Source organism: Cannabis sativa, chromosome 2 (assembly GCF_029168945.1).
Source record: "Cannabis sativa cultivar Pink pepper isolate KNU-18-1 chromosome 2, ASM2916894v1, whole genome shotgun sequence".
Lineage (NCBI taxonomy): Eukaryota > Viridiplantae > Streptophyta > Magnoliopsida > Rosales > Cannabaceae > Cannabis > Cannabis sativa.
In genome coordinates this window covers 76,136,992-76,209,080 of record NC_083602.1, presented here as the reverse complement: position 1 = coordinate 76,209,080, position 72,089 = coordinate 76,136,992, and the positions used below count along the sequence as shown (strand labels likewise).

At 37.5% G+C, this 72,089-nt stretch overlaps 3 protein-coding genes across 6 annotated transcripts; 2 read left to right on the top strand and 1 right to left on the bottom strand.

Moving 5' to 3' along the window:
* The first annotated feature begins 44,478 nt into the window (after positions 1 to 44,478).
* LOC115720917 (uncharacterized) lies at positions 44,479 to 46,934 on the top strand. Of its 3 annotated transcripts, none has more exons than XM_030650125.2 (3): positions 44,479 to 44,820; positions 45,362 to 45,475; positions 46,223 to 46,934. In XM_030650125.2, exons 2-3 carry the CDS (start codon positions 45,365 to 45,367, stop codon positions 46,673 to 46,675), a joined length of 564 nt encoding a protein of 187 aa, XP_030505985.1. In that variant the 5' UTR covers positions 44,479 to 44,820; positions 45,362 to 45,364; the 3' UTR covers positions 46,676 to 46,934. The 3 variants fall into 3 exon arrangements, with proteins under 3 accessions (XP_030505985.1, XP_030505984.1, XP_060966888.1); XM_030650124.2 differs by having other exon boundaries at positions 44,505 to 44,820; positions 45,341 to 45,475; XM_061110905.1 differs by having other exon boundaries at positions 44,531 to 44,820; positions 45,289 to 45,475.
* A 46-nt stretch (positions 46,935 to 46,980) lies between these two features.
* On the top strand, positions 46,981 to 52,157 carry LOC133035130 (uncharacterized). The gene is made up of 3 exons (XM_061110906.1): positions 46,981 to 47,107; positions 51,424 to 51,845; positions 51,944 to 52,157. The coding sequence occupies exons 1-3, from the start codon at positions 47,061 to 47,063 to the stop codon at positions 51,949 to 51,951; spliced, it is 477 nt and encodes a 158-aa protein (XP_060966889.1). The 5' UTR covers positions 46,981 to 47,060; the 3' UTR covers positions 51,952 to 52,157.
* Positions 52,158 to 59,322: 7,165 nt separating this feature from the next.
* On the bottom strand, positions 59,323 to 71,482 carry LOC115719037 (protein BONZAI 3). Of its 2 annotated transcripts, none has more exons than XM_030647921.2 (16): positions 70,792 to 71,482; positions 68,951 to 68,998; positions 62,764 to 62,912; positions 62,601 to 62,649; positions 62,092 to 62,148; positions 61,712 to 61,891; positions 61,464 to 61,598; positions 61,271 to 61,332; positions 61,052 to 61,145; positions 60,850 to 60,964; positions 60,615 to 60,691; positions 60,379 to 60,516; positions 60,132 to 60,296; positions 59,944 to 60,057; positions 59,768 to 59,864; positions 59,323 to 59,650 (listed from the first exon to the last, which is right to left on the bottom strand). In XM_030647921.2, the coding sequence occupies exons 1-16, from the start codon at positions 70,957 to 70,959 to the stop codon at positions 59,514 to 59,516; spliced, it is 1,785 nt and encodes a 594-aa protein (XP_030503781.2). In that variant the 5' UTR covers positions 70,960 to 71,482; the 3' UTR covers positions 59,323 to 59,513. The 2 variants fall into 2 exon arrangements, with proteins under 2 accessions (XP_030503781.2, XP_060966887.1); XM_061110904.1 differs by having other exon boundaries at positions 70,829 to 70,965.
* Positions 71,483 to 72,089: the final 607 nt, after the last annotated feature.

The following is a 72,089-nucleotide window of genomic DNA, read 5'->3' as shown; positions in this document are numbered from 1 at the left end:
GCCAACCAAGCCCCAGTGATATGTTCATTATCAAAAACAATCCCACAATCATGAACATTCTCACATGTATTCACCATGAAAGTTGTATTGTCTTTTTTCTAAACCCGAGCATATAAACTCCACTTGCAACCAGGTGCCTTACAAACAGCTTTCACTCTAACTTGATCATTCATTACATATTTGAACTCTTTGTTATTATGTATAAAGTGCTCCACCAATGCTTCTCTTAGCTGTGTCACACATGCAAACTCTAAATAGGGTTCAAACTTAAAGTCTTTCCAATCCACTTTCGGGTAGTACTCCTTTCTTCCCTTCCTTTTCGATCCATCATCATCATTTGTATCACTGTTTAAACTTCTTAAATCATCTTCAGAAACATAAGCACAATCAAATTGTGCCTCATCACCTCTATTGCAAACATTATTCACTGGACCCCACCATTGGCTAGAATTTGTAATGTTTTCATCTTGTTGTCGTAATTCCCCCTCATCTAAAGCATACTCTTCTTCAACAAATTCATCATCATCCTCAAGCTTTGCCTCATCATTGGTTTGAATCAAATCAGTCTCAGCTTGGGCTTCAGGTGCACTAATGCCATAATGTGCTTCACTATAGCTTGAAGTTTGGTCCAAATAATGTTCAAATTGGGCTTCACTATTTTTATGGCTTGAAGTTTGGCCCGAACCAAGCTTAAATTGGGCCTGACTTTGCTTTGTAAGTTGACTGGCAGCTGGTTCCTCTTCGAGTATTTCCTCTAGAGCATCAACAATCTCATTTTCAAATTCATAGATCTTCTCTGGCATAATGAGGTACACATCAACAAACCTGTAATTCCTAATAAGCATATCATGTAACATATCAGCCACATCTTGTTCTGTGAGCAGTCTCTTGCCATGTTTCAATGTCTCTCCTTTCGGTCTCAACCAAAACCCAATGGGAAGCACATATCCAAGCTCACTAACCAATCTTTCCAAGTTAGCCTTGCCAAAGCAATCTAGTTTACAACCATCAAAATGATCTACACATCCTCTTTTCTAATGAATAGCAAAAGTAAATTGAGAAGAATTCAATCCTGACCATTCAAAAAAGTCAAATATTAATATCTATACTTAAATTGAATGTGTCTCATGTGACAACAAAATATAGCCCAAACCCAATGTGGAGATTAAAAAAAAGCGTGTCTTAAAATATTCTTCATTTACATATACAAACAAAACAATCAATATATATGGACATGTATAGATTTATATACATATATAATATCAAGTAAAGTAAATGAAACAATCCCTAAGCAAAATATTAACCTTACTGAAGCACTTTTCAAGTACTACTAAGTATTTACCCAAGCTCCACTAAAAACTTAAATAAATATTATCCCTTTATCCAAAACACACTAAATACTTAAACAAATACTAAGTTTTACCAAAATCCCACCAAACATTTGAACAAATATTTATTCATAAAACCCACTAAAAACTTGAATAAAAATACTCAATATTTACAAGTAAAATAATGCAAAAATACTCATACCGTAAACTGGAGCTGTTGGGTTTTATGCCCTAAATAAAACTCATTTCAATATAATCAGATTTATTTATTAATATAGATCAGAAATAACATTTAATGTTGCATGGTTCACATGATTTATTTCATAATTATATGTACATAATGTATGAATTCATCTGAAACCCTTTTCACATACTTGATCCTGTTTATTGTGCTGTCAACACATTGGAAAGTAAACATGACTATGTGAATAAAGTTTCCTAGATTTATCAGACATAGGGTTTTACTGATATGATAATCTACAACAGAGTTTACTTGCATTTGGAGAAATGCTATGTTCTTTCCAGAGCATTGGTTAAAGTAAAGCTCAGGTTGGATGCATGGAGTATGCATCGGAAGGGACCGATATTGAACTTTGACTTAGATTTATTAAACTTACCGTAATATCTATTCAAGTCAATATCGCCTAGTTGATCCTAGATCAAATGATCTTAATCCTGTTATGATTAGACTCAATCTTGAAAGGCTATACGTGTTCTTTGATTTGTTAGTTAAGCCTACTTTTAGGTCAGGGTGATACGTACATTTTGGGAACACGGTAGTTCAATTGAGTGGGAGCGCTATCATAAACATGAAATCGATAGCTTCTATCTGGCGAATAGTAAGCAAAGGATGATCTCCTTCGAGCTTGACCAAACGAACATAAATGGTGGAGTACTCATTTCACATAAGCTGAAATATCATTTATACGGGGTTAAGTGTTTTAAGGAATAAACATTGTAGGGTGTAACGGTAATCTAATCCCTTTACAGTGTAGATCATTCATATAGAGGATCATTGATCACATTAGGATTATAACAATGGATAACTAATGATGTGTCTATATGGTGGAACATATAGAGCATTCTATGTACTGAGAGTGCAATTCTAAGTTCTATGCGTGGATTCAACGAAGAATTAATAAGTTAGTGAATTTTAGTGCTAAATTCTTGATCTACTTATTGGAAGCTCGGTTATATAGACCCATGGTCCCCGCACTAGTTGAGATAATATTGCTTGTAAGACTCATGTAATTGGTTTTGATTAATCAATTATAATTCTCAAATTAGACTATGTCTATTTGTGAATTTTTCACTAAGTAAGGGCGAAATTGTAAAGAAAGAGTTTTAGGGGCATATTTGTTAATTATGATACTTTGTATGGCTCAATTAATAAATATGATAAATGACAATATTATTTAATGATTATTTATAGTTATTAAATAGTTAGAATTGACATTTAAATGGTTGAATTAGAAAATTGGCGTTTTTGAGAAAATCAGATGCAAAAAAGATAAAACTGCAAAATTGCAAAAAGTGAGGCCCAAATCCACTAAGCAGGGCCGGCCACTTTTGTAGGAAATTTAAACTGATATTTTCATTATTTTAATACCAAATAATTCAAACTTAACCCTAGTGGAATGCTATAAATAGATAGTGAAGGCTTCAGGAAAATTACACTTTTCTTCTGACACTTCTGATTCAGAAAAAAAAAACTGAGCCTCTCTCTCTCCCTATCTTTGGTCGAACCCACTCTCTCTCTTCCTCATTGAGATTTTGAAATTCTTAGTGTAAGATTAGTGCCCACACACAACAAGTGATACCTCAACCATAGTGAGGAAGATCGTGAAGAAAGACTTTCAGCAAGAAGGAGTTTCAGCATCAAAGATTCAGAGAAAGAGATCCAGGTTCAGATATTGATAATGTTCTGCTACAGAAAGGAATCAAGGGCTAGATATCTGAACGGAAGGAGTCATATTATTCCGCTGCAACCAATGTAAGGTTTACTAAACTTTATATGTGTTTATTTCATCGTTTTAGAAAGTTCATATTTAGGGTGTTAATGAACATACTTGTGAGTAGATCTAAGATCCTGGTAAAATAATTTTTAACAACTGGCCTCAGATTCATGGTAATTGATTTACTTGCAAGAAATTTGGACTTTAAAACGATTGTTTGTTTGTTTTTGGATGGTATCATGTTGTATTGAGTGTTATTTGATGATTGATTGATGTTTGTGAATTTTTCGTGAAAAATAATTGCGATTCTGTTTTTGGAATTATTTTTATTGGGTAGTATGGAAAAAATTAAGCAAGTTACTTTTTTACAGAACTCAATTTCAATTTAATTTGAATTAGTTATGATTTTTTGAAGATTCGAAAAAATCGGAGTTGTGCTGAAATTTTCCTGCGATCGCGAAAACTGTCCGTACAGCTCATAATTTTTTGGTTTTTCTTCGATTTTTCATGCTTTTTCATGGAATTAACTTCCGATTTTTTGTGTAGTTCTATATTTATACTATTACTATTCCTAATTCAATTCTAATTATCGTTATGAATTAATTTAATATTTTTTAAATTTAATTCAAGATATTAGTGTAATTTGAATTTAAAAATAAATAGTATCTATCTTATTTGCTTAATAATCTATCTTATTTTTAAATTTGATTATATCTTATCTTATTTTTAAATTTAAGGTCAGATTTTAAATATTTTAAATTTATCTTTTTTTTTTAAATAATTTGACCTTATTTAAATTTAAAATAAGATAACTATAATCATGTAATTTTAAAAATGTGTAAGATATTTTGCTAACTTTTAAATTTTGTTATTTTATTTATTTAAATTACATTTAAAATCTGAAAAAAGATATTCATTTATCTTTTTTAATTTTTTATTTAATTTTTATTTATAAAATAACATTTAATTTTTAAAAGTAGTTAGCAAATTTTGAAATGATATTTAGGTTGGTTGAAACCTAATTTTTCAAAATTGTAGGTTTAATTTTAAATTTAAATTATTTTTAAATTTTCGAATTTTTCAAATATTTTTTTTTAAATTTTCGAAAATTATTTTTTTATTTAATTAAAAATTTCGAAATTATTTATTTATTTAAAATTAAATAAATCCTACATCCAACTATCCAGCTAACCTTGTTGCAGGAGTATGTGTTTTAGCTTGTTTGTAAGTTTTCAAAACCTATTATTACTTGATTGCAAATAGCCATGGTTACTTTTTGCCAGATCTAATGATCTGATGACTCCCTTGGTCAAGTTAATAATTTGTAACAGGTAAATTTACAATCTTCTTTCATCTGTGTATGACCTAGCAACATGATAGGACCCATCCAAAGCGTGCCTGTGTAAGCCTATGTGTTTAATTCAATTATAGATGCATATAGGTTGCTGTTGCTAAATAAAATATCATAGTTCTTGATAGATTTTATTTAGGCCCATTTAGTTTTTTGGGCTTATTCAATTAATAACAGTTGTTCATTTTAAGGTTAAATTCCTCTCTTTTGGGCCTTGTGTGAGAGTTGGGAGCCATAGTAGTGGGTACGACATACTGAACCCAGCACCCCCTCACATGAACCACCCCAATTGTGAAGGCCCATTTGCCTGATTTGAATGACTGTACTAGGTTAATTAAACTAGTTTAACCTAATAAAATTGATTAGCAACATAATTAATTTCATTTATTTTGAAATTAATTTAAGAAAATTATAGTTTAAAGAATTCTTTATTATAAGCTAAACTATATGTATTTTCTTGTATTTAATTAAATATAGAATTATAACCATCTAGATTCTTTCTGAAGCTTAATTTAAATTTTTCATTAAATATTCCTATTTAAGTTGATATTTAGTTATCTACAACTAACCAACTTAAATCTGAATATCTTTTGGATTTAAAATTAAAAAATTAAGTTGAGGAATTTTAGGCATTGGTTATTAAGATTCATTAGATATTTTTTTTAAGTTAATATCTTTTCGAATATTAACTTAACATGGAATATTTACAAATTAAGTGGTTACAACTTAATTTTTGATATTTAATTAAATTTAAATTTGAAAATATTTAAGTTCTAGATTTTTTTTCTAATACAACTTAAATTAGATATTTTTTTCAAATTTTGTGGAAAAGATACTTAGTCAAATAAGATATTTTCTAGATAGTTATTTCTAGACTACTTATTATTTCTAATATTAAATAGGAAAATATTATACATTGTAAAATTAATTATTTAAATAATTAATTTTGGTACAATTTATTTTAAGAATATTTTTCCTAGTATTAAACTAGAGATTAATAATTAAGCCTTCTCTACACTTAATTATTTATTTTTTAAATTTAATACATTTAATTAATTTGAAAATTAAATATCTAAGTTGATTTTCATCATGATACTTAAATATTTCTTTTTTATGACACTTAATTAAATAGAAAATTATTTTTAGTTGAAATTTATTTTTTTCAACTAAATTTAAATAATTTTTAAAATATATTTTTTCTTTATTTTATTAATCAAATTTCGAAATTGTATTTCTTAAATGCTGGAATTTCGAATTTTATTTGAAAAATAGATTAAAGTTGTAAATTATTTATTTTAATTTTGGACCAACTTAAATCAATGATTTTTTCATTTAATGATTAATTAAAATAAATGAAGTAAAATATATTTTTCTTTATTTTATTAATCAATTTTCGAAATTGCATTTCATAATGCAAGATGATTTTGAATTTATCTTGAAAAATAGATTAAGTTGTAAATTAATTATTTATTTTAATTAATTCTTGGATCAACTTAAATCAATGATTTTTTCATTTATTGATTAATTTAAAATAAATTGAATTAAAGTATATTATTAGAAATTGAATGAATTAGTCAAAGGAAAATCTAGATAGATGATATTTTTGCTTGAAGTATTTTTCTAGTGTATTTAATTAAATAGAAAATTAATATTTAAGTTGATTTTCATCATCACACTTAAATATTTGAAATTTTTCTTATATATTTAATTAAATAGGAAAATTATATTTTTTGTTGTAAATTAATTTTGTTAATTAATTTTGGACCAACATTAAATTAGAATAATTTTTCCAGGATTAATTTTTTATTTTAACATGCATTTTCGAAAATTGTGTCCTTGAATACTTTAATTTTTCGAAATGCAATATATATTTATAGAAAATTAAATTTGAGTTGTAAATTAATTTAAATTAATTTTGTAACAACTTAAATTGAATATTTTTCTAAATATTTATTGGAAATTATTACTAAGATGGAAATAATTCATGTTATTTTCATATCCATCTAAGTAAAATTTATAAATATTAAATTAAAATTTATATTTAGAATTTTTCATTCTAAATTGGAAATTTTAATTAAATAAATATATATTTATAAACGAAATTATCCTAATTCCTCTTAGCTTATTCATTTCGAATTAGCTTCAAAACATATCATTGGATGAATGGTCTATTGTTGCCTCTGATTTTGCCCAATGTACGTGGACCAACCAGACAAGGACACGTGGATCAAGCAACTTATAATCCAAAAATATTTGCTAAGTCTTTATGCCGTAAGGCAGCGTCCAGGACATAGCTCCCGGAGAAGGCATATGGAGCCCCATATGCTCCCGGAAGCTCGAGTAACGCTAAGGCATCTCCGCGAGCTGTCAGGTTTCTCCTGAGCAATCGAGTCACATTTAATGCCCCATGGGAGGAAGCGTGTTGGGACTGCTACACGCAATAAAGTCTGACGGCACAACCTCCAACCTGCAGCTACAAAGTAATGATCATTTAAGTCTAGCGATGGCTACACTGTGAAGACTCACATCAGTCAAAAGACAATAAGGACATTCCACATAAAAGCCCTACAGCACCTAGGGATTTGACCATGCATTACTCATGGTATATTCATTGGGAATGCCCAACTTTATGGATACTTACAGATACACTTGTAAAGATAATTCTGGGGATCACCCCACCAAAAACACTATAAATACCCCCTCAAAGCTCATTAAATGGGATCGAGAATCTTGGGCTGCATAAGAGCAAGAAGAGTAAATACTCACCAAGAACATTCTCTGTATTTATAAGAGTGAAACACTCACCAAATACATTCTCTGTATTAAATACATCCATAAATAACAAAGACTCGTGGACTAAGGCTCATTAACGCCCCAACCACGTAAAAATCCTTCTCTAATTTTCTTACAGCTCTATAAACTTATAATATTTTATTAGTTGCCGAAAACCTCGGTCAACATTTTGGTGCTTTCATTGAGAGCTGAAGAAAGCTACTGTAAACGAACACTTGACTTCACAAAAATGGTGGAGACTAGAAGTACTCGTCAGCCTCGCCCACTAGAAGATGCTCAAGACCCAAATGAGGAAGATGTAGCCTCAAGAGCAGCTGAGGGTTCTGAGGAAGAAGAAGGAATTCCAGATGATGACTACGAGGGAAACCTAGATGAGTATGCCTACGGCAAAGGTAGCTACTCAGAGTTGGTGCTTCTCAGAAAAAAAAGCTATCGATCACGAAGCCGAGATCGAAGCTCAGAAAGCACAAAACCAAAAAATCCAAGAAGTGATGCTGGCCATGCAAGAAGCCATGGAGGCGGCTGGCATTCACGTACATCCCAAGGCAATGACTGCTGGACTTGGCAAGGAACCAGAGGAATCCTCGCCTAGTTCCCAACAGCAGAAGTCTAGGGAGCCTAGCCCTATAAGGTACCCTGCTGAAGGGAACCAAACAAAAAACCCTACCTCTACCCCAGGGCGAAAGAAAAAGGCGCAGGATCCGCGAAAGGTCCGCTCAGATTTCCCTAAAGGGAAAGGTCCGCAGAGGGGCAAGCTCCAAAAAGGGAGTTTTGGCCCTCAGGATCGAGAGGACCGAAAAAGCGTTTCCGTGCACCAAGAGCCCGGAGGTAGAGGAAGAAGAGGACAGAGATGTCCTCCCGTTGATCTGAGAAATCAAATCAATGGGAACCAAGGTGACCTCCGGGATCACCTTGACCAAAAAAGATACGGACCCGTGGTCTCCACGGGTACGTTAAATGAAAGAATTATGGCGGAACTCGCCATACTTCGAAAAGACATTGCCCGAGTCTCCCGGAGGCAGAAAGGGGATGACTCCGACTCAGATTGCGAGGATCGAGAGCCATGTGCTAAGCACATCCTAGAGGCGGAGCTCCCCAAAAACTTTAAGATGCCCGAAATGGCAGCTTATACCGAGAACTCTGATCCGAGCGACCACTTGTCACGGTTCAACCGTGTCATGACGGTCATGAGAGTCAGCAATGACGCCAAATGTCTGTGCTTCCCACTTACTCTAAGTGGGTCCCCGGAGGAATGGTTCAAGAAGCTGGAACCAGGATCCGTGGGCTGTTGGAACAAGCTACAGACCAATTTCCGGAGACAGTTTGTCGCCGCAAGAAAGGTCAACCTGGAGGTCAGTGCCTTGACTAACATCAAGCAACTGCCCACCGAGACCTTGAAGAACTATATAAAGAGGTTCCGAGAGGAAGCCTCGAAAACTAAGAAAGTTAATGACGGACAACAGCTTGCGCTTCTCCAAGCAGGCATCCGTACAGGGACTCCCTTCTGGAATGAACTACAACAAGAGGGGGCTGCTAGCCTTCAGGACTTCCAGAAGAGAGTCCAAAAATATATCAACCTCGAAGAAGCCCAAATAGTGGCTTATGGAGGATACTATCCCACCGGGATAGCAGGGTACATGCCCGGAGTACCGCCCTCAGGTACTGCCCCGACCACGACTCCACCGATAAGCGGCATACAGTTCTCTGCCACCCCCGAATATAGTCAGAGCCACGCCTTGGCGCCAGCATCATCCCATTTTGGAAACCCCTCCGGGATGAATGGACAAGCTCCTTCGCACTCCGCTCCGGCCGCTAGCCTGGCAGGCCCTTCCCAGGGTTTGAGGAGTAAAAGATCCTCCAAGGGCAGCACCCGGGCGGGGGAGAAGCGCCAGAAAAAGGGGTACACTCCCCAGTACACCCAGTACACGGAGCTGACGGACTCCCAAGAACGTGTGTACTTTGCTACTAGGCAAAATACGCACTATCGGAGACCACAACCGTTGTACAAGGATAGCTCCCGGAGAGATCCGAGCAAAAGATGCGAGTACCACAACGACATTGGTCATAGCACCAATGAATGCAAGAATCTCAAGGACGAGATTGAAAACCTGATCCGATTGGGCCACCTCTATGAGTGGATCAAGAATAGGCTGCCTCACCTCAATCCGGGCCAGGCGACAGGGGGTGTGCCCCAGGGAACACCAGGGGGTACAGTAGGAGCGTTGGCTCCAGCAGCTCCCGCGGGCGACGCCCAGCACATCCCTGGTCTGCCGCCCAGACCTAACGGGAGGGTAGCCATGATCTCCGGAGGTCCCCATATTGGAGGAACTACTCGCAAGGAGCTCAAACGGTACGCGGGGGCCGTGAAACACAATGAGGTTTGGGAGGTTACTCAACTCCCAGCTCAAAGGCCCCGGCTGATGGACCAACCCATCACATTCACGGAAGAAAACGCCAAGACAGTGCGCTTCCCTCATCATGACCCATTGGCCATAGAGACCCCCATCGCTAATAAAGTGGTCGCCAGAGTCTTAATTGACAATGGAAGTTCCATGAACCTACTCTTCAAGGAGGCCTTCACCGTAATAGGCTTGACGGACCGAGACCTCTCACCCAGTGGGTCCCAACTCACAGGGTTTAATGGAACGACACTTATCCCGATGGGAAAAGTAAGGCTTCTAGTCACCTTGTGTCCGGACACCCCCTAGAGCACATTTAAATACTGCACTTTTGTGGTGGTGGACTGTCCGACTGCTTACAATGCGATCCTCGGCCGACCGGCCTTGGTAGATTTTGGCGCAGTCACGTCCATTCAGCACTTGTGCCTAAAGTTTCCTACCCACCTGCCAGTACTGATGGTCCGGGAATCCATTGAGCCAGAAATGGCTGAGGAAGATGAGTTGGACCCCCGTGTGGGGTCCAAAAAAATTGTGGAACCAATGGAGGATGTCGAGGAATTATCAGTGTGCGACCTCGACTCCACCAAAGTACTCCGGCTGAGAAAGAACCTAGATCCGGAGGAAAAAGAGAAAATAATAAAAACACTAAAGGGCGCCATCGACATCTTTGCATGGCGCCAAGAGGACATGACTGGCATAAGTCCCCACGTCATCACCCACGTCCTCAACGTCAATCCGGACATGCCGCCAGTCCAGCAAAAGCGACGCCCACTCGACTCGGTGAAAGCCGAGGCTCTGGAGAAAGAGGTGGATAAGCTTTCAACCAACGGCATGATCCGCGACGTATACTATCCGGAATGGCTAGCCAATCCGGTCCTGGTGCCCAAACCGAACGGGACTTGGCGAGTTTGTATAGATTTTACTGATCTAAACAAAGTTTGTCCGAAGGACTGCTTCCCGCTGCCCAGGATCGACCAAATGGTAGACGCCACTTCTGGATTCAAATTACTATCCTTCATGGACGCCTATGCCGGGTATAATCAAATAAAGATGCATACGGCGGACCAAGAGTGCACTAGCTTCAGGACCGATAAGGAGGTATACTGTAACACCCTAACTAACATAGGCGTATTACGTGATTTTTAAACATGCTGTGCAGCTCGTTGCTAATCAACGAGGTTTATGGAAAACGTGATTAATTAAAATTTTTGCTTTTTAATTAAACTTATAAAATAATATTACAAAAGACTCGGGATCCCGATTACAAAATCATTTACAAAAGTTTACTGTTCATACAAAATAATTGTCGCCTAGCGACAAGTTACAAAAAATTAGCCTTGCTGTCCCGAGGATCGTACGCTCCAGGCCAAACCGCCCCGACATGTACAATCTTCATAAGCTCGTTCACGGTCCATCAGCTTTAGCCTTGCCTTTACCTACCCATAAACGTAGAACTGTGAGTCGACAGACTCAGTAAGAAAAGCATAATAATATTCATACATAAAACCCGGTCATGATCAGACGTCCATACCCCTGATCATAACCCTAACTGCCGTGTCCAACACGATACTGAGTCCCCCTAACTGCCGTGTCCAACATGGTACTGAGTTCTGAACGTTCATAGGGACGGTACTATTGACAAGTAACAGCCTGATCGGTCGAACCGGTCATACTCCGGCTGCTGGTCATACTCCAGCCTGTACCGACGTGTTACAGTATCCGCCTGATCGGTCGAACCGGTCATACTCCGGCTGCTGGTCATACTCCAGCCTGTACCGACGGGATACGTCAATAGTACGGAACCACCAACCTAAGTGTCAGCCTGATCGGTCGAACCGGTCATACTCCGACTGCTGGTCATACTCCAGCCTGTACCGACGTGACAAGGTTGGATGGTTCGAAGCCAACATACATAACTGATGTAATCTAACATGCTTCCTACATGCACACTAAACATGTAATCTACATATGCATACTGTTATACTAATCTTACCTGGATTCCGAATTCAGGTGTGTCGGTCAACCTGACTGGAACTTAACTGCGCGGTGGATTACAGCCTCCTAAACCATAAAAATCACAACACTATAAGTGATACGCTAAATCACTTCCCGGGGACTTAAACTAGGAACTAAAAGTTTCCCTATCGATAAAAAGCATGGCAATACCCCCAAAAACACAAAATCAAGGAAAACTAGGGTTTCAGAATTTTCCCCAACCGGCAGACCGGTTGCCCAACCGGAATTCCGGTTCTGGGAAAATTCAGAACCCCATCCGGAATTCCGGATGCACAACCGGAATTCCGGTTCCTCGCAGGCAGCAACATCAAAAATTCATAACTCAACCAAATCAACTCCAATTCACATGAAACCTTCCAGACTTGTTCTAACTATCCCCTAGAACATTTCTAAAGCTTCAAAACCACCCAGATTGCACATAATCAAAAATCACCATTAAAGCTCAAGCTTTGAGTTCTAAACTCAAACTTGAGCAAACCTAGCTAACATGCAATCAAATCAATCTAAACTTACTGAAACATGCTGAGAATAGCCTCTGAAAACAACTACAAACATCAACAACATCACAGCAACAGATTCAAGACATTTCTCTTTGAAAACCATAATTTTTGCATAGAAAAACCTTAGCTCTCAACTTAAGAATCATGCTTCAAAAACAACTCAAATAGCCTTAACTTAACATGCTCAAATCCCAGAAAATAACAACAAATTCACAGCAGCAACAATATCCAACAATCATGCATGCATTACACCAAACTTTCTTAAAACTCAAGAAAACACAAAGAGGAGTTACAAGTGATCAAACCTTGACTTGGATTACACAAAGAGGTGCTGAAATTCACAAGAATTGAGCAAGAACACCCAGCCCTAGCAGCTCCAAGTCTTGGCCGAAAAGAGAGAGAGAAGGAGAGCTTTTTGAAAATTTTCTATTTTTCTTTAACTTAGAATTTTTTGAATGAAATGAGAATAAGAGTCATTACCCCCCATATATTCAGCCAACAATTAATAATTAACATTTATTTTTCAATTAATAAAGTCATTAGAAGACAAAATATCATTGGGGCAAAAAGACCATTTTGCCGCTCCACCCCAAAATAACATAAATAACACTAAAGGGGTATTTTTGGGAAATTCTAAATTCCCGGCCATTCCCGACATTCTCAACGTCTAATAAACCGCCCCAAACTACTAACATACTAAGTTGTAATTTTTACTGAGCCAAACACCGAGTTCCAAAATACCGGGCACCGGAATGCAAAATTATGAAAAATACTACATGACATAAAAATGCATCTCTGAATTCAATAATAACAGTATAAATAATTATTTAAATAGCTATAAATAATTTCATAATTAAACGTGATTAACTGCTAATTTCCAAATTAAACTAAGCGGTCTTTACAACTATTCCCCCCTTAAAAGGATTTCGTCCCCGAAATCTAACCTGAATAACTCTGGATATTGAGCTCTCATATCTGACTCTAGCTCCCAGGTGGCTTCCTCCACCTTGCTGTTTCTTCAGAGAACTTTGACCAATGCTATGGTCTTATTCCGAAGGACTTTATCCTTTCTATCCAGGATCTGCACTGGGTGTTCTTCGTAAGTCATGTCTGGCTGCAGCTCAAGGCTCTCATAACTGAGTATATGAGAGGGATCTGAAATGTATTTTCTCAACATCGAGACATGGAATACGTTGTGAACTGCTGATAAAGCTGGAGGCAATGCTAACCGGTATGCCACTTGACCTATCTTCTCGAGAATCTCAAAAGGTCCTGTAAATCTAGGGCATAACTTGCCTCTTTTCCCGAAACGTTTGATCCCCTTCATCGGAGATACCCGTAAAAACACATGGTCCCCTACTTGGAACTCAACATCTCTGCGTTTCGGATCTGCGTAACTCTTCTGTCTACTCTGTGAGGCAAGCATCCTAGCTTTTATCTTCTCTATTGCCTCATTGGTCCGCTGCACTAACTCTGGACCTAGGTATTTCCTCTCCCCTGTCTCATCCCAGTGAATGGGAGATCTACACTTCCTATCGTATAACAGTTCATAGGGAGCCATCCCTATTGTACTCTGATAACTGTTGTTGTAAGAAAATTCTATCAACGGTACATATTTATTCCATGAGCCTTCAAAATCCATAACACAGGCTCGCAACATATCCTCCAATATCTGAATTGTCCTTTGACCATCTGTCTGAGGATGAAATGCTGTACTAAATTTCAGCTTTGTACCCATTGCTCGCTGCAAACTCTGCCAAAATTTGGAGGTGAACTTCGGATCCCTGTCCGAAACTATAGACTTCGGTACCCCGTGAAGTCTTACGATCTCTCTAACATACAACTCTGCCAACTGAACCACTGTAAAAGTTGTCCTAACCGGCAGAAAATGAGCAGATTTCGTAAATCGATCCACCACTACCCAGATGGAATCAAACAAACCCGTGGTCCTAGGTAACCCGACCACAAAATCCATCGTGATATCTTCCCACTTCCATTCTGGTAGGGTTAGAGGCTGCAACAACCCTGCTGGTCTCTGATGTTCAGCCTTAATCTGCTGACAAGTGAGGCATCTCGATATGAATTCTACCAAATTCTTCTTCATACCGCTCCACCAGAAGTACGGTTTCAGATCTTGGTACATCTTAGTGGTGCCGGGATGCAGAGAATACGGGGTAGAATGAGCCTCCTCAAAGATCTCATTCCTGAGTTCCATACTATTCGGAACACAAACCCTAGCTTTATACAGAAGCATCCCGCTGTCTGACACTGAAAAGTCCTTGGCTTGACCAGCCAACACCTCATCTCTGATCTTCACTAATTCTGGATCCATCATCTGAGCGACTTTTATTCTTTCCAACAGATCAGATTGCAGCGTTAAGTTGTGAAGCTGACCTACCACAAACTCAATGCTGGATCTAACCATATCCTCTGCTAGCTGAGGTGAGATCTGAACCATACTAGCTACCTGCCCGGGACCCTTTCTGCTCAGGGCATCGGCCACTACATTGGCCTTCCCAGGGTGATAGAGGATCTCACAGTCGTAATCTTTCACTAGTTCCAACCAACGCCTTTGTCTCATATTCAAATCCTTTTGAGTATAGAAATACTTGAGACTTTTATGGTTGGTATAGATTTCACACCTTTCTCCGTAAAGGTAATGCCGCCAAATCTTCAATGCAAAAACCACCGCGCCCAACTCTAGATCGTGAGTCGGGTATCGCTGTTCATAATCCTTTAACTGACGGGAGGCATAAGCGATAACGCGGTCGGCTTGCATCAACACACACCCCAGACCCTGTCTGGATGCATCACAATAAACTACAAACTTTTCATTGTCCGAAGGCAAAGCTAGCACTGGAGCGGTAATCAACCTCTGCTTCAGCTCCTGAAAGCTAGCTTCACATTTGTCTGACCAGACAAACCGTTGATTCTTCTTTGTAAGCTCGGTCAGGGGCATTGAAATTTTAGAAAACCCTTCCACGAACCTACGGTAATACCCAGCTAAACCCAAGAAGCTTCTGATCTCTGTCACTGTCTTCGGTCTCGGCCAATCCCTAACGGATTCGATCTTCCTGGGATCTACCTTGATCCCATCTTTGCTCACAATGTGCCCTAGGAAGGACACCTGAGATAGCCAGAATTCACATTTCTTGAATTTGGCATAAAGCTTGTGTTCCCGAAGCCGTTGCAGTACCATCTGAAGATGTAATTCATGCTCCTCTTCTGATTGAGAGTACACGAGGATGTCGTCGATAAACACAATCACACAGATATCGAGGAAATCCTTGAATACTCTATTCATCAAGTCCATGAATGCTGCAGGAGCATTGGTTAGTCCGAATGACATAACCAGGAATTCGTAATGTCCATACCTAGTGCGGAAAGCCGTCTTCGAAATGTCCTCCTCTCGGATTCTCAACTGATGATAACCCGAACGGAGATCAATCTTAGAAAAGACCGTCTTCCCCTGAAGCTGATCGAACAAATCATCGATCCTAGGTAATGGATATTTATTCTTCACCGTCAGCTTGTTCAATTCTCTGTAGTCGATGCACATCCTCATAGATCCATCTTTCTTTTTGACGAATAAAATCGGGGCTCCCCAGGGTGACACACTAGGCCGAATAAACCCTATGTCAAGCAACCCTTGGAGCTGAATCTTTAACTCCTTAAGTTCAGCTGGAGCCATTCTATACGGGGCTTTGGAAACCGGTTCCACCCCTGGTGCCAAATCTATCATGAAGTCAATCTCCCGCTGAGGTGGTAACCCATGAAGTTCTTCGGGAAAAACATCCAAAAATTCCCGAACCACCTTGATGTCCTCTGGCCGAATGGTATCTGGCCGAGTGGTGTCCACCACCACGGCCAGAAACCCTAAACAACTGCCATGCAATAAATCTCTAGCTGACATGGCCGAAATCACCGGGATCCGAGATCCCCGAAGTGAACCAACAAACACGAATGGTTCTTCACTTTCCGGTTGAAAGATCACCATCTTCCTTTTGCAATCAATGCTCGCCGAATATTTAGATAGGAAATCCATTCCTAAAATAATATCAAACTCTACTAAACTCATCTCTATCAAGTCAGCACTTAACTCTCTACCATCTATCCTGATCGGCATAGACCTAATCCATCTGTTGGAGATAACCAATTCTCCGCCAGGTAATAGGGTTCCAAACCCTGATTCATATCTATCGTACGGTCTATCCAATTTACTAAAGACTCTGGCTGCCACATAAGAATGTGTAGCCCCAGAATCAAACAGCACTGAGTAAAGCGAGTTATTAACAGAAAGCTGACCTATCACAACTGATGGGCTGGCATCTGCATCAGCCTGAGTAATGGCGAACACCCTGGCTGGAGTGGGTATTGCTGGAGCTCTCGGTGCCTCTGAGCGGAGCTGGGGACAGTCCCTCTTGAAGTGTCCGGGCATGCCACAGTGAAAGCATCCCTGACCTTTGCACTCACCCCGATGGTGCCTTTTGCAGCTAGGGCACTCGGGATAGGAGAATCAGGTCTCAATACCACTGGAACGACTACTTCTATTCTGGTTCCCCCAGAACCTCTTGTTCTGACTCGAGCCACCGGATGCAGTGGGTGCTCTCTTCCTCTGATCAATGGCCAAACCACTACTCCCCCTGCTAAAGCCTGATGCAGGAGGGGTAGGAGCCCCGCCACTCGCCGGAGTACTAGCTGACTCCGACATACACCCAACTGCGCCCTCAGCTCGCAGTGCCTTCTCCACCATCTCAGCATAGGTGGTGCTGTCGTCCGTGGTGATCATCAAATCATGTTTGATCCTCGCATTTAAACCGTCCAGGTACTTCTCTTTCTTAATGAAGTCGGCTGGCACAATTCCCGAGGCTAACCTCGCCAACCGATCGAACTGAGTAGTATACTCGGTTACGCTCATATTCTCACGCTGGGTCAGGTGAGCGAACTCTTTCCTCTTGGCGCTTCTGACCGCCTCATTGTAATACTTGGCGTTGAAGAGTTCCTAGAACCTTTCCCAGGTCATGGTGGTGACGTCATGAATCTGAGACACCATGTCCCACCAGACCAGAGCGTCCTCCTGGAACTGGAAAGTGGCACACACCGCTCTATCATTACCGGTGACACCCATGAAGTTCAGGATCTTGGTAATCACCGTCAGCCACTGTTCGGCCTTCATCACTTCTGGACCTCCCAAGAAAACCAGAGGTGCTTGCTTCCAGAACCGCTCATACAAAGGTTCCAATCTTTTGGGCGCCACCACTATTTTGGCCTGAGCAGCAGGGGCAGGTGCCACTGGAACTACGGGCACTGAAACTGCAGGAGCACCATGCTGTTTCAACCTCTGAATCTCGAGGTCTTGCTCTTCTATCCGGGCTTGCATCTCAGCAAACCGAACCTCCCAATTCTGGGCTCCCTGATCGGCTGGGGGAGCCTGGGCAGCCTGTGGCGGGTTCTCAACATCCCGACCACGAGCCCTGCCTCGGGGACCTCTACCTCGGCCCCTAACTGGCGGGGGAAACTGAGCTCCCTGTCCTTGATTCGACCCCACTGAGTTGCCCTGACTCCTGGTAGTCCGCCTGGCGTCCATCTAGTTAGAACCGCCTGTGGAACCAAGAGTTGGCATATCAGGTCGTATTCAAGGAGAGCTTACTAATGCCGCTTAATTTGGAAATTAAAAATGAAACATGCGCCTATTCTACTATCAGGCTATAACATGCTTCCTAACAGGCTTTTCTTATTCATAAATAAATATAAAAACTACGTTGGCAATAAAGGCTTACTGAACCGTGAAACGAGCTAACTGCTGATGATGATTGTACATGTCGTGACGATCTTCGGAAGACAACCTGGCGGCTCTGATACCAAATTGTAACACCCTAACTAACATAGGCGTATTACGTGATTTTCAAACATGCTGTGCAGCTCGTTGCTAATCAACGAGGTTTATGGAAAACGTGATTAATTAAAATTTTTGCTTTTTAATTAAACTTATAAAATAATATTACAAAAGACTCGGGATCCCGATTACAAAATCATTTACAAAAGTTTACTATTCATACAAAATAATTGTCGCCTAGCGACTAGTTACAAAAATTAGCCTTGCTGTCCCGAGGATCGTACGCTCCAGGCCTAACCGCCCCGACATGTACAATCTTCATAAGCTCGTTCACGGTCCATCAGCTTTAGCCTTGCCTTTACCTACACATAAACGTAGAACTGTGAGTCCATAGACTCAGTAAGAAAAGCATAATAATATTCATACATAAAACCCGGTCATGATCAAACGCCCATACCCCTGATCATAACCCTAACTGCCGTGTCCAACACGATACTAAGTCCCCCTAACTGCCGTGTCCAACACGGTACTGAGTTCTAAACGTTCATAGGGACGGTACTATTGACAAGTAACAGCCTGATCGGTCAAACCGGTCATACTCCGGCTGCTGGTCATACTCCAGCCTGTACCGACGTGTTACAGTATTCGCCTGATCGGTCGAACCGATCACACTCCGGCTGCTGGTCATACTCCAGCCTGTACCGACGGGATACGTCAATAGTACGGAACCACCAACCTAAGTGTCAGCCTGATCGGTCGAACCAGTCATACTCCGGCTGCTGGTCATACTCCAGCTTGTACCGACGTGACAGGGTGGATGGTTCGAAACCAACATACATAACTGATGTAATCTAACAGGCTTCCTACATGCACGCTAAACATGTAATCTACATATGCATACTGTTATACTAATCTTACCTGGATTCCGAATTCAGGTGTGCCGGTCAACCTGACTGGAACTTAACTGCGCGGCGGATTACAGGCTCCTAAACCATAAAAATCACAACACTATAAGTGATACGCTAAATCACTTCCCGGGGACTTAAACTAGGAACTAAAAGTTTCCCTATCTATAAAAAGCATGGCAATACCCCCAAAAACACAAAATCAAGGAAAACTAGGGTTTCAGAATTTTCCCCAACCGGCAGACCGGTTGCCCAACCGTAATTCCGGTTCTGGGAAAATTCAGAACCCCATCCGGAATTCCGGATGCACAATCGGAATTCCGGTTCCTCGCAGGCACCAACATCAAAAATTCATAACTCAACCAAATCAACTCCAATTCACATGAAACCTTCCAGACCTGTTCTAACTATCCCCTAGAACATTTCTAAAGCTTCAAAACCACCCAGATTGCACATAATCAAAAATCACCATTAAAGCTCAAGCTTTGAGTTCTAAACTCAAACTTGAGCAAACCTAGCTAACATGCAATCAAATCAATCTAAACTTACTTAAACATGCTTAGAATAGCCTCTGAAAACAACTACAAACATCAACAACATCACAGCAACAGATTCAAGACATTTCTCTTTGAAAACCATAATTTTTGCATAGAAAAACCTTAGCTTGCTCAACCTAAGAATCATGCTTCAAAAACAACTCAAATAGCCTTAACTTAACATGCTCAAATCCCAGAAAATAACAACAAATTCACAGCAGCAACAATATCCAACAATCATGCATGCATTACACCAAACTTTCTTAAAACTCAAGAAAACACAAAGAGGAGTTACAAGTGATCAAACCTTGACTTGGATTACACAAAGAGGTGCTGAAATTCACAAGAATTGAGCAAGAACACCCAGCCCTAGCAGCTCCAAGTCTTGGCCGAAAAGAGAGAGAGAAGGAGAGCTTTTTGAAAATTTTCTATTTTTCTTTAACTTAGAATTTTTTGAATGAAATGAGAATAAGCGTCATTACCCCCCATATATTCAGCCAACAATTAATAATTAACATTTATTTTTCAATTAATAAAGTCACTAGAAGACAAAATATCATTGGGGCAAAAAGACCATTTTGCCCCTCCACCCCAAAATAACGTAAATAACACTAAAGGGGTATTTTTGGGAAATTCTAAATTCCCGACCATTCCCGACATTCTCAACGTCTAATAAACCGCCCCAAACTACTAACATACTAAGTTGTGATTTTTACTGAGCCAAACACCGAGTTCCAAAATACCGGGCAGTGGAATGCAAAATTATGAAAACTACTACATGACATAAAAATACATCTCTGAATTCAATAATAACAGTATAAATAATTATTTAAATAGCTATAAATAATTTCATAATTAAACGTGATTAACTGCTAATTTCCAAATTAAACTAAGCGTTCTTTACTCCGACGTCCTCGTCGACCATACTTCCGGCTGGGTCAAGGCTCTGATACCATTTGTAACGTCCCCGCTTCAAGCCTCCATTGGGCCCTTACACCCACGGACTAATGGCTCTTATACACGAGTACGCCACTCTGGCTGCTTCCTGGATTGACGACTGACCCTACAGACCAACACGAGTGTTTCCAGCATGCTTTGTCCTCACTCACACGCTTCCTAGGAAAACTTCCCAGGAGGTCACCCATCCTGAAATTACTCCCACGTCAAGCTCGCTTAACTGTGGAGTTCTTTCGTGATGGGCTACCGAAAAACAAGATGCACCTTGTTGATATAGGTAGTACCAATCAATCCTTTTAAGCCCTCTTCAACTGTGTAGTCCCATACCTACACAGTCTCAGAATCATCCCACTTGACCTTCCCCAGGTGATGTGGGATTGCACAGCTTACCCGGTATTTCCCCTTACGGATCACGGGACTACTGACTGTCACATATACTGTTACCTAGTCATGCCCTTCGGACTGAAGAACGCCGGAGCGACCTACCAAAGAATGGTCAACCGGATGTTCAAAGGCATCCTGGGACGAAATATGGAGGTTTATGTAGATGACATGCTCGTCAAGTACAAAGCATGCAATAGCCATGCGAACGACTTAGAGGAATGTTTCGAGGTAGTCCGGAGATACGGCATGAAGCTCAACCCAAAGAAATGCACCTTTGGGGTCAAGTCAGGGAAGTTCCTGGGCTTCATCGTCAGCCAGAGGGGGATTGAGGCAAACCCGGAAAAAATCCAGGCTCTCCTGAGCATGCCATCCCCCAAAAAGCATAAAGATGTGCAGAGCCTGACCGGAAAGGTGGCTGCCCTGAGCCGTTTCATCTCACGGTCTACAGACAAGTGCATCCCCTTCTTCAACATACTGAAGAAGTGTCAAAAGTTTGAGTGGTCGGACGAGTGCGAGGAGGCATTCAAAAAGCTAAAAGAACACATGGCCAAGCCTCCTATCCTGTCAAAACCCGTTCTCGGAGAAGACCTATTTCTATACTTGGCTGTCTCCGAGCACGCGGTCAGCGCTGCCCTAGTCCGGGAAGAAGAGAAAACTCAGCATCCCGTGTACTATGTTAGTAAGCGCATGATAGGAGCAGAAACGAGGTACCCCATCATCGAAAAGTTGGTCTTTTGCCTCCTGATGGCCTCGAGGAAATTGATGCCATACTTTCAAGCACATCCGATCAAGGTGCTAACCAACCACCCGCTCCGGCAAGTCCTCCTAGAACCTGAAGCATCCGGAAGGCTCCTCAAGTGGGCAATGGAGTTAAGTCAATTTGACTTGCACTACATTCCCCGAATCTCCATAAAAGGCCAAGCCTTGGCGGACTTCATTACTGAATGCAACGAAGCCGAGGCAACCGCAAATATGTCAGTACCACCGATCCCCACATGGAGAGTGTTTGTGGACGGAGCCTCCAATGAAAATGGGTCCGGAGCAGGAGTGGCAATGATATCTCCGACCGGACTGCGACTCCAGGCGGCCCTACGGTTCGACTTCCTAGCTTCGAACAATGAGGCCGAATATGAAGTCCTAATAGCAGGGTTGAAATTAGCAAAAGCCGTAGGAGCCAAAAGAGTGGAAGTCTACAGTGATTCCCAGCTGGTCGTGAATTAGATATCGGGAGAGTACCAAACACGCGGCGAGCGAATGGCCGCATATGTAACAATAGTCCGAGAGCTACTCCACGAGTTCACGGACTACAAAATAGAAAGAATCCCCTGGGAAAAGAACGCTCACGCGGACTGTCTGGCTAAGTTAGCCTCAGATAGTGAAATCGAAGAGCTGGGGGTGGTACCAGTGGAACGCTTGGCAGAGCCAAGCATCAAAATAAAAGAGGCCACAATAACGGTTGGGCAAGAACCCAGCTGGATGGTCCCCATCATAAAATACATAACAAAAGGTGAGTTGCCCCAAGAAAGGGCACTGTCTCGAAAGATTCAGTATCAGGCTCATCGTTATGTAATTATGGATCAAATTCTCTACCGAAGAGGACTCAGCATGCCTTATTTAAGGTGTGTATCGGACCCTGAAGCTAGACAAATCATGCTAGAGCTCCACGAAGGGTTCTGTGGAGATCATACGGGAGGACCAAGTCTCTCAAAGAAAATATTGAGAGAGGGATACTTCTGGCCAACAATGAAAAAAGATTGTATAGACTACGTCCAAAAGTGTGATTCGTGCCAAAGGTTCGCGAACATACTGAGAGCTCCTCCAAATGAAATCACCCTGATGACTAGTCCCTGGCCCTTCGCGGTTTGGGGAATAGATCTTATTGGGTCCCTGCCAACAGGAAAAGGAGGAGTAAAGTATGCAATAGTAGCAGTAGACTACTTCACCAAATGGACGGAGGCTGAGCCCATGAAAACTATAACTGCTAAAAAAGCACTAGACTTTGTTATCAAAAACATAGTGTGTCGATATGGTCTACCTCACAAAATAGTCTCTGACAACGGAAAGCAATTTGATTGCGAAGAATTTGCTGACTTCTGCAACCAACACGGAGTAGTGAAAAGCTTCTCCGCGGTGGCCAGACCGCAAACAAACGGTCAAGCGGAAGCAGTCAATAAAATCCTAAAGGTCACCCTGAAGAAAAAGTTGTTGGCCTACAAAAACAACTGGCCCGAAGAGTTGCCAAGAGTGTTATGGGCCTACCGGACGACCCCCAGAACCACGACCGGCCACTCGCCTTTTTCAATGGCGTACGGTTGTGAAGCGATGGTCCCGGTAGAAATGTTATTCCCGTCCCACAGGAGAACGACTTACGATCCAGTCACGAATCAGGCTTTGCTTCAAGAAGCCCTGGATCAAGTTGAAGAACTCCGGGACGAGTCTCAAATACGGATGGCGGCTTATCAAAAGAAGGTGACCAAGTATTTTAACTCCAAAGTTAAAAACAGAAAGTTTGCTATTGGGGATATGGTCTTAAGAAGAGTCTTCCCAGCCACCCAAGAACCCGGAGTGGGGGTACTTGGGCCAAATTGGGAAGGACCATATGAAATCGAGGACGAAATCGGCTTAGGCACTTACAAGCTAAAAAGGATGGATGGAACCATTGTGCCAAGAGCCTGGAATGCCGATCACCTCAGAAAATATTACCAATAGCCGAAAATGTAACTTAGATTTTGTTTAAAGAGTTTGTACCGTCTAAATGTATACAACCTCCGCATGATAAATAAAACTGAGTGCCTTAAAAACAAAGTTTCTATGCCACTCAGGGGGGTACTAAGGTATACCGCACGGACAGACAAAAAACAAACTAAGTAAAATATCCTGACCCAAAGGGCAGGTCAAAAAAGATTATGCACAAAAATGAAAGGCATAAGTATAAACATCCTGATCCAAAGAACAGGTCCAAAAAAAAAAAGATATGTGCATCAAAAGAAATCATATATAAATATAAAAAACCTAGCCCTAAGGGCAGGTCAAAATATATACAAATGGCCCGGGGACAGGCCTTAAATATTGTCTCCCCTTTAAATAAAAATGAAACAGCTATGTAAATATTGTCTTAAATACAAAAAAATTAGCTGTAAATAAAAAAAAAAAAAAAGAGAGAAGGAGTGAAATCCTGGTTGTACTGGGTCAAACTCGGAGCGGCCTAATCAATGCGAGAAGGAAGGCGAGGTCTGATGCGTGCCTCCACCATGGCATCAAGCTTTTTCTTCTTCTCCCGGAACTTGGCAATCATCTCTTCGGGTTTGGGGTAGAAGGTAAGCTTGATGTTCTGGTCATTTGTAGACCAGGCCATGAAGACGCCATCATCAAAACGCTTGGCGCACCGGCTGCAGGAGACAGGAGAAAGAAGCTCATCTCTTTTTGCCTTCTTTGAGGCTTGGTCCTTGAAGTCTCTGAGCTCCTTCAGCTCCGCGGCCAGGGTGGCCCTAGATTCCAAGTTTGCCTGGTGAGTTTCCTCTAAGGACCTCACCTTGGCAGCCATTTCCTCCAAGGCTTCCCTGGCCTCCCGAAGCTCCCGCCTGGCCTTCACAGTGACTTCGCCCTCCGTCCTCAGCTCCTCCTCGTGCCTGGCCTCCAGCCTATCTCTCCGCAGGGCCTCCTCCCGGATCATTGCCTCCGCCTGCGCTTCCCTCCGCTTGGCCTCTTCCTCAGTGGCCTTGGCAATGGCCTCCCGGCGCTCAGCAGCCTCCTGATAAAGCCGCCTCTCAGCAGTAAGATCCTGAAGAATCTTCCTAACTTCATCCATGTCCCCAAAATCAGACAGGACGAAGCCATGGTTGATTATGTTCTTGGAAAGGCGGCCGGCCTCAGCAGCAAGCTGGGAAAAGATACAAGTATAAGTAAGAATCTCCAAAAAGAAAATAATAATAAGGAGAAAAGTAAAAAATACTTACCACAGTGAGGGAGTGGCTAAGATCCTGGACTTGGAAGATGGAGTTCAAGGATGCATAAGCAGTGAACCGCCTAGGTGCACACCGGGTAAGCTGGGACGCGAACTCGCCAGTCATCTCCGCGGCAAAGGGAGCTAAGGTGGGCCCGAGGAAACGGCCGAACCAGTCTGACAAGGGATCCAAATTAAGATCCCACGGATTCTGGTATTCCGGGTTGTTGAGAGTATTTTGCATCTCAACTCGTAAGATCCTCTTGAGGGCCTCCACCTCAGCATACCCCCGGGAGTATTTGTCCATGGCGTAGTTGTGTTTAGCTATCTGGAGCTCCTGTCTCGCTTCATCTCCAGGAACCGGAGTCAGCACAATATTGGGAGGGGCAGTGTGTTCCTCCATGGGGGAGACCCCGCCATCAAGACCGTGGGCCGGAGTGTCAGCTCTCTGTTGCCGTTTGGGCTCCTCCTGGGCAACAATTTTGCCCTTGAGTTTGCGAACCAGAGCAACTTCTTGCTCTTTTTCACTTTCTTCAACTTCCTCAGGAAGAGCCAGGTGCCCTCCTTCACCTTCTTTAACTTCCTCAGAAAAGCCCCATTGCTTTTCTTGACCTTCTCCCGAGAACACCTCCTCATCCACTAAGTCAATAGTGTCTGGAGGAGCACTAGAAGAAGCCTTTAGAGGGGGGGCCATCTGGGAAGAAGTAAAGGGAGGGGGAGCTTCAGGAGTGTGAACCCCGGCAAGTTCGGCCAAAATGGCGTCCATGGAAACGCCTGCTACAACAAAAGAAAGAAGGCAAGTGTTAGAACATCCGTGGGAAACAACAAACACTCAGATATAGCAAACAAGCTAGTCCTACCCTGACTCTCTAATTCGGCCCTAGAAAAGTTCCGAATCTTAATGCTGGCAGCATCGTCTCCAAGATAGCTGTCCGAAGGCCGGAACCAGTTGGATGAAATATAAGTTGAAGGGTCTAAGGGGACGGGCTCCGGAGGACCAGAACCCATCCGGGACCGACCTAGGAAATCTCCTAAGTTGGAAAAATAAAACTCCTTCATATGGTCTCCCCACCGGGTCGAGGGCATCCTAAACCTATAAAGACGCTCATCGAACCCTACAGGCCTAAGACTGGCATATTCGCCAACAGAAGGGACGTAATGAACTACTAAATGAGACTTACCACCGGAGCCGGAAGTGCTGGCGCCAGGAGCCCCAGTGTTCGGCTCCTGAGCCGAAGGCTGTGGCCTGGGAGCCCTTCTCTCCGCCGAGTCCCCAATATGAAGGGGCTTCCCAGCGATCGCCTGGCTTCTCCTCTCGACCGAGCTCCCCACACGAAGTGGCCTCCCGGAAACTGCCTGAGCCTTAGAGTAGGGTTTCTCCTGAGCCTTCCGGTAGAGATAGTCCTGGTACTTCTTCTCGGCAGTGGCGATGATCTCATCCCGGAAGGTCTTCTCCACGGCAGGCACAGTCACATTGGGACAGATAACTCGGGAAAGGTTAGAGTCCTCCACGGATTGGTGCGGCAGGATGAGTTTTGCTTTCCTGCAGTTCTCCGTCGTAACCAGGCCCACGACGTCGAGGTCCGCCTAGTCATAAGAAGCGAATGTTGGGTTTTATGCCCTAAATAAAACTCATTTCAATATAATCAGATTTACTTATTAATATAGATCAGAAATAACATTTAATGTTGCATGGTTCACATGATTTATTTCATGATTATATGTACATAATGTATAAATTCATCTGAAACCCTTTTCACATACTTGATCCTGTTTATTGTGCCGTCAACACATTGGAAAGTAAACATGACTATGTGAATAAAGTTTCCTAGATTTATCAGACATAGGGTTTTACTGATATGATAATCTACAACAGAGTTTACTTGCATTTGGAGAAATGCTATGTTCTTTCCAGAGCATTGGTTAAAGTAAAGCTCGGGTTGGATGCATGGAGTATGCATCCAATGGGACCGATATTGAACTTTGACTTAGATTTATTAAACTTACCGTAATATCTATTCAAGTCAATATCGTCTAGTTGATCCTAGATCAAATGTTCTTAATCCTGTTATGATTAGGCTCAATCTTGAAAGGCTATTCGTGTTCTTTGATTTGTTAGTTAAGCCTACTTTTAGGTCAGGGCGATACGTACATTTTGGGAACACGGTAGTGCAATTGAGTGGGAGCGCTGGCATAAACATGGAATCTATAGCTTCTATCTGGCGAATAGTAAGCAAAGGATGATCTCCTTCGAGCTTGACCAAACGAACATAAATGGTGGAGTACTCATTTCACATAAGCTGAAATATCATTTATACGGGGTCAAGTGTTTTAAGGAATAAATACATTGTAGGGTGTAACGGTAATATAATCCCTTTACAGTGTAGATCATTCATATAGAGGATCATTGATCACATTAGGATTATAACAATGGATAACTAATGATGCGTCTATATGGTGGAACATATAGAGCATTCTATATACTGAGAGTGCAATTCTAAGTTCTATGCGTGGATTCAACGAAGAATTAATAAGTTAGGGAATTTTAGTCCTAAATTCTTGATCTACTTATTGGAAGCTCGGTTATATAGACCCATGGTCCCCCCACTAGTTGAGATAATATTGCTTGTAAGACTCATGTAATTGGTTTGGATTAATCAATTATAATTCTCAAATTAGACTATGTCTTTTTGTGAATTTTTCACTAAGTAAGGGCGAAATTGTAAAGAAAGAGTTTATAGGGGCATATTTGTTAATTATGATACTTTGTATGGTTCAATTAATAAATATGATAAATGACAATATTATTTAATAATTATTTATAGTTATTAAATAGTTAGAATTGGCATTTAAATGGTTGAATTAGAAAATTGGCGTTTTTGAGAAAATCAGATGCAGAAAAGATAAAACTGCAAAATTGCAAAAAGTGAGGCCCAATTCCACCTTGCATGGCCGGCCACTTTTGTAGGGTTTTCCCTCTGATATTTTCATTATTTTAATGCCAAATAATTCAAACCTAACCCTAGTGGAATGCTATAAATAGATAGTGAAGGCTTCAGGAAAATTACACTTAAATTTTCTATTTTTCCTTCAGAGAAAAACCTGAGCCTTTCTCTCTTCCTATCTTTAGCTGCCACTTCTTCTTTCTCTTCCCTCTTGAATTTCAAAATCCTTAGTGTATGAGTAGTGCCCACACACAGCAAGTGATACCTCAATCATAGTGAGGAAGATCGTGAAGAAAGACATTCAGCAAAAGGAGTTTCAGCATCAAAGATTCAGAGAAAGAGATCCAGGTTCAGATATTGATAATGCTCTGCTACAGAAAGGAATCAAGGCTAGATATCTGAACGGAAGGAGTCATTATATTCCGCTGCACCCAATGTAAGGTTTCTTAAACTTTATGTGTTTAATTTATCGTTTTAGAAAGTTCATATTTAGGGTGTTAATAAACATACTTGTGAGTAGATCTAAGATCCTAGTAAAATAAATTCCAACATTATAAATATTAGGATTTGGCTCTGAGTTTTTTATGTGGAGGGTCGGCGAACCATGCAATTAAGAGAGGGAGAGAGAAGGGTCCCCATCCACGATTAACAGAGGAAAAGAGAGAAGGGTCGACAGACTGTTTGATTTAGCAGATTTGTGGTCTTCGATGGGGTTAGCGAAATAGCAGAGAATTCGCTTACCCAAAGTCATGTGTGTTTTTTAACTATTGCGTCAGTTTAAAAGGCTAGAATAAATATTGTAGGTTGGTTGAAATCTAATTTTTCAAAAATTGTAGGTTTAATTTTAAATTTAAATATTTAATTAAATTTCGAAATTTTTTAATTTTTCAATTTTTTTTAAAATTTTCGAATTTTTTTTAATAATTTTCGAAATTAATTATTTAATTTAAAATTAAATAAATCTTACATCCAACTATCCAGCTAACCTTGTTGCAGGAGTATGTGTTTTAACTTGTGTGTAAGTTTTCAAAACCTATTATTACTTGATTGCAAATAGTCATGGTTACTTTTTGCCAGATCTAATGATCTGATGGCTCCCTTGGTCAAGATAATAATTTGTAACAGGTATATTTACAATCTTCTTTCATCTGTGTATGACCTAGCAACATGATAGGATCCATCCAAAGTGTGCTTGTGTGAGCCTATGTGTTTAATTTTATTATAGATGCATATAGGTTGTTGTTGCTAAAATAAATTATCATAGCTCTTGATAGAATTTATTTAGGCCCATTTAGTTATTGGGCCTATTCAATTAATAACAGTTGTTCTTGTTAAGGTTAAATTCCTCTCTTTTGGGCCTTGTGTGAGAGTTGGGAGCCACAGTAGTGGGTACGACATACTGAACCCATCACCCCCTCACATGAACCACCCCAATTGTGAAGGCCCATTTGCCTGATTTGAATAACTGTACTAGGTTAATTAAACTAGTTTAACCTAATAAAATTGATTAGCAACATAATTAATTTCATTTATTTTGAAATTAATTTAAGAAAATTATAGTTTAAAGAATTCTTTATTCTAAGCTAAACTATATGTATTTTCTTGTATTTAATTAAATATAGAATTATAACCATCTAGATTCTTTCTGGAACTCAATTTAAATTTTTCATTAAATATTCTTATTTAAGTTGATATTTAGTTATCTACAACTAACCAACTTAAATCTGAATATCTTTTGGATTTAAAATTTCAAAATTAAGTTGAGGAATTTTAGGCATTGGTTATTAAGATTCTTTAGATATTTTTTAAGTTAATATCTTTTCGAATATTAACTTAAAATGGAATATTTTTTAAATTAAGTGGTTACAACTTAATTTTTTGATATTTAATTAAATTTAAATTTGAAAATATTTAAGTTCTAGATTTTTTCTAATACAACTTAAATTAGATATTTTTTTTTTCAAATTTTGTGGAAAAGATACTTAGTCAAATAAGATATTTTCTAGATAGTTATTTCTAGACTACTTATTATTTCTAATATTAAATAGGAAAATATTATACATTGTGAAATTAATTATTTAAATAATTAATTTTGGTACAATTTATTTTAAGTATATTTTTTTCCTAGTATTAAACTAGAGATTAATAATTAAGCCTTCTCTACACTTAATTATTTATTTCTTGAATTTAATACATTTAATTAATTTAAAAATTAAATATCTAAGTTGATTTTCATCATCATACTTAAATATTTCTTTTTCATGACACTTAATTAAATAGAAAATTATTTTTAGTTGAAATTTAATTTTTCAACTAAATTTAAATAATTTTCAAAATCTATTTTTTCTTTATTTTATTAATCAAATTTCGAAATTGCATTTCTTAAATGCTGGAATTTCGAATTTTATTTGAAAAATAGATTAAAGTTGTAAATTATTTATTTTAATTTTGGATCAACTTAAATCAATGATTTTTTCATTAATTGATTAATTTAAAATAATTGAATTAAAGTATATTATTAGAAATTGAATTAATTAGTCAAAGGAAAATCTAGATAGATGATATTTTTGCTTGAAGTATTTTTCTAGTGTATTTAATTAAATAGAAAATTAATATTTAAGTTGATTTTCATCATCATACTTAAATATTTGAAATTTTTCTTATATATTTAATTAAATAGGAAAATTATATTTTTTTATTGTAAATTAATTTTATTAATTAATTTTGGGCCAACATTAAATTAGAATAATTTTTCCAGGATTTATTTTTTATTTTAACATGCATTTTTTGAAAATTGTATTCTTAAATACTTTAATTTTTCGAAATGCAATATATATTTATAGAAAATAAATTTGAGTTGTAAATTAATTTAAATTAATTTTGTAACAACTTAAATTGAATATTTTTCTAAATATTTATTGGAAATTATTACTAAGATGGAAATAATTCATGTTATTTTCATAACCATCTAAGTAAAATTTATAAATATTAAATTAAAATTTATATTTAGAATTTTTCATTCTAAATTGGAAATTTTAATTAAATAAATATATATTTAAAATAAATAGAATAAATAAAGAGAATCAAAGAAAATACAACTCTTTTTAAATAATGAGCTTTATTATTAAGACATTCGATCTCCATTGTGGGTTTTACACCGCGTTTGTTTTAGTGAGTAATCCTCCCTAATGGAGGAACGTTCATTAGCAATTTTGCACCGTTTAACCTCGCATGATAAGTAGTTCGTAAGTGTTTTGTATGGTATGGATCACCCTAATGGTGGCGACCATACTTGACTTGCAAATTATGAAACAATGGTGGAAGCTCATAAGATAGAATTGCCTTGACTCTCGCCTAAACGGGACAACGCTGAATTCCAATCTTGATCGAATAAAAGGTTGCTAGAATGTTTAACATTTTAGACGAGCTGACAACTCTATTCAATGAATGGTAGCTTTGACTCTCGCCTAAACGGGACACTGATATCAGTTTGTTGAAAACCTTGGAAATTATTTAGGATTGTATGTTTTAGTATTTTCACTTGTCATTCCTACTTGCTATATGCTTATAATTTCTGAATTGTGTATGAATTTATATTGAACCATGTTATTTTCTGTTATTAAGTTGTAGTTTAATTTCGAATCTTCATTGTTGGTCTAACTTGGCTTGTTTATCTAATGAGATAAATCCCTAGTGGATTTTCACCATTAGACATACATAATAGTGTTAAATCTCGAAAGATAAATATTGTATATGCGACATCTAGCTGTTCATCAATTGATGACACCTTAGACTAGTATTTTTACGATATGAAACAAGAAGATTGTATAAATAAGATTACTTTGACTTTCGCTTATCGAAGCATCGTTGGATTCTTATTTTAAATGAAATTATCTTAATTCCTCTTAGCTTATTCATTTCGAATTAGCTCAATAACATATCATTGGATGAATGGTCTATAAATCATTTCATGTCATTCTATATTTTCTCTTAAGAAATTAAATGACGCATATGATTATAATCCCGAAATTCTATTCCCAATTGATATAAATCCTCAATCTTCGAAATCTCCTACTTGTATGGGCAAAACTGACTTAGAGTTTGTATTAGTAGTGGTGGTCCAAGATAGAATTACTCATTATATTTGGTATAAATTTAAGTCTTTGACTTTAATTTTAGATTCCAAACAGAAATTTTCTTATATTTCTAATTCCAGAATACAATACAGTTACACTTTCTCAAGTGTTCAACATCCATCTTCTATTAATGGATTAAAACTGTATGGAATATGAGTTAGGTATTCTGTGACCAGGATCCACTTGCACTATTCTAAGAACTCTTTGATGTAACTAAACCTATGTCATCAAAAGACACTACCATTTTTTTTTAATCTATGGCATTTGTATCTTGTTCATAGTGGATTTGACAAGATCAATCTCTGCAAAGAGTTAATATGCCTATATCCACTGAAATTAGTTCATCTCATTCGCAGGTGGATGTACATTCAGGGGTGGATATGAGTTTTTCGTTGTATTCTTAAAACGATCACTCTAGATTATACCTTATGCAAAGAAATTTGAAATTTTTGAAAAATATCATTAATTTCTAGCAATGGTTAAAACCATTAAGGTAAGTGGTTAAAGATCTTGCGAACTGATAGGGGTGGAGAAATAGTTAGTAGATATGCAGTTCAAAGATCATTAAATTGATTTTTGAATTATATCCAAACTTACCTCCCCAGAAATTTCGAGTTGCATGTTGATGATTAGTTACTAGTCGTTGCCTAATTCCTTCTATGGTAATACAATTTCAGAATGATGTAATGGTTGGCTACTTAATGTAAATCATTACTAGATTCATGGATGACCTAATCAAAATCTTAAGAAAAGCTAGAACTGTTAACCATGGTTTGTTAGCTATTGTAAGTGATTAGGGGTGGACCATCCCATTGTCAATAGATAAGAAAGTGTTTGTTCAAACAAATACTACTTTTCTAAGATAATGACTAAGTCTGAAAACAAGTAGAAAATAAAGGAGACTTTTTTCTTGATTCCAAAAGTGTTCTATCATCTTATATAACATATGATGATCCCACTGCCTCTGTTGTCTTGTCACAACCGAAGAGGTGAATACCATTTAGTTTTCTTAGACATAATTCACGGTACCTCGTCGTAGTGGGAGAGTTTCTAGGAACTCACCTTCTTATGACTTGGGAGACACTAGTGATTAAAATCAATTGTGAGTTTAAACAAGTAATGGATTGTCAAGATAAGAAACTAAGAAGAAAGCCAATAGAACTATGGTTTAATCCATTCACATGGAATAACCTAAAGTTTTCTATTACAAGGACATAAAAGGAAATTTTCGTATATAATTCCATTCAATGGACTTAACAAAACTTCTTGTTCCTAGTATTATAGGTTTAAGTTTATCTAAACCTATGGCTTGTGGTATACCTGGTAATTACTTACTCTAATGTAAGCAACTTACTTTAGTGAGATGCTAAGCAATTTTCTTTCTAATGGAAATCTATAGAAGTTTCACTTCTTCTTAGGCATAGATTTTATTTATCTAAGGAAAAGTCTTAACTATTCCAGAAAAGATAAAGCCATGAAAGAATTTCTTATATCAACAGTGAGAGGTCTTGGATATGCTTTTGTATGCCTTAGACCAGACACCTGCTGTTGAGTGGGAGTAATGAGTAGGTATCAGATTAATCCAGGAGAAAAACATTGGAAGACAATCAAGTAAATCTTAAGATTAAGAAGAGGAACTATATGTTAGTCTATAAGGGTGTGTTTAAAACTCTTAGACCACACCATATCAGATTTCGAAATTTGCCTTTGTGCTAGTAAATCTTTTTGATAAGATGGTGGTTACTCTGGGGGTGGAATAGTGATTTTGGAGAAGTGTAAAAACCTATCTGAAGTCTCTAGGTCTACCAGAGAGGGACTGAATGTTAAAGTTGCAGGAAAGGTACTTATTCAGTCTAAGGAAAGTTCTATACATCTTTGGCACCATTCCAAATTGCCTTAAACTACTAGTGTTACTTTCCTGATTAACCAAAAGTAGTTGCCAAAGGTATAGAATCCAGTATCCCAAGAGAGTAGACATATAGAGAGGAATTTCACATTATCAATGATTTTGTGATTAAAGGAAGAGTAATGGTGGAGAAAAGGTTGTGGTTAATTCAACCTTTCAGATCCTATTACGAGGAGTTTACTACTACTACACTTGATTTGTATATCAAGGTGTTGAGATTATTTGAAACGCACTTTTTTGTTTTATATTAGTGCAAGTGAGAGTTTGTTGGGTTTTATGCCCTAAATAAAACTCATTTCAATATAATCAGATTTACTTATTAATATAGATCAGAAATAACATTTAATGTTGCATGGTTCACATGATTTATTTCATGATTATATGTACATAATGTATAAATTCATCTGAAACCCTTTTCACATACTTGATCCTGTTTATTGTGCCGTCAACACATTGGAAAGTAAACATGACTATGTGAATAAAGTTTCCTAGATTTATCAGACATAGGGTTTTACTGATATGATAATCTACAACAGAGTTTACTTGCATTTGGAGAAATGCTATGTTCTTTCCAGAGCATTGGTTAAAGTAAAGCTCAGGTTGGATGCATGGAGTATGCATCGGAAGGGACCGATATTGAACTTTGACTTAGATTTATTAAACTTACCGTAATATCTATTCAAGTCAATATCGCCTAGTTGATCCTAGATCAAATGTTCTTAATCCTGTTATGATTAGGCTCAATCTTGAAAGGCTATTCGTGTTCTTTGATTTGTTAGTTAAGCCTACTTTTAGGTCAGGGCGATACGTACATTTTGGGAACACGGTAGTGCAATTGAGTGGGAGCGCTAGCATAAACATGGAATCTATAGCTTCTATCTGGCGAATAGTAAGCAAAGGATGATCTCCTTCGAGCTTGACCAAACGAACATAAATGGTGGAGTACTCATTTCACATAAGCTGAAATATCATTTATACGGGGTCAAGTGTTTTAAGGAATAAATACATTGTAGGGTGTAACGGTAATTTAATCCCTTTACAGTGTAGATCATTCATATAGAGGATCATTGATCACATTAGGATTATAACAATGGATAACTAATGATGCGTCTATATGGTGGAACATATAGAGCATTCTATATACTGAGAGTGCAATTCTAAGTTCTATGCGTGGATTCAACGAAGAATTAATAAGTTAGTGAATTTTAGTCCTAAATTCTTGATCTACTTATTGGAAGCTCGGTTATATAGACCCATGGTCCCCCCACTAGTTGAGATAATATTGCTTGTAAGACTCATGTAATTGGTTTTGATTAATCAATTATAATTCTCAAATTAGACTATGTCTTTTTGTGAATTTTTCACTAAGTAAGGGCGAAATTGTAAAGAAAGAGTTTATAGGGGCATATTTGTTAATTATGATACTTTGTATGGTTCAATTAATAAATATGATAAATGACAATATTATTTAACAATTATTTATAGTTATTAAATAGTTAGAATTGGCATTTAAATGGTTGAATTAGAAAATTGGCGTTTTTGAGAAAATCAGATGCAGAAAAGATAAAACTGCAAAATTGCAAAAAGTGAGGCCCAATTCCACCTTGCATGGCCGGCCACTTTTGTAGGGTTTTCCCTCTGATATTTTCATTATTTTAATGCCAAATAATTCAAACCTATCCCTAGTGGAATGCTATAAATAGATAGTGAAGGCTTCAGGAAAATTACACTTAAATTTTCTATTTTTCCTTCAACGAAAAACCTGAGCCTTTCTCTCTCCCTATCTTTAGCTGCCACTTCTTCTTTCTCTTCCCTCTTGAATTTCGAAATCCTTAGTGTATGAGTAGTGCCCACACACAGCAAGTGATACCTCAATCATAGTGAGGAAGATCGTGAAGAAAGACATTCAGCAAAAGGAGTTTCAGCATCAAAGATTCAGAGAAAGAGATCCAGGTTCAGATATTGATAATGCTCTGCTACAGAAAGGAATCAAGGGCTAGATATCTGAACGGAAGGAGTCATTATATTCCGCTGCACCCAATGTAAGGTTTCTTAAACTTTATATGTGTTTAACTTATCGTTTTAGAAAGTTCATATTTAGGGTGTTAATAGACATACTTGTGAGTAGATCTAAGATCCTGGTAAAATAATTTCCAACAGCGAAGGCCTGGGCTCTCCGAGGAAAGACCTGAGTAGGTGCGGTCCTCTCGTAAGGGGGAATCCTAACCCACTCAGTGAGGAGCTCCGGATGGTCCACTGCCCGGAACCCAGACGAGAAGAAAAAACGATGGCGATACTCCTTAACATGAGTTTGCCTATTATACGGGACCACCCCATCATTGGCAGGGTGGGCCCGGAACCCATAAAAACCGTCTTTAAGTTTGTCCCCCTTCTTGGGCACACAAACAAGTTCATAAAAATACAATATCTCCGTCGGGTTGGGAGAGCCCCATCCCCGGGCGGAGTAAAAAATAAATAAGCCTCAGAGCAGGCGGTATGCTTGAGGAATAAGTTGGTATGGCGCAAGGCCGACAAAAACTAAAAAATTAACAAAGTAGTCTTGGAGAGGAAGCATGGCCCCGGCCATCAAGTGCGTCTGGCTCCAGGCCCCGAAGCCGCCGTAGTTGTGATTGGGCGTCTCCGCATCACGAGGTGGCCGATGGTAGGTCCCGGATGTGGAAGGCTTAATTCCAGCTACCTCCACGATGTTCTCCAACTGAAGGGGACAAGTTAGAGTAGAGTGAAGCTCTGCCGCCTCCTATCCGGAGGCCCGAGACTTGTACCCCTCCTGGGCAACGGGACCCAGCGAGACCTCTTCGAGGGTAGCCAGACGCTTACCACTCTTCTTGGATGACTTTGAGCCAGAAGCAGACATGTTTCGATTCTGTAAAAAGAATTAAGATTCCAGCAGTTAGGCCTCATACCAAACCCTAAACCAAGAAAAAGGGAATGGGGGTCCCCTAACCACTGGAAAGAGGCCCCCTCCGGACACCTGTCAAACAGGAAACCCTAGAAGGATTCTCTGGCAAGAGTCGGGCGCAATAAATTCACAGAAGACGGCATTGCACACCAAGGAAAGAGAAAAGGCAGAAAGTCGAAAGAAAGCAATCTCTCCTATGCTCTAAACGACCAGTATACGAAGAACGTATGGTCTTTTACAAAAAAAAAAAATAACAAATGCGTGACAAGAGTAATCCTATCACCAAAATGGTGAACCTAGACCGATTACATGAAGAATCTAAAAGTTTGCATTCCCAGAAACTTTAAATGCAAAACCCAGAAAAAAACTAGCAGATAAGTAACAGCATGCCATGCATATTAACAATAAAGCGAAGGATGCAAGAAACTTAAATTGAAGTGTAAAGACTGGGGGTCCTGCTGTAAATCAAACGAAGATAAGAAGGACTGGTAGTGGTGAACGAAGATGAACTAGGAAAAGTTGCAAAGTGCTCAACAATGTTTCTCTTGGTCTGAGAATTTTTTCTCTCTGGGAAATTTGAGCAAAGTTGGCAAGAAATGGGAAGTAACCGAAATGAAGGAAAGGTGGTGGCTTTTATAGGCAAAGCTGCATGAGGAACAGGCATCATCACCTACCAATCAAACGGTGGGGGAAACGCACGATTCGAATTCTCAAAGATCAACGGACCAGATTGATTTGCAATTAAGGCGGTGGAAATGTTTGAGTATCCGTCTGAAACCATTAATGCGTCGTATCAATCAATGGGCGTGAAACGAATCGACCTCTGCAAAAAGTGAATCGCTGCATTAAAAGCCATCATTAAATACACCCTCACGCGCTCAAAGCTCGTGCCAGGAAACCGAGGAGTCAACCGAAAGCACTTGAGCAAGCCTTGTTTTATTTTTCAAATAAACAAGGCTTGGGGGTAAATGTTGCCCCTGATTTTGCCCAATGTACGTGGACCAACCAGACAAGGACACGTGGATCAAGCAACTTATAATCCAAAAATATTTGCTAAGTCTTTATGTCGTAAGGCAGCGTCCAGGACATAGCTCCCGGAGAAGGCATATGGAGCCCTATATGCTCCCGGAAGCTCGAGTAACGCTAAGGAATCTCCGCGAGGTGTCAGGTTTCTCCTGAGCAATCCAGTCGCATTTAATGTCGCATGGGAGGAAGCGTGTTGGGACTGCTACACGCAATAAAGTCTGACGGCACAACCTCCAACCTGCAGCTACAAAGTAATGATCATTTAAGTCTAGCGACGGCTACACTGTGAAGAGTCACATCAGTCAAAAGATAATAAGGACATTCCACATAAAAGCCCTACAGCACCTAGGGATTTGACCATGCATTACTCATGGTATATTCATTGGGAATGCCCAACTTTATGGATACTTACAGATACACTTGTAAAGATAATTCTGGGGATCACCCTACCAAAAACACTATAAATACCCCCTCAAAGCTCATTAAATGGGATCGAGAATCTTGGGCTGCATAAGAGCAAGAAGAGTAAATACTCACCAAGAACATTCTCTGTATTTATAAGAGTGAAACACTCACCAAATACATTCTCTGTATTAAATACATCCATAAATAACAAAGACTCGTGGACTAAGGCTCATTAACGCCCCAACCACGTAAAAATCTTTCTCTAATTTTCTTACAGCTCTATAAACTTATAATATTTTATTAGTTGCCGAAAACCTCGGTCAACATCTATAAATCATTTCATGTCATTCTATATTTTCTCTTAAGAAATTAAATGACGCATATGATTATAATCCCGAAATTCAATTCCCAATTGATATAAATCCTCAATCTTAGAAATCTCCTACTTGTATGGGCAAATCTGACTTAGAGTTTAAATTAGTAGTAGTGGTCCAAGATAGAATTACTCATTATATTTGGTATAAATTTTAAGTCTTTGACTTTAATTTTAGATTCCAAATAGAAATCTTCTTATATTTCTAATTCCAGAATATAATACAATTACACTTTCTCAAGTATTTAATATCCATTTTCTATTAATGGATTAAAACTGTATGGAATATGAGTTAGCTATTCTGTGACCACGATCTACTTACAGTATTCTAAGAACTCTTTGATGTAACTAAACCTATGTCATCAAAAGACACTACCATTTTTTTTAATCTATGGCATTTGTATCTTGTTCATAGTGGATTTGACAAGATCAATCTCTGCAAAGAGTTAATATGCCTATATCCACTGAAAGTAGTTCATCTCATTCACAGATGGATGTACATTCAGGGGTGGATATGAGTTTTTCGTTGTATTCTTAAAACGATAACTCTAGATTATACCTTTTAGCAAGAAATTTGAAATGTTTGAATAATTTCATTAATTTCTAGCAATGGTTAAAACCATTAAGGTAAGCGGTTAAAGATCTTGTGAACTGATAGGGGTGGAGAAATAGTTAGTAGATATGCAGTTCAAAGATCATTAAATTGATTTTTGAATTATATCCAAACTTACCTCCCCAGAAATTTCGAGTTGCATGTTGATGATTAGTTACTAGTCGTTGCCTAATTCCTTCTATGGTAATACAATTTCAGAATGATGTAATGGTTGTATACTTAATGTAAATCATTACTAGATTCATGGATGACCTAATCAAAATCTTAAGAAAAGCTAGAACTGTTAACCATGGTTTGTTAGCTATTATAAGTGATTAGGGGTGGACCATCCCATAGTCAATAGATAAGAAAGTGTTTGTTCAAACAAATACTACTTTTCTAGGATAATGACTAAGTTTGAAAATAAAGTAGCAAATAAAGGAGATATTTAATTCTTGATTCCAAAAGTGTTCGATCATCTTATTTGACATATGATGATCCCACTGCCTCTGTTGTCTTGTCACAACCGAAGAGATCAATACCATTTAGTTTTCCTAGACATAATTCACGGTACCTTGTCGTAGTGGGAGAGTTTCTAGGAACTCACCTTCTTATGACTTGGGAGACACTAATGATTTAAATCCATTGTGAGTTTAAACAAGTAATGGATTGTCAAGATAAGAAACTAAGAAGAAAGCCAATAGAACTATGGTTTAATCCATTCACATGGAATAACCTAAAGTTTTCTAATACAAGGACATAAAAGGAAATTTTCAATTATAAGTCTATTCGATGGACTTAACAAAACTTCCTGTTCCTAGTATTATAGGTTTGAGTTTATCTAAACCTATGGCTTGTGGTATACCTAGGAATTACTTACTCTAATGCAAGCAACTTACTTTAGTAAGATGCTGAAGCATTTTCTTTCTAATGGCAATCTATAGAAGCTTCACAACTTCTTAGGCATAGATTTTATTTATCTAAGGAAAAGTCTCAACTATTCCAGAAAAGATAAAGCCATGAAAGAATTTCTTATATCAACAGTGAGAGGTCTTAAATATGCTTTTGTATGCCTTAGACCAGACACCTGCTGTTGAGTGGGAGTAATGAATAGGTATCAAATTAATCCAGGAGAAGAACATTGGAACACAATCAATTAAATCCTAAGATTAAGAAGAGGAAATATATGTTAGTCTATAAGGGTGTGTTTAAAACTCTTAGACTACACCACATCAGATTTCGAAATTTGCCTTTGTGCTAGAAAATCTTTCTGATAAGATGGTGGTTACTCTGGGGGTGGAATAGTGATTTTGGAGAAGTGTAAAAACCTATCTGAAGTCTCTAGGTCTACCAGAAAGGGACTGAATGTTAAAGTTATAGGAAAGGTACTTATTCAGTCTAAGGAAAGTTCTATACATTTTTGGCACCATTCCAAATTGCCTAAACTACTAGTGTTAATTTCCTGATTAACCAAGAGTAGTTGCCAAAGGTATAAGAATCCAGTATCCCAAGAGAGTAGACATATAGAGAGGAATTTCACATTATCAATGATTTTGTGATTAAGGAAGAGTAATAATGGAGAAAAGGTTGTGGTTAATTCAACCTTTCAGATCCTATTACGAGGAGTTTACTACTACTACACTTGATTTGTATATCGAGGTGTTGAGATTATTTGAAACGCACTTTTTGTTTTATATTAGTGCAAGTGGGAGTTTGTTGGGTTTTATGCCCTAAATAAAACTCATTTCAATATAATCAGATTTACTTATTAATATAGATCAAAAATAACATTTAATGTTGCATGGTTCACATGATTTATTTCATGATTATATGTACATAATGTATGAATTCATTTGAAACCCTTTTCACATACTTGATCCTGTTTATTGTGCCGTCAACACATTGGAAAGTAAACATGACTATGTGAATAAAGTTTCCTAGATTTATCAAACATAGGGTTTTACTGATATGATAATCTACAACAGAGTTTACTTACATTTGGACAAATGCTATGTTCTTTCCAGAGCATTGGTTAAAGTAAAGCTCAGGTTGGATGCATGGAGTATGCATCGGAAGGGACCGATATTGAACTTTGACTTAGATTTATTAAACTTACCGTAATATCTATTCAAGTCAATATCGCCTAGTTGATCCTAGATCAAATGATCTTAATCCTGTTATGATTAGGCTCAATCTTGAAAGGCTATACGTGTTCTTTGATTTGTTAGTTAAGCCTAATTTTCGGTCAGGGTGATACGTACATTTTGGGAACACGGTAGTGCAATTGAGTGGGAGCGCTATCATAAACATGAAATCTATAGCTTCTATCTGGCGAATAGTAAGCAAAGGATGATCTCCTTCGAGCTTGAACAAACGAACATAAATGGTGGAGTACTCATTTCACATAAGCTGAAATATCATTTATACGGGGTCAAGTGTTTTAAGGAATAAACATTGTAGGGTGTAACGGTAATCTATTCCCTTTACAGTGTAGATCATTCATATAGAGGACCATTGATCACATTAGGATTATAACAATGGATAACTAATGATGCGTCTATATGGTGGAACATATAGAGCATTCTATATACTGAGAGTGCAATTCTAAGTTCTATGCGTGGATTCAACGAAGAATTAATAAGTTAGTGAATTTTAGTGATAAATTCTTGATCTACTTATTGGAAGCTCGGTTATATAGACCCATGGTCCCCGCACTAGTTGAGATAATATTGCTTGTAAGACTCATATAATTGGTTTTGATTAATCAATTGTAATTCTCAAATTAGACTATGTCTATTTGTGAAATTTTTACTAAGTAAGGGCGAAATTGTAAAGAAAGAGTTTTAGGGGCATATTTGTTAATTATGATACTTTGTATGGTTCAATTAATAAATATGATAAATGACAATATTATTTAATAATTATTTATAGTTATTAAATAGTTAGAATTGGCATTTAAATGGTTGAATTTGAAAATTGGCATTTTTGAGAAAATCAGATGCAGAATTGAGAAAACTGCAAAATCCAAGTAAGGCCCATTACTGTACATGGCCGGCCACTTGGTTTGAATTTTTAAACTGATATTTTCATTATTTTAATGCCAAATAATTCAAACCTAACCCTAGCGGAATGCTATAAATAGATAATGAAGGCTTCAGGAAAATTACACACTTAAATTTTTTACTTTTTCATTCAGAAAAAAACTGAGCCTTCTCTCTCCCTATCTTTGGCCGAATCCACTCTCTCTCTCTTCCTCATTGAGATTTCAAAATTCTTAGTGTATGAGTAGTGCCCACACACAGCAAGTGATACCTCAATCATAGTGAGGAAGACCGTGAAGAAAGACTTTCAGCAAGAAGGAGGTTTCAGCATCAAAGATTCAGAGAAAGAGATCCAGGTTCAGATATTGATAATGCTCTGCTACAGAAAGGAATCAAGGGCTAGATATCTGAACGGAAGGAGTCTTTATATTCCGCTGCACCCAATGTAAGGTTTCCTAAACTTTATATGTCTTTATTTCATCGTTTTAGAAAGTTCATATTTAGGGTGTTAATAAACATACTTGTGAGTAGATCTAAGATCCTGGTAAAATGATTTCCAACAGGAGCTTCCTCTTCAAAAGCCCGAACAACCATTGCGTGCGACTCCCTCTTTTCCACCTTCTATGTACCTTGTTTCTTCAATCATCAGAATGAGACTATTGCTCTTCCTCTTCGACAACTTCACTTCTTCTTCTTCTTTTTTTTTTTTTTTGAGTACAACAACTTTTCTTCTTCTTCTTCTTATGTCACAGAAGATGAATAAATTAGGGCTAAATTTTTCAATATCTTTTGAATATATTTTTTAATTTTATTTTGTGGCAAATTTCTTTTAATTTTTAGTTTTACTGTTTTCTAGAAAAGAAAAATAAATATGTGTGTTTATCTTTCTCACAATTAATAATAATAAAGATTTTAAACTTAAAATAGTAAATGCTTAAAATATATTTAGAAGTGAATAATATATACCGTACACGTGTACACATTGAAACTATAACAAGAAAGTATTAACGGAAGCACACTTTTTGTGACTTTGGGTATTTTTTCATCAAAAATAAAGTTCGAATATTAAACCATAACAATTATAACATTAAGTATTTTTGCTGCTTTTTTCTCTTAAATTAATATAATGGTAGGAAATAATTCAAACTCATCTTTTTTAAGATATCAACATTTCTCTCCTCAATGGTAGTTATATGAATAATATTCTAAGAATAAAGCCTAAAAATAATAATATTTTACATTACTATTTCTTTACTAGCATTAACTCATTCCAAAAAGTCCCTTAGAAAATTTGTGGGGAAGCTCCCTTTATTTTATCCCTTATTTAATCAAGTTATCACAAATATAAGGGAATTTATATCTTATTTTTCTCTTACTTATTAGTAAACATGTCTTAAGAGTAGATACACATTCAAATTACACACATTTATTAGACACAGTGATGTTCAAATTGTGTAACCTTTTTTCTATTATTAAATACTTGTGGCCTAAATTCTTTTCAAATATTTAAATATTAAAGGTCCGTTTAAAATAAATAATGCATCAAAATAAATATTTAAAAAAATAATTTAATCAAACAATTTGAAGTATGTTTTCGACATATTAAATGTTTTTAAACTTTTTATGATTTTTAAATAAATATAATGTAAATAGGGATGCACACGGGGCGGGGAATTGGCGGGGAGTGCTCCCCCCATCCCCATCCCCGTTAAGAATTTTAATCCCCATCCCCGCTTATTCCCCATCGGGGATGGGGCGGGGAATCCCCTAATGGGGCGGGGACGGGGCGGGGAATCCCCTAATAATAAAATAAAGTTTATACAGAAAATTTTTAATATACAAAAATATTAAACTACATAAAAATTAAAATATTACACATTAATTATTATTCAATAAACTAATTATTATCCAAAATATAACTTAAAATTCATAAAAAATATACTAATATATTAAAAAAAATGCAAACATAAATTATAAATTATAAAATATTATTAAAATATAAGATAAAATACTAAACGGGTCCCTGTCGGAGCGGGGAGTGTGATCCCCGTCCCCGCCCCGTTTAACATTCGGGGATAAAAAGTGATCCCCGTCCCCGCCCCGTTCCCCATTTAGACGGGGAATCCCCGCCCCATTAGGGGCGGGTCCCCGCTGGCCCATCCCCGTGGGAGAAATGTGCATCCCTAAATGTAAACGTTAAAAAAAATTTAACTCACTCTGTCCAATAATGGTAGAATTTTCCAAAAATTAACATAAATGATTGTAAAATTAGAAAAAAAATATTTTTCGTACTTATTTGTTTTTTTTTTTTACTCTCCCTCTCTTTCGTCTTCATCAACCTCCTTCAAACCCTAGTTCTTGTTTCGCTACTCCCTCTTCCACCATCGAAGACCTCTAACACTCTTCCGACGAAGGGACCTCACTTCACCTTCAATCGACGGTGCTGTTTCCGACAATCATTCTGGTGAGACACGAACGAACCCAGCAAATGGGCGTGCGACGTTAGGCAAGGTCAAAGGGAAAGGCACATATTGGATTCGCGGAGGTGGGGTGATCGGGGTGGGTTTACAGAGGTGAGGAGAAATTTTTATAGATATGAAGCTGAAACAGAGATATTTCAGGTTGATAAGATTGGGTAAACGAAATTGTGATTGAGATGTTCTCAAAAGCTTGCGTTACAGAAGTTGTAGGGAAGGAATGCTGAATCAAGCAAACAAAATAATAATAAATAAATAAATAATGCTTAAACAGATGCACAAGCATGGTTGTAAACAAAATGGTTATATTGATATTAGTGTGTCCTTTATTTTTATCATGAGAAGAGAAAAAAATATGGCAGTTGTAAATAATTTTTCATTTCTATACTATATTGCAACGCACGGCGTCCAAACTAGTATTAAATAAAATACTGGTAATACTTGACTCTTTTCTTTTCCGTTAGAAGTTTGTGCAGAATTTGTGTTTTCTGTTTGCATTGCCTTCCACCTGTACGACGTAATGTCTGGATGAGAAAATTTTGTCTATTTTTTTTGGGTTTTCAGGTTGAATATTTGAAGAATTGATTTTTTTTGTTTTTCTTTTTTCCTGCTTAAGTGGATCCCTTTTTCTGTGAAGAACATGTTGAAGCAGGCTCTAGGAAATGCCTGGAACAAAGGGGTTTATGGGCATATAGGAGAGAAACTTAGGAGCTGCTTTTACGTGCCTGCAATTGGTATCCACAACGGACAGGTACACCTCCAATCTTTTTCTAGATTCTTATTATTTTCTGGAGTTTTTGTAATCAGACTAACATCACAGCTTCTATTGTCTGTTTTGGCACTACACTAGGAATTGGTAGTGGAGGATATTTATGTTCTTCGTTACTTGATTTGAACTTCCAATAAATAGTTGCAAGCTAGAAAGAATGATGTGGTGTGGTCATGACGTTTTTTTTATAGTGTTATACACTCGTGAGTTGTGGTGCCTGAATTTGATAATTGAGAAAGAAAAGCATTTGTGGAATTCTAGTTTTAGTTTGAGTTTTGTGATTGGGATGTCATCTGATAAGAAATTTTTTGCCATCTTGTATCTGATGCATTAAATTTTCGCTTATTCTTCCTCTTAGAGTAGTGAAAAAGCAGTGATGGTGATCATATAAATGTCTGTCAGACTTCCCAAAGGCAGTGATATACTCGTCTTCCCAAAAGTGTGTTTAGATGTTTTTCGTATAAATGTTTTGCAGTTTCCATCAAGACTGTTATTTAATGGCATTTTGGGTTGGTTTTCTGTTTGCTCCTTGTTATCTTCTTCTAAGTGTACTGCTATCCCTCGTCTGATTTCGTTTCATCTTCATGATTTGTTGGACATATTCTTTTGTTATTGTGTTTGTTAAGAGCCAAAATTTCTAACTGGCTGCAGTCCTAGATGTTCATTTGATATGTAGTAAAAATAGTTTCTTCCTATCACACCAAGTTTTCTAACTTTTCAATGATGAAGGTTCATTCTGCACCAAGAAGCTTTTTTGGGGTAGAAGATTTCCTTGATGACAACAACAGCCGACCGTACACTTACAAGAAGGAGAAGAAGTCAAAAAATCCACAGAAACATGTATCATTCAAACAACGTACAGAGGCGTACATGGAACCATTTACACTCGATGTGCTAATCTCGAAGCGATTTGTGACAGCTTCCCTTACTCACAGGGTGACAAGTAGGCAGGTTGCAGTTGCTGGCACGAACTCTAAGGACATAAAAGCGGTTCTCAGGTCCAGATCAGACATACCTGCATGTTTGGCCGTTGGGAGTATTTTGGCTGAGAGGGCAAGAGAAGCTGATGTCTATACTGCGTCTTACACTCCAAGAGACAGGGACAAGTTTGAAGGGAAGATCAGGGCTGTTGTTCAATCTCTTATCGATAATGGAATTGATGTTAAGATTTATCTTGATTGACTTGGTTGGTTTTCTTTTATTACTAAATGACTCTTTTGAATCTAGTTGTGTTTTACAAAGGTGTCATTCATTCATAGCCATAGATGTGAAAAAGAGTTGATCCGTGGGCTTCATTTAAGGGCATACAAATGATTAGGTGCTTCTTTCAAAATAAATTGTCATATAGTGAAATCACTATAAAACATTAGTTAAAAATTATGTAATATACTGTTATACCGAATTTAAAATAATAAAGCTGGAATGAGTTACTGATAGAAAATTCTGACTTAGTTGTTTTTTTTTTTTAAGATATTTTGTGGTTCTGCCCCGAAGTGTGTACAACAGTCTAGCAATCACGACGTCCTTAGGATAAAACAGTCTATGTATACGATATGTTTTATACCGAATGATATCGTTCGACTACACTCTAAATTATTTGATAGGCTTCAAGAGGTAAACAATCTTTTCATCTTTTACTTTCAGTTTGATATATATACTGTTTATCGAGATTTTTGAAAACTGATTAATTAGAGCGTAAGGAAAATATAAAACAATAAATGATAAACAAATGGATTTTTTTACGTGGTTCGAGCGTTAACAATCTTTAATCCACGAGTTCTTTGTATTAGCCTTGCAGGCGAGTGTTTAAGTATTACAAGTATTTACAATGGTAACTTTGTATTCCTTTTATTTCTCTCAAAGAAGAAAACTCTCTAAGAATCTTAGTAGAGGTTTTGTAAATAAAAATTGTTCACTCTCTCTACATAAAAAATAAACATATTTGTAGGCACACATGTGAGTAAGGCATACCCTTTACTCACCTAGGGTTCCTTACTCAACACGCAAAAAGGGCCAAAAACACAAAGGTAAGTAGTTTTCCCATCGTGTGGTGCTCGATCAACACAAGATATCTCGTTAGGGTCTTAACACGTGTCGCTCAAAGGTTTCTCCTTGTCTAAGCCATTGCCTAGACAAGTCGTTGGACAATAAGCACTATAGAGGCACGTACGTGCACAACCATGGTCTGACGCATGGGACAGAATATGATTTGGTGTCAGAAGATATGTAACCAACGGGCTTAGCTCCAGATTAGGCCTTACGGAGTTTCAGGAGGTTTGGCTAAGGTCTTCCTGGATCGGCCAATCCGCTATCATCCTAGAGCATATGTGACTCCCATTCACTCCCAATAGCGGAAGCATAAGATGAGAATCTCCATAATCACGTCAGCCTTCGCTGGAGAAGCATTCTTCTGAGTATTTCAACACCTTCCATAACCTTGTTTAGGGGAAGGTTTATGATATCAATATTTAATCCAACGCGGCACCTTTCCATTACTTCCATGTAAAACACATCCGGGAATAGGGATAACATTTACCCCTAAGCTCTCAGGACTTGAGAGTATTGGGAGCTTGCAGCCTTCCCTCGGATGTTCGTTTCATGTATCTAACTCGCGGACCAACCATCAGGAGGTGGAAGGGATCTTTCGTAGCACGTTAAGTACCTACAAGTTAGGCGATATTATTGATGACTCGTTGAAGCGTGGTGCTTGGTCAATGGAGTTGTGAAACTCACACTCTGCATTTTAGGCGCATTTCTCAGTGGAAACAAATGATGGCTGGTTTTGGAAAGACGTCTGGCCTTAGGTATATTAGGGAAGCTGCCACGAAATGATGAGTAATAAACACTTTATTCTCTTCCTTTAGACACATTAAATGTCAATCTTTCGTATCCCCAACCGTTGAATGATTTAGCCCTCAATCAATTCGATCTAGACCATGCATTTTAAAAACATTCCAACCGTTGCCACCCATATAAATGGGGTTTTTGGTGATTGAAACTATTTTCTTTCCTTACTTTACCAACAACCTTTCGCCCAAAGAAAAACTCTTCTCAGACAAACCTCTTGCCCAAAAATTTTAGCCCTCTCACACCTCTTTAAACCAACCTCAACCCCTACTTTCCCAACTTCGTCGTTGTATTTCCTTGATGCCCGTCGTCATCTCGAGCCATCCTGCTGTCGGAGCTAGGAGAGCCACCGTCGCCAACCAAGCAGCAAAATTCTAGTGGCACAACCGTCATCTCCATTTCTTAATCCGTATTACAAGTAAGTATTCCTCAGCTTTTAAACTATTTTTTCCAAGGCTTAATTGAAATATAGTCCTCGTATTTGAGGGAATCGGCCACTTTTCATGCGTAGGGTTTAATTTTAGGAATTAGGGTTATTTGTGTCTAGAATTAGCTTGCCTGATTCATTAGGGAACACCTTTGGGGTTGGGGCTTTGAAGAGGTATTTTCCTTTATGTTTGGTTTGAGATGCATGCTTGTTATTTAGGATTTTTTGGTTCAGAGAATTAGGCTAAATATTTTTGAGTTATCAGTAATCTCTTTGAGTACGCCCTTCTTGATTTATTATGCGTACTCGTTTTGCTTCATCTGTAGAAGAGAGAATTTGGGCTTTGTTGTTGTTGTTGTTGTTGTTGTTGTTGTTGTATGTTGGGTTCCTGATTCGTTACCATAGCAAGATACTTGAAGGTAGTGACCTTGGTGGTGACGATTCCAGAGGGGACCTCTCCTAGCAGTCTTGGGGTGGCTTCCCTAGGTACCATATTTGTCATTTGGATGTAGGGTATTGAGTGCTTGGACTTTCCTACTAATTTTTTAGTGTTTGGTGAAGGCAGCAATTTCCAGTCGGTCTTAGTGAATCTTGAAGAGATTCCTAAGACATTTCCCATAGAAGTACCTCCTGCAGAGGGGGACCTCAAAGACCCCATTCTAGATGAGAGACCTTCCAAATCCATTCGATCCAAGCGATATCGTAAGGGCACCCACGTTGTGTCTTCAATTCCTTTAGGAGGCGTTTGGTTGGGAGGAATGAAATATAGGAATAGGAATGGGAATGCGAATATGAATAAGAATGGAATGGAATAAAATTTAAAATGCATAAAAAAATTGATAAATAAATAAATAATTTTTTTTCTTGTTACATTGGAATGGTCATTCCTTCCTTTTTAAAATGGAATAGCCATTCCACCAAAATGGTGGAAAGAGCATTCCATTGGAATGTCATTCCAATACTTTAAAATGCAACCAAACAAAGGAATGGAATGAAAATTGTTTCCTTTCCATTCCATTCTATTTCATTACCTCCAACCAAATGCCACCTTAGTTCTCAATGATTCTATCTGGGAGATAGACCAAAGGCCAAATCAGTAGACCAAAGGCCAAATCAGCTTAGGAACTACGGTCTTCTGGAAACATATTCAATTGATGGAGGTGTTGGGATTTTATGCCCTAAATAAAACCCATTTCAATATAATCAGATTTACTAATTAATAAAAGATTAGAAATCATTTTATGTTGCATGGTTCACATGATTTATTTTATTATTATATGCTCAATGTATAAATTTTATTAAATCCAGAATATATAGTTATTCATGATTATATTGTTGTCAACACAATGGAATATAATCATGCTTATATGTTTCAAAGTATATGTCCCATGATTTGTTAGTACACTGAATTTAGACTGACATGATAATCAACGATAAAGTTTACTTACACCTTGGATAAGTGTTATGTCATTTCCAAGATATTGACAAAGTATGCTAGGATCAGATGTATGGAGTGTACATCGAACTAGACCAATATTGAACTTAGATAAGATATCATAAACTTACCGTTATATCTATCTAAGTCAACATTAGTTAGTTGATCTTAGGTCTATAGATCTTAATCCTGATATGGTTAGGTTCGATCTCAACTGTGTTATTTATGTTCTTAGAGTTGTTCGTTAAAGCTGACCAATTGGTTCGGGCCAATACTTACATCTTAGGAACATAATAGTACAATTAAGTGGGAGCGCTAATCATAGATATAAAATATGTAGCTTCTATAAGTATTTAAAAGTGAAACGATGATTTCCTTCGAGTTTGGCTTGATATTAATTATAATTATTAAATAAATAGTTCTGACATTTATAGGATTGAAATTGGAAAATATGACATTATTGAAAGAAAATATGAATTATGAAATAAAGTGACAAAATTGTAACTAGTGGAATTCAACTTGTGTGGGCCGGCCACTTAGTGATTTTTGCCTATTATTTTATCTTTTTTAATCCATATAATATAAATTCTAAACCCTAGTTGAAATACTCTAAAAGGAATAAGATGCTCTCATTCTCATCCATTTCACATAAGCTAGTTTTTATTTTTTGTCAAACAACTAGTAAAAGAGAGCCTCTTTCCTTAGTATTTCGAATTCCTCTCCTTGTTCTTCATCAATTTCTAAGCCTTTAGTGATAGAGTACTATGTCCACTCATATCAAGTCAAGTACTCAATCATAGTGTGGAAGGTTGTGGTTAACCAAATTGAAGGAAAGAACAGGTTCAGATCTTGATAATGCTTTGCTACAGAAAGTAATCAAAGCTCGAGATCTGAACGGAATGAGTCATTATTATTCCGCTGCCATCAATGTAAAAATTTTTTAATCTCTTATGTGTTTATTTCATGATATTAGGAAATTCATATTTAGGGTGTTAGATTATAGACTATAATCAACATACATGTTAATGTTGGGCTTTGTGCCCTAAATAAAACTCAATTTCAATGTAATCTTTGTCATTCAATTATCAATAAAGATACAGAAATATTTTCATCACTTATTTAGTATGTCGTTTGGTTCATGTGACCATTTATATGTTTATTTGATTTATAAATTCATCCAAATCCTTATCACATTGATATTCTTATTTATTGTGTCGTCAGCACAGTGGAAAGTAATCAAGATTATGTGATTAACTCACACTTGTTAATGATGAATCTGAAATTTCAGAAAGCAAACTTGCTTGGAATTGAATTATCGAGAGAACAATGGGTTCATTTCATACTTAATAGTCTTCCTCCTGAGTATAATGGATTTGTTGTATCTTATATGATCAACAATTTTAACTCATCCGACATGGATAAGCTAGAAGCAGAATTGCGAGCTTATGAACAGAACTTACCTGCAAAGGGGCCACCCCCCGGATTTGCAAACTTGAGTAAGAGGAAAAGAATTAAGTATGAAGCTTCTAACAATGCTGCTTCTTCAAGTACAATTGATGGTAATACACTTCAATGTTCAAATTGTAATGAGAAGGGACATCAAGAAGAACGATGTCCCAGACTTCTAAACAATTCGAATGAAGGTAATGCTTTTGTTTTTGAATCATGTGTTTTAGAAAATGACAAATCCTTCTGGATTGTTGATTCTGGATCTACTAACCATGTTTGTTCTTCATTGCAGCTGCTTGAAACTTGGGATTATCTAAATCCAGAGGAGTTGAAGCTCAAAGTTGGAAATGGCGAGTTAGTATCGGTCCAAGCTAAAGGAAGAGCCCGCCTCAAGTTTCAGAAGAAATTTTTAGTTTTAGACAATGTTTTGTTTATTCCTAATTTTAGTAGAAACTTGATTAGTGTTTCATGTTTACAAACACAATTTTATAAATTGAATTTTTCGAGTTCTATTTGCACAATTTCTCGTAATGGATTTCAATTATGTGTTGCTCACATGGAACAAGGGCTTTATGTTTTAAGACCAGAAATACAAATCGCACTTAACAATGAACTTTTCAATGTTGTTAAACCTAGAAACCATAAAAGAAAAGAGATTGGTAATGATGATGAAACTTATCTATGGCATTTACGATTAGGTCATATAGGCTATGACAGATTTCATAGGTTAACCAAAGACGGTCCATTGAAAAATGTCGTCTTGGGTCAATTACCCGTTTGTGAATCTTGCCTTGAAGGAAGAATGTCAAACGTTCTTTCTCTGCAAAGGGAGAGCGTGTCAAACAACCCCTTGGGTTAGTACATTCAGATGTCTGTGGACCCCTGAATGTCAAAGCCAGAGGAGGTTATGAGTATTTTGTCACTTTCATTGACGATTTCTCTAAATATAGTTTCATTTACCTAATGCAAAAGAAATCTGAAACGTTTGAAAAGTTTCAGGAATTTCATGCTTTGGCTCAAAACTAATTAGGTAAAACATTAAAGATCTTGCGAACTGATAGGGGTGGAGAGTATATGGATATGCAGTTCAAAGATCATTTAATTGAACTTGGAATTGAATCTCAGTATACTGCCCCTAGCACTCCACAACAAAATGGAGTTGCAGAAAGAAGAAATCGCACACTTCTAGAAATGGTTAGGTCTATGTTGAGCTATTCAGCTCTGTCTACGTCCTTCTGGGGATATGCTATACAGACGGCAAATGACATTGTAAATGTTGTTCCATCTAAAGCAGTTCCTAAGACACTTGTCAAACTATGGAATGGTCGTACACCTAGTTTACGCCATTATAGGATTTAGGGGTGCCCTGGTCATGTCTTGAGAAAGAAAGAAGGCAAACTAGAATCGCGAACTGAAGTTTGCTTGTTTGTCAGAAATTCTAAAGAGACTAGGGGTGGACTATTTTATAGTCACAAGGATAACAAAGTGTTTGTTTCTACAAATGCTACCTTCCTTGAAGATGACTATATTAAAGATTTCAAGCCGAAAAGTAAAGTGGTGTTAGAAGAAATGCTTTCAGACATAACTACTGCTGATGTTCCATCCTCTTCTACTCAAGTAGAGGATAATCCCACTCCCTCAGTTGAAACAGCACAAGATGTTACAACTGAGAGATCTACCACAGAAGTTCCTATTCAGAAGGTCACCGCTCCTCGTCGTAGTGGGAGGGTTTCTACCAAACCATCTCGTTATGGCTTGGATGGTGAAATCAATGTGATCGTTGGTGACGGTATTGATGACGACCCATTAACCTACAAATAGGCAATGGCAAGTCCCGAACAAAAACAATGGTCAGCCGGCATGGATTCAGAAATGGATTCCATGAAAAAGAACAAAGTCTGGGAATATGTAGACGCACCCGATGACTATCGTCCAATTGGATGTAAGTGGGTCTACAAGAAGAAAAGAGACGCTGAAGGTGAAGTCGAAACTTTTAAAGCTAGACTTGTCGCCAAGGGTTACACCCAAAGAGAAGGCGTGGACTATGAGAAAACTTTTAGTCCGGTCGCCATGCTTAAATCCATCCAAATTCTTCTCTCCATAGCAGCCGCTTTCGATTATGAAATTTGGCAAATGGATGTCAAGACAGCCTTCCTTAACAGAATTCTTGAAGAAACCATCTATATGGAGCAACCAAAAGGCTATGTTCTTCTAGGGCAGGAAAGAAAGTTAGTAAACTCAATAGGTCCATTTATGGACTTAAGCAAGCTTCTCGCTCTTGGAACAAAAGGTTTGATGAAATCATCAAGACCTACGACTTTCTTCAGAATGAAGATGAACCTTGTGCTTACCAACTCAAGGAAAATCAAGTGGTAGTCTTCCTGGTCCTTTATGTTGATGACATTTTGATTATTGGCAACAATATCAAGAAAATGACTGACATCAAGGAATGGCTTGACACTTAATTCGAAATGAAAGATCTGGGTGAAGCTGCATATGTTCTCGGTATTCAAGTTATCAAAAATTGAAAGAACAGATCCCTTGCTCTCTCTCAAACAACTTACATAGATAAGGTTTTAGAGAGATTCTTAATGACAAACACCAAAGGGGCACAAATGCCTTCTAGATTTGGTGTCCGTCTATCTAAGGAATAGTGTCTCACTGATCCTCAAGAGACAGAGGACATGAGAAGGGTTCCTTATGCTTCAGCAGTTGGAAGTCTAATGTATGCAATGTTATGCACTAGACTTGACATCTGTTATGCAGTAGGAATTGTGAGCAAGTATCGGTCAAATTCAGGACAGGAACATTGGAATGTTGTTAAGCATATTCTGAAGTACTTGAAAAGTATAAGGCAATTCGTGTTAGTCTATTAGGGTGGTGCTTTGAATCCTGTAGGCTATACCGATTCAGATTTTTAGGCATGTCTTGATGACAGGAAATCTACATCTGGGATGGTGTTTACTCTTGGGGGTGGAGCAGTGATTTGGAGAAGTGCTAAACAAACCGCAATTTCAAACTCTACCATGGAGGCCGAATACATAGCTGTCGCGGAGGCTGCTAAGGAACTTGTTAGGCTTAGAAAGTTCTTCACAGGACTTGGTGTTGTTACTGGAATGGAAAAACTACTGGTTTTACTTTGTGATAACACTGAAGCCATAGCCAACAGTAAGGAGCCTCAAAGCCACAGAGAAGCAAACACGTAAAAAGGAAATATCACATCATCAGAGAATATGTGGCAAGAGGGGATGTACTGGTGGAGAAAGTGGACACTGAAGACAACCTAGCTGATCCATTCACCAAAGTTTTGGCAGGAACTGCATTTGAAAAGCACCGGCTGAATTTAGGATTAATTGAAATGTACTAATTATTTTATATTGGTTCAAGTGGGAGTTTGTTGGGCTTTGTGCCCTAAATAAAACTCTATTTCAATGTAATCTTTATCGTTCAATTGTCAATAAAGAGACAGAAGTATTTTATCACTTATTTAGTGTGTCATTTGGTTCATGTTATCATTTATATGTTTATTTGATTTATAAATTCATCCAAATCCTTATCACATTGATATTCTTGTTTATTGTGTCGTCAGCACAGTGGAAAGTAATCAAGATTATGTGATTAAATATATTCCTAGAATTATCAGTAGACAGGGTTTAACTGATATGATAATCTACAACATAGTTTACTTGCACCTTGGATAAGTGCTATATTTTTTCCAGGGCATTGACTAAAGTAAAGCTTGGGTTGGATGCATGGAGTATGAATTGGAAGGGACCGATATTGAACTTGGATTAAATATGATAAATTTACCATAATATCTGTTCAATTCAATATCACCTAATTGATCCTAGATCAAATGATCTCAATCCTGACATGGTTAGGTTCGATCTCAAGAGTGTTATTCATGTTCTTTAATTTGTTAGTTAAGCCTACTTTTTGGTCAAGGTGATACGTACATTTTGGGAACATGGTAGTACAATTGAGTGGGAGCGCTAATCATAGATATGGAATCTATAACTTCTATCTGGACATAGAAGTGAAATGATGATTTCCTTCAAGCTTGGCTAAACAGAGATAAATGGTTGAGTACTCATTTCAGTGATTATGTTAGTTCACTAAAATATCATTTATAGGTGGCTAAGTGTTTTAAGGATAAAATACATTGAAGGGTGTAAAGGTAAATTAGTCCCTATGCAATGTAAATCATCTATAGAGGATCATTGATTATTGGATAATTAATAGCGTATCTACATCGTGGAACATATAGATCGTTCTATATAACTGAGAATGCAATTCCAAGTTCTATGGTGGATGTAATGAGGAATTAATAAGTTAGTGGATTTACTTGGTAAATTCTAGTCTGCTTATTGGAAGCTCGGATATATAGGCTCATGGTCCTGATACTAGTTGAGACAATACTGCCTGTAAGACTCAGTTAATTGATTTTAATTAATCAATTATAATTCTAAAATTAGACTTTGTCTAGTTTATGAATTTTCACTAAGCTAGGGCTTAATTGTAAAGAAAAGAGATTCTAGGGTCTATTTGTTAATTAAGTGACTTTATTAAGTCTAATTAATAAATACATTAAATGGCAATTTTATTTAAATAATTAATTTTAATTATTAAATAATTAGATTTGGCATTTAAGTTGTTAAATTGGAAAAATAGTATTTTTGAGAAAATAAGATGAATAATTGGAAAAATGGCAAAATTGCAAAGTAGGGCCCAATATCCATGGCCGACCACTTAATGAGAAATTTACCATTTAATTTTTTCATTATTTTAATGCCAAATAATTCTAACCTAACCCTAGGTGGTTTCCTATAAATAGGTAGTGAAAAGGAAAAGATGATATAAACACTTACCTTCAGTCAAATTTGAGCCACCTTCACTATACCTATTTTCGAAACCCTCTCTCTCTTTATCTCTTCAAAACCGAACCCTAGAGTGATTGGAGTAAGTGCGCACACACATCAAGTGGTACTCAATCATAGTGTGTAAGGCTATGAAGAATCCAAATTCAAGAGAAGGAGAATCGGGCTCAGATCATGGTGATACTCTGTTACAGAAAGGATACAAGGGTTAGAGATCTCAGCGCAAGGAGCCATTTAATTCCGCTGCAACCACCGTAAGGTTCCTCATACCTTTTATGTGTTTATTTCATAATCTTTTAGAAGTTCAGGATGTTAAAAACATACTTGTTAGTAAATCTAGATCCTGGTAAAATATATTCCAACATAGTGTCCCACGAGCATTTCTTCTCATTGCCCAGACCACCGTGAGTACTAGTTTTTCATAACCAATTTTCCCATGGGGCGTGTTCCACCACTCTCCTTGGACTTCAAAATTTTGGGTATAATCTTTCACTCCTTTTTATTTTTATTTTATCTCCTTGAAGGCTTGAAAGATGGCTCCATTTCAGGATTTAACACTAGTTTGTTTCTTGTAGAGTTTGTTCCCAAAACAGAGCTCGCGGATGAGTTAAGACAACGGATCACCTTTTACGAGCCTTTTTCCAAGGAAGAGTTAAGGGTAGAGGACTTGGTGACAACTAAACTATTGTGCCAATACGGCCTCATAGCCACATTCCAACGCATACGGGGTTAATGGCAGGGGTAAACCTTAGACCCTTAGCGACCTCAAAGAGCAAACTGCCATGGAATATTCCGTTGCAATAACTAAAGGAGCCAAAGATGAGGAACTTCTTGTCGCTGCCTAGAATAGTCACCATCACAAACCCCTCATAGAAGAAGAGGAAATCCAAGATAGGTTCCCAACACCATATCCATATACGAGCACTATTAGAATGAGTACTTCGGGAAGAGATAATCAGCCCTTCCACGTAATTCATACCCCCGGCCTATCTCAGATGTCGTTGGTAGACTAAGGGGATTTCGACCATTCTTTCTTAAGCTAGATCCTCGTAGATATCCAATGAAGGATTACATTAATAGGGTAGACCAATTAGTTAGGCACTCTAACAACCAAGAATTCCCCATGAAAATTGTTAGAGTGGGTCCTTTCCTTAATATGTTCTTCCCGGATTTTAGGGAATATGACAGCTTCATTGACTGGTAAGAAGTAACTTTGTTTGCAAGAGGGGCACCATATAATAACACATTTTACAGTTGCACTCACATGATATCTTTACTTGAAACTGTGTGATTTGCGTTGTTACTTTTTACTTTTTTGACTGATTTGTTTGTTGTGGTGTTTCAATTTTTCCAGATACACTCGAATCCAAAATGCTTAGTTATTTGATGAACACAATTAAGAAGGTCAATGTTGTTGCTGACAGCAAGGGAAAATAAAAGAAATTCTATGCTAAAAAGTAGCGAACCCTCCATCACCCCCACTCAAAATTAGAGACTCCACTAAGACCCAATTAACTTCCAAAGGGAAACAGTGGTGAGACTAAATCGTTGGCTCCGCCAACTGTTGTTCCTAAAAATAAGGAACCGATGATCCTCTCAGACAAAGAGGATTCTGGGGAAGGAGTGGTGTTCCCAAAATTTGGCACAACGTTGAAACACACCACTACTGCTCCCCATCCTAGATGCGAGGATAAAAGAGCCAAGCATTCTGCTCCCGAAAACTCTGAATCTACCAAAGCCCTGCTGGAAACCAACAAACACCCTTTTGACCCAACCACCAATCAACAATGCCAATGACAGGTAGCTGGTCCTTGTGACCCCCAACTCTTTGACCCAAATTCAATCCAAACAACACATAACCAATCGAGAACACTTCCTCTAGCTTCAGGCAGTCAAGCCATTTTTGCCTCAACTTTTTCTGCCCATCTAGCCAACGCCATTTGGGGGCCAAAGACGAGGGAGTCTACCTCCTACATAACTATGTCTAAGGGAGTTTTCTTACTGGTACTCACCATTATCGAAGTAACGCAACAACCAGTAAACTTTTCTCAACTCTCAATGAAAGCACCAAAATACACTGATTAATTAGAGCTTAAGGAAAATATAAAATAAAAAATGATAGACAAATAGATTTTTTACGTAGTTCAGACGTTAACAATCCCTAGTCCACGAGTCCAGCCTTGCAAGCGAGTGTTTAAATATTACAATTGTTTACAATGTTAACTCTGTATTCCTCTTATTTCTCTCAAAGAAAAAAGCTCTCTAGGAATTTTAGTAGAGGTCTTATTTCTGAACAATAGTGTCTGTGGATGTAATCTACACGATGACAGAGGGTTTGGGACGAGGTCTACGTTAGCAGGGGCCAAGAGGCAAGCAACAACGGGAGGCAAGAGCTAATTGCCATCATGGCTTAAGAGTGTAAATAAAGTGAAAATTTTGTAGAAAAAAAAAATAAAGAAATGAAATGACCATATATTTATAATTATAAAACTTTAAAATAATAAAAATATATAAATAAAATTGCATAAAAATTAAAAATCCCATGTAATAGCATTTTGATAATAAAAATGTCAATTTAAGCCGTGTGTAAAAATTCCATTTATTTATGTGATAGAACTCCTAATAACAAAATTATTCAAATGACATTCATTTTCTCTCTTCCTTTTATGTCCTTATAAATAGAGCACTTAAAATTAGATTTTTTTTTTTCGAATTCTGTTTTTTTTTTATAGGTTTTACACTTGTTTTTTATTTTCAGAAAAAAAAAATGTTGTTTTTATTTTTTCCAACAATGTGAAAACACCAAAAAGAACAACACTATATTTTTGTAAAAGAATCGTTGTTGGGTGAAAAAGTAAATTTTTTTGTCATTTTCCTAAATAAATCGACCAAATTTATTGCAAGTAATTGTAATATATACATACGTTTTATGTACGTATATATCTGTACACTGTACAGTTGGAAATCGATGAAAAGAAGTAAGAACTAGTTAGACTTAGAGAGAGAAGCGTGGGCTCCAGCTCCAGGTAAGTTGCAGGGCTTGATATCTCTACTACGAACGTAACTCAAAAACTGCCCAGGCAGCTCTTCCAAAAGGGCTTGAACAACTGACACTTCTCCTCCTATTCATTCAATCATAACACTTATTCACATTATTATTTGACTTTGTTACACTATAAATCTTATCTTTAGTTTACTATTATCTTAGTTTTAGTGTATTAATCATTTATGAAACTCACTTTGAACTTCTCGCATGGGAACAAACTGTACAATGTCTCGTGTAGCCATACGACCTGTGCTACTTTCCAACCGATTTCCATTATCAGCATCAAGAATCTGCCAAATTCAATTAATACCAACTCCATTACTAGATCAACTTAATTAAGCTCTATATCATACAAACTTTATTAAGTACCTCCATTTGTGAAAAATCTGCATCTCCAACCCCAACTATAAGAACCGAAAGAGGAAGATCTGATGCCTTCACCAATGCGTTTTTAGTTTCTTGAAGGTCTGAAAGGACTCCATCCTAGAAACACCACATTTAGCAAACAAGAACAAAAATATTTCATAGATATTCAGAAACTATGCTCTTGTTTTTACCGTTATAATGAGCAAGACATAGTATTTGTTTTCTTGATATGAGAGAGAATGGCCGGCAATTTGCGCGGCCCTGTCGACAACTTGGCCAAACAAAGTGGGTCCTGAAAGAGAAACGTTGCGCAAAGCACTGGCATAGGCAGTCATGATGCCTTCAATTCCTCCAACCTGTAATTTAAAACATTAAATTATAAACATATGACAGTTTAAGCAGAGATGAAACAAACGGCAATGGTTTATTTCTTATTACCTCAAACTCCGTTTCATTTCCACTCAAGTTAAAACAGTGAGATACGGTACCATCTGGTTTCCTCCCTCCAAATCCCCAGGCAGGAAAGCGCTTATCAGTATCATAAAACTGAATAACTTCTCCGACCTCTATTATTGCCTGCAATGAGTTTATTCGGTACTCCAATCAATAAATGTTTATTCTCACAACTTTTCATTTGTTAGAAACCATAATACACAACTACAAGAAAGGCATACTCGCTGGTAAGAATTTAACCGGCCACTAGGATCAATGTAGTGCAGAGAATCAGGCTGTCGGGGATTCTTATTTGAAGCTGGAAAACAAATAATTGTTATCGTCTTTAGACCATACTTTCCTAGTCAATATGATTAGACTAGAAAAGAGAAGACCCGTCCTTCATAATATTATCTACATATATGAACTCCTTTAAGTGCTTAAACATTTAGAGAAAATGTTAATAGAATTTATAACCTGTAAAATCAACAGCAACCATAAAGTTGAGCTCAAATCCACTAGAAATGTAATCAAGAAAGCTGAACTGCTCCTTCTCATGAAATCGGTCCACAAACAGCTGACCCTTCAGTACCTATGTAAATAGATTATTGAGTTCAATTACTAAAAAACAAAAGAAGTAATAAGAAAACTTCAAGTATAATGATGGTATGAAAAATACCTTTTCATGACCACTGTTGGATGTCAAGACGAAGTTTACACCAGTTCTTTCTTGGTAAAGTTTTTCCAATTGTGCCACTGACTTTTGGAGTTTCCTGGAGAATTGAACTTAAACATCAAATCTCTTTTTTTTTCTGTTTCCTTTCTCCATGCATTAAAACCATAACAATTAATCAAATTATAAACTCCATAAGATGGGATGATAAATATAATTAATTACCCAATGAGTACATGATTCCCGTTGCTATTAAAATCAAAACACTCGATAATCAATGGGTTATCCTGTATCAATTCAGAGCATGTCGTCAGTCAATAATCACAAGAAATAATAATAATAATAATAATAATAATAATAATAATAATAATAATTAACACTAAATGTTTTAGCTCAGAATAATGAGTTGACAGCTTACCTTGCTTCCAAATTGTTGCATATTTAATGATAATGGTTTCCAGATGGGGTTTAAGTTATTGTCCATTACTTCTGTCTTGCAAATTGGAACGGAGCCTCCACTCTCAACAATTCTGGAAATTCTTAAGAATGGATCCTAAAGTAGACATAAGATATTAAAGGTGAACAAAACAACTGAAAACTAATGGAGACATCGTACCAACAAAAGGAAGAAAAACAATTCTCAATCAAGCTGTTATACAGACATACACTTTTAGAAAAGAGGTCTTTGTTATCCAAGTTGGTACAACGAAATACAACATCAACAACACTTCGTGAAGCAATTGATTCCTCTGCATGGACAGTGAGTGATCCCAAGTTTCTTGAACCACCAGGCCCATCTTTGTTATGGAGATTTAAAGTTAAACTCCGGCTTTGTTTAGTCACAATCTGAAGTTATGGAATTACAAAACAAAAAAACCACATATTTGTATCAACATAAAGTATGTCTCACAATTGCATTATGCTATAGCTGAGGGGGCTACATTAACACTTCAAATATGTTTTAAACAAATTGTATACCATATTTCCAAAACATGTATAATCAATTACAAATTTATAGAAATTAATATGATCTGAAAACAAGTCACCTCTGAAAGAACACAGCTGGATTCTCCAAGAAAATCTTGATCCTTCAAATTCAACATCTGCAAGCAAGGGCGAAGCTAATATAAATATCTAAATGGGAGGATAGTACACTAGATAAAGTCCTAAAAAGTAGGAGTATCATGAGATGACATGAAATAGTAATCTAAATTACAATTTCATTTAAAGTTGGGTTTGAGTGAACTATTAAAATTTTATATTCATGTTCATCTTTTTTTTTTTTTTATCAATGCATTCAATTATTCAAATTTATAAATTTGCTAAATCTGACTTAACATTCTTTTACAAAAATGTTCACGATACGAAATTATGAAGATAATCAGAAACTCATACTGAAGAACCGTATGTAATGAAAGACAATTTGAAAAACATAATTAATAAAATTTGATGAGAGAGAGAGAGAGAGATCTGCATTGAACCAACTTGAAATGCGACACTAAAGCATTCCGTAGTACTGAGAACTTAAAAGCAAAAAACGAAAAACAAAAAATACCTTTACAGGTATATGGTGATATTTTGTATCAACATCATACAAATGAAATCTGGGAAAAACATAAAAAGGAAAAGTAAAGTTAAATTCTGCCTAAGAAAATTTACAAACAATATACTTCCACAGAACTATATAGAAAATTGAAATAATATTTAAAAGGACTTACATTAAAGGTTGCACTATCTCGAATTGGTATGTAACTGTAACTTTGCTTATCCATGTAGGATTTAAAGTATTCAGTATCACTTCTGTACGCCCTACTTCCTCAAGTCTACCATCACTTTTTTTAAGAAAGACAACAGCCATTGGATCACTCTGCAATTAATGAAAATGCTTTTCAGCCTAAATCATAAGGTCACATTCTTTAAATGAATAGCAGTTTCATGTGACACGATATGACACTTCATAGGTTCTGTTCGGCACAATTTTTATAAAAACGGTTAAAAAATAGATTATTGAAAACTTTATGGAGAAACTAAATTGGTACAAAATTTATGGAAAAACTACAGCTAAAACCTAAAACTGGTGTTAAGTTTAATATATATTTATTTATACTAAAAATATAGTTACTTATTTATTATATATTACAAAAAAAAAATTTAAAATAAGTACAAATAAATTATAACAAAAATAAATAATCTTTAAATCTCTTATTTTTTATTTTGTTTCAAAAAAATAATTTTATATTTCATATTTTTATTACATTAACAAACCACATCAACCTAAAATTCTTATATATTTGAGTTTCTAATTTATATTTTTATACATGTGATAAAAATATAATTTAAAAATACTATAAATAATTTTTATTAGATACATATAAATTTATATTTTGGAAAAAAAAACTAAAAATATATAAAAAATAAAAAATTTATATAACATAAGTTTGTTTAAATTTAATATTATAATGGACTATATTATAACATTATCATTATCGTTATAATGGTATCTTAATAATTCAAAATACTTTAAAATTTATAATTTATCAAACTTACAACTCAATTTTTTTACACAATTTTGCTGCAGCTGTTTTTTTTTACAGCACAGTTACAGCTGCTTTTCCCCACAGCACAATTGTGCTGAACTGGCCCATAGTGGTGCTATAAGTGCACTTTAGCATTTCTCAAATCATAACTTAGAGTTCTAACAAAAATTAAAAAAATACAAAGAGCATCACCATCAAATAATAATCAAACGTCCAAAGATGCCATATTAGAACAGGGAATTGTTACTCAATGCTAGGTGTAGCGTGCCGACAAAGATGGCACAATACAAGGGCCAAGTGGTGGCGCATGTTGACGTGCATGCTGGTGGCATGTTGATGCCTAGTTTGTACGACAGTGATATTTTCGTAAATATCTTCAATATTTTTCGAATTGGGACGGGATTTGGTATTTGCCATTTATTTTGTTCTAGGAATACAATAGCGCAATCAAATTTGAAGAACTTTGACAATTGGTATATGTTGATGACCATACGTCTAAAGAGCAAAATCATATATGTTCCTAGTAGAAGGCTAAAAACTTAGAATGCTCCTTAAAGGGAGAGAACCTAATGTCAGCTCTCCACCACCACTTGGCACCTCGGTGCTAAGTGGGTTACTACTCAACAAGACTAGTAGGGCTGGCATATGAGGACCATGAGAGGACTCATATGTCTCTATGAGTTGGAGTACTCATGGACATTATCAAGCCGTTTCTGTAGTACGTTTGGAGATGCTGCCAAAGGTTAGCTAGTACGTTTCCATTGGCTTTTCGGTATGCAGCATGCATGAAACGTGACCCCGACATATATTGTGGTGCGCCTGGGCCATGAGTCTCAACACGAGATGACGCAGTAGTCATTCGTGGGCAAGTTGGCGTACGCACATGAGACGGATGCACCATGCTAGAAAGAGTCAGAGGTCTGATGTATGCTACTACATTGGTGGTTTGTCTCGAGGGCCTGCCAACATGCGTGGAGGCATGGTGCCTTGAGAATTAGACCATGGACGTATGAGAGTCCTTGGGCCATGAGAGAGACTATTCAAACAGTATCATATCAGGCATGACTAAAGGTGTCGACACGTCATCTTGGTGTTGGCAAACTTGGCATCTGGCTACACATGCTACCTTGGTCACGAGTGACTAGGTAAGTGACAGTGTTGGGATTTTGCCTTAGCATAGTGAGAACTTATGAACAATGTGAGTATCTTGGCTAAAGCGCCTAGACCCATGGACGCACTCATAGATGCTTGTGAGCATGACTTAGGGAGAGTTATTTGAGGGACAGAAGTGTGCATAAGGCACACGGTCGCGTGAAAAATGAGCTTGTTATTACTCAGATGGTTGGAAGGCTGCTACTTGAAAAGGCGAGCCCATGACAATTAGTATCAGAACCATGCTCATCTCAGTGGTAGGTGAACTTGGTTGGGCTATCCTACAGATGATGTAGGCGTGAGGAAGGATCGAGAGGATTCGAATGCTTAAACAAGTTGTCGTTGAGCCAGTTAGTTTCTTAGAGCAGATCAGTAGGCTGAGACCGAGTTGAGACTGGGTTGCTCTTCTTCGTGGGAATACTGGACATCCAAGAGGGGGACAGCGATGGTTAATTTGAATCAAGTTCAGGGATGCTAGAAAAACAACTACCATGTGCAATTGTGGAGAGGTACTACCAAATGGTTAAAATTTGTTGGCGTAGTACAAGGTTTGATTATGTGGTCCACATACAGTATGTTTGGTTCACTAGGCCGAGTTTGCTTGAGTGACATTGTAAGCCGCAAGAGTGCTTTTGTTGAAAAGGAAGCTTCTTGGCATGGGTGTGGAAGTATGGCAGGAGCTGTCAGACACTTGTTAGTCACGAGAGAGGTCGAGAGTTGATAACCATGATGATTCAAATTGGGATAGGCATAAAATGCATCAATTGCTAGTTATGCATGCAAAGAGGGGCAGCACATGAAGACCAAGTGGGCAGATGTTGCAATTGTCAGAAGACAGACGTACTTGGAGGTATTTGCATGTGACTTTTATTTGATCCAGACGAGAAGCGTCGAGACAGTTGAGTGGGAAGTGTTGGCTTGTAGAAAAGCCAGTGGGCATAAGTCACACAAAGGCATCGATAGAGATGTTGAGTTGTGGAATGAATGCATCAAAGAAGCCAGCAGGGCTAAGAAGACTGAGCGTAAGTGTTGAGATGACACTAGAGTTCGAATGGAGACCGGAGATTTGTGCCAGTGAGACTTAGTGGTCATGTGAGCCTACGAAGGTCAAGAGGGGTGCTGGAGTTTGCATGAAGGCCAGAGGGATGCACCATTGGAACTTAGTACTTTAGGGAAGCCCTGAGGGGCGCGATGCTAGTGTGAATTAGATGGATGGTTGGGTGGACTACGCACGTATGTTGAAATCGATAGGCATGCTGCATGAGATAGTTAACTCGAGAGTCAAGCCCTTCTAAATTGCAACGAAGTGCATGAAGAGTTAGGGCTATCAGGCATTCGCATGTGGGCATGTTGTCGAGGACGCCAACAAATGAAGTGGGGGAGAGACCTTCACAGTTCAATCAGCAAACCAGTTGTTTGTTACAAGAATCGAGATGAGTATTATGGAGATAGATTGTTGTTCAGAATGTAAAGTCAAGAAGACTCAGGACACAAGCAGTGCCAGTTATTTAGGGTGAAAGTTAGCAGAATTCAAGTACTAAGATAACACCATGGCAATGTTTGCCTAAGGTGAAAGTTAGCAGGACTCAGGTACTAAGGAAACATATTAATGTCGAGGGGCGAAGAGTCAATATGACCAGGCACTAGTTCAACATCTTCATCAAAGTGACATGTGTAATGGAGGGATCGCATGTGAGTGTGCAATTAGCTTGCAATCTATACCTTAAGAGATATGCTTCTAAGAGAAAAGTTTTTCCCAAGTTAAGTGGAGGAGCCTACAAATTCATATATTTGAAGAACCAGTGTACTTGTTCAGTTTTGGTGTGTGAATCCAGAGGAAAATACTACAACAGATGGGTTGTTCAGTGCAAAGACATGCATGATTGTTGCAAGCTGCAGATAGACAATATGCATGGGCATAGGCTGAGATCAAGATTGAACTAGTTTGCAACATGTTATGTGTGTGCTTTGTATTTATAGGAACACTAATGTTGTATGGGACATTGTAAGCCGGATGGTTCAAAGAGCATATGTCGATGGGAGATAGCGAATTGGGATGACTTCAAGCCTTAACAGTAAGAAATCGTGTTAGCAAGTTTGTCAAAATTTAGCGAGTTCTCAGAGGATGCAAGGTGGATTTGGGTGATGAACTTGTGACACAATGTTAGAGAGTTGACAAGAGCAAAAACAAGAGGGCAAATTTGTGGTTTTGAATGGTTGCTAGATCATTGGCCACTTTTTTAGAAGCTCAGAGGAGCAGTTTTGCATTGGGTAAGAGGGACCTTTTGCATGAAGTCGTGGGTGTGCGTTAGGGATGGAGGGCCAGTATTGAGTACTTCGCAAAGGTTTTGGGTGCAAGAGTGCTTTAGGTGTTGTATTGGGTGCAATTGGCTTGCGAGCCTCGTCCAGGAGCACCGCCTCAAATTTTGACCTTTGACAAGAGTGTCGTGGTCGATTGCCATAAGGAGGATGGTGTGCCATGGAGTTATCGTGTGAAGTTTCTGGAGAGACTTGGCTTTAGTAGAAGCATGTTTTGTACGTGCAATGGGGTACGGTGGGTTTGCGAACCTCACCCTAATTGTTGCACCATACTTAGTCCTTGTCAAAAAGAATATGCATTGGACAGTTAGCGAGTGAGCTACTATCTGAGGATGTGTAAGCTTCAGAGTTAGTGTTGCAAGGGCTAGCTGGTAGACTGGAGGGACGATGTGATGGTTTGGAAGGAATTCATGTTGGAGGAAAGTGCGGAGGCACTAGTCCATGGGTGAATCTGAATAGCGACAGTGGCACAGGTTCTTTGATCAAGTCCAAGAGCAGGAGTGGGAGATCGTCACCAAAAGGATGGTTCTACGGAGTCAAAATCAGGAAAATTTGCTTGTGGTCCGTCAATGAGGACATCGACATGTTAAAGTGGGGGAGAACGTAGCGTGTCAACCAAGATGGCACGATACTAGCTAGGTGATGTCCATGAGGTGATCAAGTGGGGGCGCATGTTGGCGTGCATGCTAGTGGCATGCTGTTGCCTATTTTGTAGGATTGGAGCATTTCCGTAAATAACTTAAATATTGTCCAAATTAGGATGGGACTTGGTATTTACCATTTATTTAGTTTTTAAGAATACAATAACGCAATCAGATTTGAAGAATTTTGAGAATTAGTATATATTGATAACCATATATTTATAGAGAAAAAATCATATATGATCTTGGTAGAAAGCTAAAAGCTTAGAATGCTTCTTAAAGGGGGAGAACTTGGTGTAAGCTCTCCACCAACGCTAGGCACCTTGGTGCTAAGTGAGCTACTACTAATCAACGAGACTAGTAGGTGAGACATATGAGAACTACGAGGGGACTCATATGTCTTCATGAGTTGGCGTACTCATGTAACTCATAGACATTATCTGGCCGACCCAGTAGTGCGTCTAGAGATGCTGCCAGAGGTTAGCTGGTACGTTTCCATTAGCTTGTTCTTATGCTGCTTGCATGGAACATGGCCTAAACCTCTGAAAGACATTGTGGTGTGCCTTGGCCATGAGTCTCAACATGAGATGACGCAGGTACTCATTCGTGAGCTAGTTGGCATATGCGCATGGGATGGATGCACCATGCTAGAAAGAGACAGAGGTCTGGTGGCTTGTCTCGAGGGCCTACCGACATGTGTGGAGACATGGTGCCTTGAGGATTGGACCAACGACATATGAGAGTCCTTGGGCCATGAGAGAGATTGTTTGGATGGTATCAAATGGGGTATGACTAGAGGCATTGGCACGTCAATTTGGTGTTGACATATTGCCACACATGCTACCTTGGTCGTGACTAAGTGAATGACAGTGTTGGGATTTTGCCTTACCATAGTAAGAACCTATGGACAGTGCAAGTATCTTGGCTAGAGAGTCTCGATGCATGAATGCACTCGTGGATACTTGCGAACATGACTCGGCGGGAGTTATTCGAGAGGTGAAAATGTACACGAGGCACACGGTCGCGTGAAAAATAAGCCAATTATTACTAGAATGGTTGAAAGACTAACCTTAGCTTAGAGAAGTCAAGGTGACGCAATAAGAAAAAGAAGTTTCTAAGAAGCACTAAATCACTCAGCTCAAGTATCATCATCTTATTAAAAAAAAAAAAAGCATGCTCAATATACTAGAATTTCAAACTAGAAAATATTATAATGAATCCTCTTTGCATCATACTTATGAATAATTTTTAAGTACCTTAGAAGTGATGTCACGATCACGTAAATTAGAGCCCACCAGAGATAACTGCAGCAAGAATTTGGAATGAATCAACAAAATGACAAAAATGTTATAAAATGCTGAAAGTACTACCATTAGAGCATCTCTAATGGTAGCACCCTTAAAGGATGCTAAAAATTTACACATCATTTAAAAATATAATATTTTATTTTATCTTTCTTCCACATCATTTTTGACACTCTTACATCTAAAAACACTCCAATGTATAGCACACTTTAAAATGCTATAATTATAATCTCACACATTATTAATTAATATATATGCTCTTAGGTGTCATACTAATAACAGCTAATTTGCATTATTGGTGCTTAATAGTAATGCACTTTTTTTTAATACAAAATTATTCACAATAAAACTTTTATTAAATACATTAGAGCTTCAACAACACGGCTTATCCTTAAAATAATATTAAATTTCAGAATGTTGTAATGGCATGGGCATAGCACAAAACTATAATTAAATGCTTCGTCAACCCTTGTAAAAGGCAACTCGATATTAGAGGTCAAAGTAAACATGTGTCGTGTGCATTGGGGAGTCACACATCAACGTCACCAAAGTTCACCCCAAATGAGATACACGTCACAAACAATGTGTCGTGTGAAATAAAGTATTCACGTTACAAACAAAGTCAATTAACTTTTTTTTTTTTTTTGAAAAACAGGAAGAAGCTCCCCCGATTTATGTCTAAGGCAGTGCCTCTTTCTCTTTTTAGAAAGAAAAAAAAAAAATAACAAGCACTTTGTTTGTAACGTGATTGCTTTATTTCACCAGTATTTGGTTTGTATCGTTATTACTTTATTCCACAAAGTCAATTAACTTATTATATTGCCTAACAAACTAAACTCAACAACCAAATTGAGGAGTTTTCCTATACGGCATCCAACATAATCAACATTAGAAATCCAAAATACGCAAGAAAGAAATGCAATACCAACATAAAAAATTCTTTTTTAGTTTTTGCAAGAGGACGATGGTGGGGAAGTTAATTTTGTGGTTTTTCTTGAATATGTCAATACAATACAATAAGACTACAACTAATTATACCATTACAATCAGGTGTTTGGTAAAAAATAAGTGATGGAATCTGTCTAATATCTAAAATTAAGTACAAAAAAATTAGGATTTATGTTTGTACAACTTTCAGCTTAACCATGGAATATTGACCAACTCTCACCACCACTTAACTTGACTTTTGGCTCTATATTTTTATTTGGACACTACACCACAATTACTAAATAAAATATAAAGATGTTTTTACTTTGAATTGTATTAGTAATTGTCACAAACATATATATATATATAAATATATATATGTATATTTGTGATTAAATGTATAATCTATTTTGTAGTTAGACAATCGTCGAAACACACACATGAATTACTTTATTGACCATGACAACTATGATCATTATTGACCATGACAACTATTTTGCAGATTTATCTTTTCATTGTTTTTCTTTGAACAAATTTCACTGCCAATTTTCTTTACTCATTTTAAGAAAAGAAATAATAAATAAAACTACGAAATAAGTTCTGATGAGAAGAATTGAAGCCCAAATTCGATGAAAGAGCAAACAAACAAACAAAAGACAACAAATCTGCGACTTTAGTCTTCTCTTTTCTCTCTCCTCATTTTCCCCTCAACCAAACAGTCTCAAAAAGAAAGAGAGATGGATAGGGATGAACAATGAACAGAATTGAGTGGATGAACTGTAGCAACACAGAGCCTTCATGGGTTTTCTTAATTAGAAGAATTGGCATAATTAATTAATTAACTAATCAATTAAGTGATAGCATACCTCGAGTTGAGTGAAAAGAGGAAGAAGAGAACGAGACCTGTAGAACAAATCGACAGCGTCATTGGGACCACCGCCACTGTTGGTGGGAGCGTTGAGCTCCGTGGGTCTCGCCTGCTCTCCTCCAATCCCTTCCTTCCCTCCTTCCAAATCCGAAAAGCAACCTCCCATCTTCTTCTTCGGAAAACCTAATCACACGCACTCTGTTCTTTCTGGGTTACCCTTTTTATTTTTATTTTCTTGTTGGGTGGTTACCTATTTATTTAAAGTAAACCTAATAATAATAATAATAATAATAATAATATAATCTCACTTGGCCTTTTCATTTGCCAAGCTCACAATCGCATTTTTGTAACGTAATATTTTAGAGTCATAATTGAAACTTTTCTTTCTTTCCTCCCCAGTTTCTCTTATTTGGTGATCTATAATTATATGATGACTCCTAACCTTGCTATATACGTTTCAAATAAGTAATAAAATATATAATTATAAAATAAAAGACTCGGATCTTTTTTTTTTTTTTTTGAAAGAACTTGTATTGCAACCAGAAGAGAAGATACAATGTAAAGAAGGTTACAATAAAGAGAAGACTCGGATTTGTTTGTTTTTAAAGTCATCACTTCCCTTGTCAAAAAAAAAACTCATCACTTCCCATTTGAATCAATAAACTCACTCTTACAGGAACATGGTTGTATTCCCGGGAAAGAACCCAATAAATGGTAAGTGGATATATTTTAAGAATATTATTATTGAGTACCAATAGTTCAATCTTTTACAAGTGACGTCTTATAATTAGTTAATAATATTTTTTAAAAATTATTTTTATTAAGTTATATAGTATCGATATTTACAAGGTCGGACGGCGGGCTAGATCTGTGTGTAGAACCCATACTTTTTGGGGCCCAAAATAAAAAATAAAGTTTCAGTAGGTTTTTATTTAAGTAAAATTAAATGCATCATAAGTCATAAATATTCATAGTTTAGTTAATTAAAGTGTATGATATATTATACAATTTTATGGGTTAGAATCTTATGACACTTGATATTTAATTACACCAATAGCAGTATAATACTAAAAATGATGCTAAGTTCCGGTAATACTTTTTAGTGTTTCTCATCTTTTAAGGATGGCATGACTAGACTTTTTTCATGGTCAACTCAACTCAACTCCATCTCATTACATTTTATTTACGGTACCGTATTATGGTTATGATAAATTATCAAAAAGTAATTCCACATTTGATGTTGAAAAGCAAAATTCCATAGAAAAAATATGATGTAGCGCACAAGCTGAGCACTAT

Excerpts from the sequence above, each read along its gene's own strand:
- LOC133035130 (XM_061110906.1), top strand. The coding sequence starts at position 47,061 with ATGATATCGTTCGACTACACTCTAAATTATTTGATAGGCTTCAAGAG. Across the intron at positions 47,108-51,423 it reads TATTTGATAGGCTTCAAGAG|CACAGTGGAAAGTAATCAAG; the intron begins GTAAACAATCTT and ends TTGTGTCGTCAG.
- LOC115719037 (XM_030647921.2), bottom strand. The coding sequence starts at position 70,959 with ATGGGAGGTTGCTTTTCGGATTTGGAAGGAGGGAAGGAAGGGATTGGA. Across the intron at positions 61,599-61,711 it reads AAGACCTCTTTTCTAAAAGT|GATCCATTCTTAAGAATTTC; the intron begins GTATGTCTGTAT and ends TGTCTACTTTAG. Across the intron at positions 60,965-61,051 it reads CCAACAGTGGTCATGAAAAG|GTACTGAAGGGTCAGCTGTT; the intron begins GTATTTTTCATA and ends CTATTTACATAG.
- LOC115720917 (XM_030650125.2), top strand. The coding sequence starts at position 45,365 with ATGTTGAAGCAGGCTCTAGGAAATGCCTGGAACAAAGGGGTTTATGGG. Across the intron at positions 45,476-46,222 it reads TTGGTATCCACAACGGACAG|GTTCATTCTGCACCAAGAAG; the intron begins GTACACCTCCAA and ends TCAATGATGAAG.